General features: G+C 43.9%; 1 protein-coding gene and 5 non-coding genes across 6 annotated transcripts in view; all 6 read right to left on the minus strand.

Moving 5' to 3' along the window:
• The window catches only part of SYTL4 (synaptotagmin like 4), a 169290-nt gene extending 150699 nt beyond the window's left edge, over positions 1 to 18591 (minus strand). Inside the window, exon 1 of the mRNA XM_073598150.1 lies at positions 18473 to 18591. The gene's annotated coding sequence lies outside the window, so the exon portion shown is untranslated. The remainder of the gene's footprint in view (positions 1 to 18472) is intronic.
• A 12854-nt stretch (positions 18592 to 31445) lies between these two features.
• Positions 31446 to 31518, minus strand: TRNAR-ACG (transfer RNA arginine (anticodon ACG)). Its single transcript has one exon. It is a non-coding gene; the product is annotated as a tRNA-Arg (tRNA).
• An 8570-nt stretch (positions 31519 to 40088) lies between these two features.
• On the minus strand, positions 40089 to 40161 carry TRNAR-ACG (transfer RNA arginine (anticodon ACG)). Its single transcript has one exon. It is a non-coding gene; the product is annotated as a tRNA-Arg (tRNA).
• A 1416-nt stretch (positions 40162 to 41577) lies between these two features.
• On the minus strand, positions 41578 to 41650 carry TRNAR-ACG (transfer RNA arginine (anticodon ACG)). The gene has a single exon. It is a non-coding gene; the product is annotated as a tRNA-Arg (tRNA).
• A 6913-nt stretch (positions 41651 to 48563) lies between these two features.
• On the minus strand, positions 48564 to 48636 carry TRNAR-ACG (transfer RNA arginine (anticodon ACG)). Its single transcript has one exon. It is a non-coding gene; the product is annotated as a tRNA-Arg (tRNA).
• A 9763-nt stretch (positions 48637 to 58399) lies between these two features.
• Positions 58400 to 58472, minus strand: TRNAR-ACG (transfer RNA arginine (anticodon ACG)). Its single transcript has one exon. It is a non-coding gene; the product is annotated as a tRNA-Arg (tRNA).
• Positions 58473 to 72089: the final 13617 nt, after the last annotated feature.

Here is a 72089-nt window from a genome sequence, read left to right on the forward strand (position 1 = left end):
ATTTTTGTTTTTTGATATCACAGATCCCACCACACTATCACAGTCCACCTCTCTTTCCTATCTATCTTTTTCATCTTGTCACTTGCTAGTATCCCTCTGCTATCCTATGTTTTCCACCATCTCCATGTCCCCACCATCCTTGGCCCAGGCCTTTTACTTATATATACATATCTGTATGCCAATACTCATTGATTTTACTTTACTACTTTAGATGCCTGACAAACATACTCATGTTTATAGCCTATACTCTTTATGCACTAACGAGGTTTCTGGGGATACATCACTACCCTACTATTATACAATCACAGTCCACCTCTCTCTCCTCTATTTTCTTTTCTATCTTTTCACCTGTTAGTATCCCTCTATTATCCTATGTTTCTAACCATCTCCATGTCCCTACCATCTTTGGGCCCAGGCCTTTCATTCATGCATACATATCTTTATGCTAATACTTTTTGATTCTACTTTACTGCTTTAGATGCCTGACAAACATACTTATGTTCACAGCCTATACTCTTTATGGACTAACGAGGTCTGTAGGGTCACATCACTACACCCATGCCATGCCTGCTCTCTGTTTGGCCCCTGGTGGGGTCCCATCTGACTCCACCCCTCAGCTCCCCGGTGAGGCACTTGCTGCCGCTGTCCTGGAGCCGCACACCTGTAGCCATGGTCAAGCTCAGTGGTGAGTATGGGGACCCATAACTCCTCCTACCCTGTGCCTTTATAACTAATACTGTGCCATTTTGCCCAATATATACCTTTTCATCCTAGGTACATTGTTACACACATGCACCCCTGAAGAACGAGCTGGATCTCGCGCAAATAGTCGGGTAGTATGATGCCCATGTACTACGACTGCTATTACATCCATGTACCAATATTTCTTGTTAATTTAATCTTTTTTTGATTGGCAACTGTTGGTGTTATCTATGCATGTAAACAATTTTACTTGTATACTGTATTTACTACTGTTATGTTTACTGGTGGAAACGGTACCCACTTCATTCAAAGTCCCAGGGCGAATCCTTCGTTTTATGACTGCATCTCTGGAGCTCAGCCACAGTGATCTTTGGGTTCTTCTTTACCTCTCTCACTGAGGCTCTTCTCCCCCGATAGCTCAGTTTGGCCAGACGGCCAGCTCTAGGAAGGGTTCTGGTGGTCCCAAACGTCTTCCATTTAAGGATTATGGAGGCCACTGTGCTCTTAGGAACCTTAAGTGCAGCAGAATTTTTTTTGTAACCTTGGCCAGATCTGTGCCTTGCCACAATTCTGTCTCTGAGCTCTTCAGGCAGTTCCTTGGACCTCATGATTCTCATTTGTTCTGACATGCACTGTGAGCTGTAAGGTCTTATATAGACAGGTGTGAGGCTTTCCTAATCAAGTCCAATCACACAGCTGGACTCAAATGAAGGTGTAGAACCATCTCAAGGATGATCAGAAGAAATGGACAGCAACCGAGTTAAATATATGAGTGTCACAGCAAAGGGTCTGAATACTTAGGACCATGTGATATTTCAGTTTTTCTTTTTTAATAAATCTGCAAAAATGTCAACAATTCTGTGTTTTTCTGTCAATATGGGGTGCTGTGTGTACAATATGGGGTGCTGTGTGTACATTAATGAGGAAAAAAATGAACTTAAATGATTTTAGCAAATGGCTGCAATATAACAAAGAATGAAAAATTTAAGGGGGTCTGAATACTTTCCGTCCCAACTGTACATGTAGTGACAATGTAATGTAGGATCCAAGTATTAATAAAATTGTTGCAGGAGAAGTCACGAGACTGTGACGTAACGCGTAGGACGCAAGCAAGCAACTGGAAGTTGGTATTGCGTACCGGAAGTTGTTACCGCGGACCGGAAGTGACGTATGAGGTGGCGTAGAACGCTGTTTTTTGGTCTATGGTTGGCATGCTTTCTGCTGCTTTGATGTAAGCAGTTTTTTTATCCAATAAACTTGGCTTATCTTTTGGTAATGCACTATTGCAGGCTTACTTATTTTTACATGTGGATCTGGACATCGTGTTGGAGGTGATATTAGTTTACCATATCGAGCATCCATCTCCTATCTTGAATCCCGGAATCGAGGCTAGTATCCAATAGGTGGGTTAAGGCATTTACTTATGTCATTAAGGTAATGCCGCGTACACACGACCGGACTTTCCGGCAGACTAGGTCCGACGGGATTAGTCCGTCGGACAATCCGATCGTGTGTGGGCTAGTCTGATCGTTTTTTGGGTAAAAAATCCGACTGACCTAGAAATAGAACATGTTTCAAATCTGTCCGACGGACTAAAAATCGGGAAAACCGTTCATCTGTGTGCTGGTCCGACGGACCAAATACGACGCAAGGGAAGATATTGGTTACTGGCTATTGAACTTCTTTTTTTGTCCCATTTACGTCATCACGTACAAAACCAACTGACTTTCGATCGGACTTAGTCCGACTCGTGTGTGGCCAAGTCCGTTCGTTTTGAAAGTCCGTCGGACCTCTGCCGAAAGACCGTTGGACCTAGTTTGCCAGAAAGTCCGGTCGTGTGTACGCGGCCTAATGCCCTGTACACACGGTCGGACATTGATCGGACATTCCGACAACAAAATCCTAGGATTTTTTTCCAACGGATGTTGGCTCAAACTTGTCTTGCATACACACGGTCACACAAAGTTGTCGGAAAATCCGATCGTTCTGAACGCGGTGACGTAAAACACGTACGTCGGGACTATAAACGGGGCAGTAGCCAATAGCTTTCATCTCTTTATTTATTCTGAGCATGCGTGGCACTTTGTCCGTCGGATTTGTGTACACACGATCGGAATTTCCGACAACGGATTTTGTTGTCAGAAAATTTTATCTCCTGCTCTCCAACTTTATGTGTCGGAAAATCCGATGGAAAATGTCCGATGGAGCCCACACACGGTCGGAATTTCCGACAACACGCTCCGATCGGACATTTCCCATCGGAAAATCCGACCGCGTGTACGGGGCATAAGAGTTCTGAGAGCACATTGTGTCGGTGTTTATATATCACTGGAACTACAGTCAACATTGTGTGTGTTTTTAACTTCGTTGTGAAGATATTGGGACTTTTGCACTTTACACATTGGACTTTTATTCTAATTTTTATTCTAATTTTTACACTAAGCTTTTGGAATTTGTATTTAATATTCATAATTTTTTATTAATAATACTTGGATCCTACATTACATTGTCACTACATGTTTATTAGGATGTTCATTATCACAATTAGGATGTTTTGATCACATTGGTCTTGAAAGTTCCCTGACCCAAGTTGCCAGGGATGAGCACAGTCCAGGCTGCCATGCATCAAAAAAAGTGGGGGAGAAGGGAAGGGGGTGGGGGGGGGGATAAGGGGATGAGGAATGGGAGGGAAAGAGGGAAAGCGTGAGTACACCTATATTGGATCGTAGGTAATTGTTGGTTGTTTGACCCGTTGGGGTATTGTTGCTGTAACCGTAACTATACTGTATCACACAATGGGTAAGGGAAAGAGGGGAAAAGAACCCGATAGGGTGGGTTCAAAAAGGGGTTACTTCGTGCAACAATAGATTATAGAGTGGATATAGTGATAAAAACAATTTTATTGAACTTATGCATAAAAACAAACACAATAAATTTACTATTACTAGAAATGTGTAGTATATTAGGCCTAGAATATACCAGACAAGGACAGACTTGACAAACAATACATCTAATAAACGTATAGTGCTACCCGGTCAGGGCATATTGCAGTTTGCCACATTGGCCTATTTATTGGGGTCAATCAGTCAAATTGTATTGGATTACTTTCACCCAAATGGGGATTCCAATTGGTGTTTAAACTATAATATGGGCCCCTGTGGCATGAAGCAATGGGAGAGTGTTGGACACAGTGGAAGAAAAGGATACCAGTGGTGTATGGGGCAGAATGGAATTCCGTTGTTATTAAAGTATTAGGGGTAAACTGTCCCTCTGATTTGGATATGGGGCAGTATATGCTGTTGGTCTTATATCCTTATTTTCCCTATATATTATCTCGGAAGTCCTTAATAATCTGTAGAGATGTTGGGGATGCAAATTCAAGCTGATGCCAGGTGTGCTGTGGTACCATAAACAGACAATGATCAGTCTTAATTAGTAATAGAGCGGCAGTGCTGTCACTCAAATCAAGATCTAGTTGTATATTTGGCATACAGTTATGCCGCGTACACACGAGCGGACTTTACGGCGGACTTTGCCCGGCGGACTGGATTTCGTCGGACAATTCGATGTGTGTGGGCTCCAGCGGACTTTGTTTTCTCAAAAGTTGGACGGACTTAGATTTTAAACTTGTTTAAAATTTATCCGTTGAAATCGAGTCCGGTCGAAAAGTCCGCTCGTCTGTATGCTAGTTCGACGGACAAAAAGGCACGCTAGGGCAGCTATTGGCTACTGGCTATGAACTTCCTTGTTTTAGTCCGGTCGTACGTCATCACGTACGAATTCGACGGACTTTGGTGGATTGTGTGTAGGCAAGTCCGTTCATTCACAAAGTCCGTCGGAAAGTACGTCGAAAAATCCGCCGGGCAAAGTCCGCCGTAAAGTCCGACCGTGTGTACGCGGCATTACTGTTGGTATTGAATAATGTTGTTGTTAGCTGTACATTACCACTGTCTTCCACGCCGCTCTTACTCAGGGGTACTACAAGCCGTTAGTCCTGATAGCCATGGCTGCCGTTGCGTTCCTGTTTCAGGCACGGGATACCCACAAAATGCTCCTGTACGTTGCGGTATTCCGCTTGTCAGTGTAGGTAAGGGTTCCCGTCTCTCGGAGGCGTTTGGCGGGCCTTTGATTTCACCTTTCAGGGCTGCGGTTGTGTCCTCCTCGGATCAGCTCCTTCGCTGAATGTCTCCCTCACTGCCCTGAGCGCACGGACCGGGTTGCGCTGTGACGTCAACGCGTTTCGCCGTGACTCAAATGACGTAGCTTCATCTTTGGACGTTCATTGGTCGGTTACCTCACACCCTTCTTATAGTATCTTTCGCCATGCAGCCAATCATGATCAAAAAAGCCCTCTTTACTCTTTCCTCCTCTCTCTCCCCGCACTCTGTTTGTGGCAATGAGGAAGAAACAGTCAGGGAGGCTGGGTGCTTATGCTCTGCCGGGCTGTTCTTCCACCCCAAACTCGCTCATCCATGTCTTTATGGACCTTGCTTTGTGCACTGGTCCAAATCATTTAGTGGAGGGGGAATTATGGTGTGGGGTGGTTTTTCAGGGATTGGGCTTGACCCCTTAGTGCCAGTAAAGGGAACTCTTAAGGCGTCAGCATACCAAGACATTTTGAAGAATTTCATGCTCCCAACATTGTGGGAACAGTTTGGGGATGGCCCCTTCCTATTCCAGCATGACTGCGCACCAGTGCACAAAGTAAGGTTTATAAACACATGGATGAGCGAGTTTGGGGTGGAGGAACTTGACTGGACTGCACAGAGTCCTGACCTCAACCCGATAGAACACCTTTGGGATGAATTAGAGCAGACACTGCGAGCCAGGCCTTCTCGTCACCAACACCAGTGCCTGACCTCACAAATGCTCTTCTGGAAGAATGGTCAAACATTCCCATAGACACACTCCTAAACCTTGTGGACAGCCTTGCCAGAAGAGTTGAAGCTGTTATAGCTGCAAAAGGTGGGCCAACTCAATATTGAACCCTACAGACTAAAACTGGGATACCATTAAAGTTCATGTAAAGGTAGGTGTCCCAATATTTTTGGTAATATAGTGTATAGCAAAACACATAAGAGTATCCTTACTGATTGTATGAATAGTCATGTTGCAGTACCAATTTGCACCAGAAGGGGGTAAAAGCAGGAAAAGTTTTATACAGGGCAGCTCAAGGAGGGAAACGCTCTTTAGTCTTACTTGAAATCTCTGTTCACACTTGAATGATGCTACTGCATTGTGTTTTTTGCGCATTTTTAGCCCGTTTTTGGAGCAGCACAATTAGTGGGCCTCCCTCCACTCCAAAAATGTGCTAAAGAAGCTCATATACCAAATTTTGGACATGAGCCAAGTGCATTTTGCGTCACGTGTTTATGCGCATTTCATTGCACGGAAAATGTGCGGCAAAAAGCATTACTGCTATCAGAGGCGAACTGATAACTCATGGGGCCCCCGGGCAATAGGAGATTATGGGGCCCCCAGGCAATCAGAGATTATGGGGCCACACAGTATACACACACACAGTATACAATCACACAGTATACACATACATGTACACACATTATACACAGACAGATGTAAAAAAAACACAGATTTATACATACTGTCCCTGGTTTTACTGAGGCTGGCAACCCTTACGGGGCCCCCTAGTGGCCCAGGGCCCTCGGGCAGTGCCCGAGTGGCTCAATGGTCAGTCCGCCCCTGACTGCTATCACGTTTGGGGTGCCATTAAGAAACAATGGCACTGCAAGTGTGTTGCACAAAGTATTGTGTTTTTCGTGCACTTGCAGGAACATGGACAGAAAAGACCCCTTTCTCCCTGGGGCGATTTTCAGGTGCTTTAGCGCTAGAAATAGCCTCTGCAAAGCGCCTGAAAACCGCCTCCCATTCATTCCAGTCTGTCTTTTCACACTGGGGGGGCGGTGCGCTTACGGGACCTTCCGAAAAGTCCTGCAAGCAGCATCTTTGGGGCGAGTTGGGAGCGCTGTATTTAGCGCCCCCAAAACGCCCTGCCCATTGGAATGAATGGGCAGAGTTGTGACTTATAAGCGATTTGAAAGCGCCGCAAAACTGGAGTTTTTAATCCTTTTTTTGGGGTTAAAAGCTCCCCGATAGCAGCCGAAAAGCGACGCAAAAGCGCTAAAACAAGCGGGGCTTTGGTGCTAATGGCCGGCGCTTTCAGTGTGAATGGAGCCTAAAATGTAGTACAAAATGAAATGCTGTCAGCAGCCTCCCACTGGGAAAGTTCACACAATGATGCACTTGGATTTGCTAATTTATTTGCTTAGCTGAGATCTTTCAGGCTCTGCATGACAGCCAGAGGGTCACACCCACCCTACTGCGTCAGGCGTCTGTTTGTGTAACTTGGGACTAATTATATTTGCCTGGTGTCTCTGACTTCATATATACACATATCGTATGTATCCAAATACTGTACACAAATAACAATATCATTTTATCTTAAATCCCAGTTACAGTCTCACGCCTTTTTTCTTTTTATAGTCCTCTACTTCTGTATATCATGATTTTAGCACTTGGAAATGACTTTAAATACTTGCACCTCTTAAAGCGGTAATAAGCGGTGGTGCGTTTTTTTTTTTTTTTTTTGGAACCTGCAAGGTAAAGCTATAATGTGCTAGTATGCATCGCATACTAGCACATTATGTGAAACTTACCTTAGAACGAAGCCCTTCCAGCGGCGAGCTGTCATCACTGACAAGGCTTCCTTCACACGTCTTCCTTCCAGGTTCGCGGACTCCGGCTGTGTGAATGGCTGGAGTTGCGATGACATCACTCCCGAGCATGCGCTGCCATTTACGGCACAGGAACGTTCCTTCAGAGCGCATGCACCGGGGACGTAGCTGGCAGCATATACAGTAAATATCTCCTAAACGGTGCAGGTTTAACCACTTGCTACCCAGGCCAGTTCTGACATTTCTCTCCTACATGTAAAAATCATTATTTTTTTGCTAGAAAATTACTCAGAACCCCCCAAACAATATTTTTATATATTTTTTTAGTAGAGACCCTAGAGAATAAAATGGCAGTCGTTGCAACTTTTTATCTCGCACGGTATTTACGCAGCAAATTTTCAAACGCTTTTTTTTTTTTTTGGGAAAATAAAAACAGTTTTATGCATTAAAAAAAAAACAAAAACTGTAAAGTTAGCCCAATTTTTTTGTATAATGTGAAAGATGATGTTACGTGTCAAGTAAATTGATACCTAACATGTCACACTTCAAAGTTGCACACGCTCGTGGAATGGCGCCAAACTTCGGTATGTGAAAATCCCCATAGGCGGCGCTTTAACAATTTTTACAGGTTGCATGTTTTGAGTTACGGACGAGGTCTAGTGCTAGAATTGGTGCCCTCGCTCTAACGTTCGTGGCGAACCACATGTGTGGTTTGAACACCGTTTTCATATGCGGGCGTGAATTACGTATGTGTTTGCTTCTGCGAGCGAGCTCACGGGGACAGGGGCACTTTATTTATTTTTTTGTTAATTTTACTTTAATTTTTCTTGTTTGATGCTGTCTTTTTACATTTTATTTTTGATCACTTTTATTCATATTACAAGAAATGTAAACATCCCTTGTAATAGGAATAGTGCTTGACAGGTCCTCTTTACAGTGAGATATGGGGTCAATAAGTCCCCAGATCTCACCTCTAGGCTGGGATGCCTGAATTAAAAAAAATAATTACAGATTTTTTACTTTTTTTTATTGGATGTGTTTTATAGCAGAAAAAAAAATATTGTTTTTTTTCCAAAATCGTCGCTTTTTTTTGTTTATAGTGCAAAAAATAAAAACCGCAGAGGTGATCAAATAACAATTTGTAAAATATTATATATTAAAATAATGTAAACATCACTTGTAATAGGAATAGTGCTTGACAGGTCCTCTTTACAGTGAGATATGGGGGTCAATAAGTCCCCAGATCTCACCTCTAGGCTGGCAAGCCTGAATTAAAAAAATAAAAAACATCTCAGCTTCCCAGCCGAGGCCGTATAATTTTTTCAAATGCAGAGGCCGGGCGTGATGTCATAACATCGCGCCCAGCCTCTGAACGACCATAGAGACTCCAGAGACCATCTGCCCCACCGGACATCTCTATCGTCTGTCGCATCAGGCGCCAGCGGATCCCTTCTCTGGCTCACCGATCGCACGGGTGAGTCGGAAGAAGCCGCCTGTAAGAACGATATAGCGGCTGAATAGCCACTATGATCATTCTTATGGTGTAGGGAATCGCCGGCTGTAAAAGAAGATATCTGAATGATGCCTGTAGCTGCACCCATCATTCAGATATCACTGCTCAAACCTGACAACATCATACGTAGTTGGGGGAGCGGCAAGCGGTTAAATAGGGTTGCCACCTCTCTGGGATTCACCCTGACAGTTCGGGTTTGGAATCATGCGTCCGGGTTTCAGACTGCCTGAAACCCGGACACATTATTCAGACCAGACTATGGCTTCCAGATACAACTGGGTTAGAGGTGCTGACTACCAAGGGGTGAGTGAGCTCACCATCCATCCTTGTCTGTGACAGAAGTCTCCCTCCTTCTCGCTCCTGCCTCTGAGTGAGTACACTCAGTGTTTGTATCATAGGCGTGAGCACAGGGTGTGCTGGATGTACCTGGGCACACCCTAATAACCCCGTGTGATGAGCATTCCCCCTGTTTTGACCCCTGATATTTCACCAAAGCCCCCTAACGGGGCCCCTAAAAAAATTGTACAAAAAAAAAAAAAAGTGATAAAAAATAAAATAATAGAAGTAAAAACTCTTTACACCATCAGTGTATATATATACACACACATTGACAGGCCATTCAAAATTAATAGGCTGCTATAATGCAATGCGCTTTAATATGTGTGTCATAATGCATACCTCCCAACTTTTTGAGATGGGAATGAGGGACACCTATCAGCAAAAGTATGCAGGCACAGGACACACCCCTTGCCGCGCCCCCTTAAAGGAGAATTGTACAAAAAAACAAGATTGGTTAACCCCACAAGTGCTTTTTTTACCACTACTATTCCTTTATATTGGCTTTTGGAATTTACAAATGCAGCAATTTAGAAATCAGATGAAAGGTTTAGCGCTGGAAAACACTTTTTGATAGATAAAAAGTGCATTTTATATACATCTATATAGATCAGACCAAAATGAGGGACAAATGAGGAGGAATTTGAGAATTAGGAGAGTTTAATAAGACTCGTGGCCACTCATTACAATTAGAAGAAAAGAGGTTTAACCTTAAACTACGTAGAGGGTTCTTTACTGTAAGAGCGGCAAGGATGTGGAATTCCCTTCCACAGGTGGTGGTCTCAGCGGGGAGCATTGATAGCTTCAAGAAACTATTAGATAATCACCTGAATGACCACAACATACAGGCATATACAATGTAATACTGACATATAATCACACACAGAGGTTGGACTTGATGGACTTGTGTCTTTTTTCAACCTCACCTACTATGAATGAGGGACAGAGGGACATTGCTCCAAATCAGGGACAGTTGGGAGCTACGCATAATGCACTGCAACAAACAATGCGAATGCAGCCCTAATATAAATGCACTTCCTACCCTCCCACTTCAGTGCCCTGTGTTGGTAGAGCTGAGTAATGGCTCCACCCCTTATGCAGACTTGTAGTGCTGGGTAAGGAAGGGGGCGTGTCTGACCAAGTCTTTTAGATTACTGAGTACATCATTCAATATGATCAGCCTCTGGTGTTTGTTGGACACAGCAACATGGAAATATCTGTTTCTATGCTTTAGATCGGGATTTAATTATTGACAAATCTTAATTCTAATTCATTACACAGATGAATATTAGGCCTAAGAATCAAGCAATTTCTTGACCTGCAGTACAAAGTATGAAATAACTTTTAGGTAGAAATCACATCCTCATAGCATAGTTCACACCTGTGTGCTGCAGCTTAGTCCACTGATATGAATAGCAAATGTACAAAAATGCATGTACATTGTATCAAGATTATTATTTATTTATTTTTTTAGGGGAAACTTTGTCATGCATCTGCAGACTAAAATAAAAAATCATGTTTTGTATACCAGCATAAGCAAAGCAAATGCATAAAAATTATATTAACATGCATCAAAATGTCCAGTTTGGCTAACTGAGTAGCGTAGGGGAAATTTGCTAAAAAAAATAAATAAAAAATCTGCCCTTTTTTCCAAATTTCAAGGCGTTTTTTAGATGTAGTTAGAATATATATATATATTTTGTCATGTCATTTGCATTTGTGTATTTCCCTTTTTATGGAGTATTTTTTTATTTTGCTTTTGTCTTTTTTTTTTCCTTTTGGCTCCATGCACACTGGAGCTCATAAACGGCCGTTTTTTGGAGTTTGGCTGTTTTCTTTTTCTTTAACTGCCCATGAACTCCACTCTATGTTATCCTATGTGTCCATGTAAACATGGACGTTTTTGAACTTTTATCAGCAGTGGAGTTTATGGGCTGTTTTCTGAAAGCCATAAAATCGCGCTCAGGAGTCGTTTTTCTGACCACAAAAACTGACAAACGCTCATAAACGCTGATGAACGTCGATAAACGCTCAAAAACGTGGCTCACCAGCGTTTTTAAACGTTTTTGATACATTGAAAAAAAAAAAAAAAAAAAACGCAAAAAAAAAAACACTAACTTGGAAAAACGCTAAAAAATGCTAAAAAATGTTATTGCAAAAACATTAAAAAGTGTTGAAAGACTCACTGCAAAGCTACTGCCATTTTTATAATGTTAGGCTACTTTCACACTGAGGCGTGCAGGCACTGGCGGTACAGCGGCGCTTTACCGTCGTTTTAGCGGCGCTAGCGGGGCAGTTTTAACCCCCCGCTAGCGGCCGAAAAAGGCTTAAGATCGCCCGCAAAACGCCGGCTGCAGCAGCGCTTTGCGGGCAGGTTTGCTGTGCTGCCCCATTGTTTTCAATGGGAAGGGGCGCTTTAGGAGCAGTAAATACACCGCTCCTACAGCGCTCCAAAGATGCGGCTTGCAGGACACATTGGAGTGCATTGAGCAGCTCTTTCGGGGCGCTTTGCAGGTGCAAAGCGCCTCAGGGTGAAAGGAGCCTTATTTTACCGTCCAGTGTGCATGGAGCCTTTTTGTGAAAAAAAAAACATTAAATAATGAGGTTAATGATGGGTCATTTATAATAAGACTGGGACTAATGAGTGTCCATTTATAATAACCGTAATGAGGGACCATTTACAGTCAGGTCCATAAATATTGTGACACAATTCTAATCTTTTTGGCTCTATACACCACCACAATTGATTTGAAATGAAACAATCAAGTTGTGCTTTAACTGCAGACTTTCAGCTTTAATTTGACGGTATTTACATCCAAATCAGGTGAACGGTGTAGGAATTACAACCGTTTGTATATGTGCCTCCTACTTTTTAAGGGACCAAAAGTAATGGGACAGATTAACAATCATCCATCAAACTTTCATTTTTTAATACTTGGTTGCAGATCCTTTGCAGTCAATTACAGCCTGATGTCTGGAACGCATAGACATCACCAGACGCTGGGTTTCATCCCAGGTGATGCTCTGCCAGGCCTCTACTGCAACTGTCTTCAGTTCCTGCTTGTTCTTGGGGCATTTTCCCTTCAGTTTTATCTTCAGCAAGTGAAATGCATGCTCAATCGGATTCAGGTCAGGTGATTGACTTGGCCATTGCACAATATTCCACTTCTTTCCCTTAAAAAACTCTTTGGTTGCTTTCCCAGTATGCTTCAGGTCATTGTCCATGTGCACTGTGAAGTGCCGTCCAATAAGTTCTGAAGCATTTTGCTGAATATGAGCATATAATATTGCCCGAAACACTTCAGAATTCATCCTGCTGCTTTTGTCAGCAGTCACATCATCAATAAATACAAGAGAACCAGTTCCATTGGCAGCCATACATGCCCACGCCAAGACACTACCACCACCATGCTTCACTGATGAGGTGGTATGCTTTGGATCATGAGCAGTTCCTTTCCTTCTCCATACTCTTCTCTTCCCATCACTCTGGTACAAGTTGATCTTGGTCTCATCTGTCCATAGGATGTTGTTCCAGAACTGTGAAGACTTTTTTAGATGTTGTTTGGCAAACTCTAATCTGGCCTTCCTGTTTTTGAGGCTCACCAATGGTTTACATCTTGTGGTGAACCCTCTGTATTCACTCTGGTGAAGTCTTCTCTTGATTGTTGACTTTGACACACATACACCGACCTCCTGGAGAGTGTTCTTGATCTGGCCAACTGTTGTGACGGGTGTTTTCTTCACCAGGGAAAGAATTCTTCGGTCATCCACCACAGTTGTTTTCCGTGGTCTTCCGGGTGTTTTGGTGTTGCTGAGCTCACCGGAGCGTTTCTTTTTAAGGATGTTCCAAACTGTTGATTTGGCCAAACCTAATGTTTCTATCTCTCTGATGGGTTAGTTTTGTTTTTTCAGCCTAATGATGGCTTGCTTCACTGATAGTGACAGCTCTTTGGATCTCATATTGAGAGTTGACAGCAACAGATTCCAAATGCAAATAGCACACTTGAAATGAACTCTGGACCTTTTATCTGCTCCTTGTAAATGGGATAATGAGGGAATAACACACACGTGGCCATGGAACAGCTGAGCAGCCAATTGTCCCATTACTTTTGGTCCCTTAAAAAAGTGTAAGGCACATATACAAACTGTTGTAATTCCTACACCGTTCACCTGACTTGGATGTAAATAGCTTCAAATTAAAGCTGAAAGTCTGCAGTTAAAGCACACCTTGTTTGTTTCATTTCAAATCCATTGTGGTGGTGTATAGAGCCAAAAAGATTAGAGTTGTGTCCATGTCCCAATATTTATGGACCTGACTGTAACTTTCAACCAGTAATTTCACAATAAATAGATAAATAATAAATTATGTTATAACATACAGCATAATGTTATTGATTAAAAAAGTACCTTTCAGCAGCAGCAGATTCTCCCTCTTAACTGTGTAAATCTTATACCCAATAACATATGTTTTTTTCTTGTAGATAAGAGGGCTGGGCTGGAAGGGAGACACATGCCCCCTTCTATGACATTGCAGTGAGAGGAGAGCCTCCACTGCAGCATTTTTATTGGACAGCTTGGACCAATGGTGCTTTACCATTGGTCCAATACTCCAAGCTGTCCATTGACCTCAGTGCCTCTAACAAGAAGTGAGGAGAGGTACTGTGAGCTCAACCTCTCAGTCTGCTGCAAACAGAGTGTGCCAGCTTGTATTTAAACTGACCGCTCTGTATGTAGCTTCTAACAGGCTGCGCAAGGAGCCCTGTATCTCCGGAACCATAGGTCAGAGGAGCCCTAAATTTTGACAAGTGGTGGGGTAGGACTTCTGTGACCTCAAGTCGCCGAGCTACGACTCTCAAAGCTCAATCGTTTTTTTTTTTTTATATGTTCATGGCTCTGCCTCACCTGCCTCCCCTGAGTGCGCGTCCCTGCTCTACACCTTTTGTTAGGACGCACAGTGTTCAAATATAGTTAGAATTGATAATGAAGATCAGTCTGCGCATTACAGACAGGGTTAATTATGGCAAACACAACTGTCCAGCCTCCTCACAAACAAAGAAATGTAGCTAGGATTTTTCCTTGCTGGAGAATACAGAATAGAGCTTTTGCAAAAGTAAACTGCAATTTTTTTTTACATAGTTATGTAGCCAGGTCCTAGGGCTCCAGAGGCCTAATGGTGACCTCAAGGGTTAGGGAGAACTGACATCCTTCCTTGTAGAGTGGGTTACCAGGTATGGTGGGTGTGATGCAAGATGAAATGATGGGCGCCAGTCACTTTTTGAATGCAAACAAGAGATTTGTTGTCTCTTAACAGAACTGTGGGAGAGAGGGTTAGGGCCAGGACACCCTTGAGTAGATGCAATGGTAATTGGCTGACTCCGAGACTTCTATAGGTAGACAGCTATACAGTGGAAGGCCTCCAGCCGGATGACACTTCTGTATAGGTAGGACCGCAGTCTCCTATGGCAACTAATCTTGTAACAGTCACTAACAGTAGTTGTACATAACTCTTGATAACACGGAACAGTCCTTTTACATATCTCACAGTATCCCACTGTAGAACTTCACTCACTGAGCTCCCAGTCTCTCACTAGGCTTCCTGATCCCAGTTGTCACTGGATCCCCTGAGGTCTTCCACAGCTATATCATTGTATACTCCTCAAGTGTCACCCCTGCTATCCTGCTGGGTCCCTGGCTTGGCACTTGCTGATGCATTTCCACTTCTTCACCGTCCCCGGCTGGTCAGAAGACTGCTCAGCTACTTGCTTCAGCTTACTCACAGTAGTCTCTGGTAACAAGGTGGATGGTCCTTTAGTGGTGACAGCTTCCCCTCTACCTCCGACCACAACTGGTTCCCTGTCCGGCTGAACCTTCACAACTCGGTTGGACTCCAAACCTGCAGTCCCAACCCTACGCTGCTTTTCCTGCTCCTGGATAGGCCTCAGGCAGCCTAGCAGCCAGGTGTCCCCGGGATAGGCCTCAGGCTTCTAGCCTAGCAACCTGGGGAGACATAACACAAGTCCACCCAGACAGCTGTCCAGGTGGCACAGAACACAGATCACCTGACTCCACCCAAATAAATAGGCTCTCCCAGCAGGCCAAGGGACTTAAAGAAACCCTTGCCTATTGGCTGAGACACCCCATCCATTCATGATCTGTCCTTGCTATGCCCTTGTCTATCTATGGTCACCAGCTTCAATGCCACCTAGTGATAGAAGAGAGAAGAGCAGCAATTCCAGAATTAGGATGAAATCAGTGGATCTCCTAACAATTAGCCAGGACAATTACTACCTGGCAAACTAAATTTGTTAGCAACCCTGCCTAAACACCAGGGTGCTACACATAGTTACATAGATAGTCAGGTTGAAAAAAGACACAAGTCCATCTAGTTCAACCAAAGAAAAAAAATACAATCCCATACACACAATCCTTCACCCATAGTTGATCCAGAGGAAGGCGAAAAACCCCAGCAAAGCATGATCCAATTTCCTACAGCAGGGGAAAAAAATCCTTCCTGATCCCCCGAGAGGAAATCGGATATTCCCTAGATGAATTTTACCTATAAATGTCAGTACCTAGTTATATTATGTACATTTAGGAAAGAATCCAGGCCTTTCATAAGGCCTGGCAATACGCTTTATTCCCTTTACGCCCTCGCTATAGCCAAAAGATGGCTACAGCAAGGGCTTCCAGTGCCGGGAGGGCATCAATAGAAGTCCTCCCGTGATTGCACTGCTCGAGCGTCGAGGACACACTCTGTGATCGTCGAGTCCTTGTAACAAGGCTGATCCCAGAACAGGATAAAGGGCCAATCACAGTGGCCCTTTACCATGTGATCAGCTGTCAACCAATGACAGCTGATCACGGAAGTGAACAGAAGCCAGGTATTGGCTTTTTTTCTCCTCACGATCAGCATGAGGAGAATAGAAGAAAGCCGGTAACCGGCTTCTGTTACAGGGACATTGGTCCCAATCTGTGCCCGCCAATGCTGCTAATCAGCGCAAACTAGTGCCATCTATCAATGACCACCAGTGCTGCCAATCAGTGCCTCATCATCAGTGCCGCCTATCAGTGCTGCCTACCAGTGCCCATCAGTGCCCATCAGTGCCACCTATCAGTGCCCATCAGTGCCACCTATCAGTGCCATTTATCAGTGTCCATTAGTGCCACCTATCAGTGCAGCATCATCAGTGCCTCATCAGTGCCGCATCATCAGTGAACATCAGTGCAGCTTCATAAGTGCCACCTATCAGTGCTCATCAGCGTCGCCTCATCAGTGCCTATCAGTGCCCATCAGTGCAGCCTCATCAGCACACATCAGTGAGGGAGAAAATGACCTGTTTGCTAAAATGACCCTTTTTTGTTTCTTTAACCAAAAATAGAAAACGCGGAGATAATTAAATACCACCAAAAGAAAGCTCTATTTGTGTAGGAAAAATAATACAAATTTGGTTTGAGTACAGTGTTGCATGACCGCGCAATTGTCATTCAAAGTGTGACAGCGCTGAAAGTTGAAAATTGGCCTGGGCAGAAAGAGGGTAAAAGTACCCAGTAAACAAGTGGTTAAAGCTGGATTCCAGGAATTCAGCCACTTTGTAAAAAACAAAGGCACACTATGAGTTAAGTACAAGGGGCTTCTAGACATCTAGGCTTATATCTATTATTTGACAGGTTTATTGCTGTGCCAAGAGGCACTCTGAGATCTGAAAGGAGAGAAACACATAGAGCAGCTATGCCCACCCCTCCCCTCCGCTGCCCATTCACTGAAGCCTTTGTATTTTTGCAAGAGGAGGGGAGGGGGCGGGTATAGTAGCTGCAGCGACTCTCCTATTTGGGATACATAGCTCAGAAGGATCAGAATTGGGATCCCAGAACTAAAGTGATAGCTGTCTTCCACGAGTACTATAAAGCTCTCAGATATACCGTATTTATCGGCGTATAACACGCACATTCATTTTAAGAGGGAAGTTTCAGGAAAAAAAATTAAATTAAATTAAATAAGGAACTTTGAAGCAAAATAAGGGTCAGTGCCCATCTGCAGCCTCATCATTGCCATCAGTGCAGACTGATCAATGCCCATCTGCAGCCTCACAAGTGCCATCAATGCAGCCTCATCAGTCCACATCAATGCAGCCTCACAAGTGCCATCAATGCAGCAGTCTCACCATTGCCATCAATGCAGCAGCCTCACCATTGCCATCAATGCAGCAGCCTCACCATGGCCATCAATGCAGCAGCCTCACCATTGCCATCAATGCAGCAGCCTCACCATTGCCTTCAATGCAGCAGCCTCACCATTGCCTTCAATACAGCAGCTTCACCATTGCCTTCAATGCAGCAGCCTCACCATTGCCTTCAATGCAGCAGCTTCACCATTGCCTTCAATGCAGCAGCCTCACCATTGCCTTCAATGCAGCAGCCTCACCATTGCCTTCAATGCAGCAGCCTCACCATTGCCTTCAATGCAGCAGCCTCACCATTGTTTTCAATGCAGCAGCCTCACCATTGCCTTCAATGCAGCTGCCTCACCATTGCCTTCAGTGCAGCAGCCTCACCATTGCCTTCAATGCAGCCTGATCGATGTCCATCTGCAGCCTAGGGGGGACAGGGAGGGGGGCGGGACGAGCGCCGACAGATTACATACAGTGAGAGTCTCTTATGACTGATAGAACAGTGGTCCAATGGTGGCCCAGGAGACAAGACTTCCTATTACAGAGGCCCCCAAGTAAACAGGAGATTCTCACTGTATGTAATCTGACGGCGCTCGTCCCGCCCCCCTCCCTGTCCCCTCCGAGGCAGCTAAAATTGAAGTATTGGCGTATAACACGCACGTGCTATTTGCACCCGATTTTCAGGGTGAAAAGTGCGTGTTATACGCCAATAAATACAGTAAATAATAGAGCTAAGCCCAGGAGGTGTCATGCACCTCACTGGACTTAACTCATAATGTGCCTTCATTCATTACCAGGGAGCTGAATTCATGGAATTCAGCATTAAGCCCAATTGCACCCTTAAAAAAAAAAACTCAATTTCTCCTTTTCTGCTTGCCTTTATTGGCAACATTTTGCAGAATTCCCTAGATTTTCAAAAGAATAAAAATAAGAACTTTCAGTTTTGCTTATCCCTAAGTATAAAATGTTGTAGTCTCAATGACACCTTCAGTATAAATACACTATTCTGCTTACCAGTATAACTATTCGATCACTATTCAATCACTATGTACTGTATGTACCTCAGCCTTGGATCATTCCTTCAAACGTCTTCTTTGATTGTAGATACGACCCATCGAAGGGGTCTAGAAATCCAGAGATTGGTATAAAGCAGTGTAAACCACACAGCTGCTGTTGCTGCCGACTCAGTGAATGGAAAAACAAACAGAATCATGAACAAGCACAGGATATAAAGTGTGTTACTAGTTTATCTGAAAGTGCTAAAAACAGACCAAGAGATTATCTCTTCTCCTTGATCGGGTTGTGGGTATGTACAACAGTTACTGTAACTGGGAGCAGATGTATACGGCATTTTGAGTTCAGATGGAAATCCTTTATCTGGTTGGGTAACATTGGGGGCTTCCCACCTCCAATCACTGTCACCTTGAATTGATAGTGACCCTGTACTCCACAGTGCTTTTGGCTCCGGTCACACTTGTGCGACTTGTCAAGTCGCAGCCCATTGATTTCAATGGAACCCGTTCAAATCTATGTGACTTAACTACTTCCGGACCGCCCGCCGTCATTTTATGTCACTATTTTGACGTAGAATCAACGCTGTATCCTGGCCTAGGCCAACAAGGCCCAGGCCTAGGGCAGCACTTTGCAGGGGGGGGCAGCACGGAAAGAGTCCCCGCCGGTTTGCGCTACACTGTTGGTGTAGCACCAGTCTTATGGGGCGGACTGGGCTGAGAGGCAAATTAGTCTAGCGCCCCCCATAAAGCGGCCGCACTTCTTCCGGTATGCGGGCGGCCGGCATTCTGCAACCGTGTGGGGGCCGGGGGGGGGGCTCTGTGCACCGCTTCTAATTTTGATTGTCCTCTCATCCTGGACCACAAACCTTCCTCACTGTGCTCTATGTTTTCTGCTGCACCATTGGCCTGGTTATATCTTCTTAGGCCTCTCCATAAAATTATCAGATATTTGTGCTTAACCACTTCAATACCGAGCACTTAGACACCTTCCCGCCCAGGCCAATTTTCAGCTTTCAGCGCTGTCACAATTTGAATGACATTTGCGCGGTCGTGCTACAGTGTACTCAAACAATTTTTTTATCATTTTGTTCCTACGAATAGAGCTTTCTTTTGGTGGTATTTGATCACCTGTGCGGTTTTTATTTTTTGCGCAGCAAATAAAAAAAGACTGAAAATTTTTTAAAAAAACACGTTTTTCTTTGTTTTTATTAAAATTTTTTGTAAATAACTAAGTTTTCTTCTTCAATGACGGGCACTGATATGGCTGCACTGACGGGCACTGATACGGCGGCACTGATGGGCACCGATGAGGTGGCACCAATGAGGTGGCACTGATGAGGTGGCACTGACGAGCACTGATGATGGGCACTGATAGGCGGCACTGATGGGCACTGATAGTTGGCACTGATAGGTGGCACTGGTATGCGGCACTGATGGGCACTCATAAGTGGCACCAATAGGCGCTCATAGACGGCACTGATGGGCACTCGTAGGTGGCATTGATGGGTACTTATGGGTGGCACTGATGGGTACTTATGGGTGGCACTGATAGGTGGCACGGATGGGCACTGATAGGTAGGCACTGATGGGCACAGATGGGCACTGACAGGTGGCACCGATGGACACTGATGGGTGGCACTGATGACACTGATTGGTGGCACTGATGCCCCTAAGGGTGGCATTGCTGGGCATCACTGCAATATAATGGTGACAATCAGTGCCCATTTGTGGGCACTGATTGGCACAGATTGGGCACTGACTGGGCACATTGGACACATGTGGATGGCTATGGGGTACATACCTGGCCATCCACATGTTTCCCCCTTCCCTGGTGGTCCTAGTGGCGATTCCTGGTGGTCCAGTGTGGTCACCTGAGGGGGGGTCTGCGCTGATAAACAATCAGCGCAGACCCCCCGTCAGGAGAGGCGCCGATCGGCTCTCCTCTACTTGCGTCTATCAGACGTGAGTGAGGAACAGCCGATCAACGGCTCTTCCTATTGACATTGTGATCAGCCATGATTGGACACGGCTGATCACGTTGTAAAGAGCCTCCGCCGGAGGCTCTTTACCAAGACCGGTGGAGCGGTGTGTCAGACTGACACACCGCTCCACCGATCGCCGCGATGCGCACCCCCACGGGCGTGCGGCGGCTGTTATCCTGCTGGATGTCATATGACTCCCAGTCAGGATAACTGAACCACCGCCCGGCCGTCATCTGCTATGGGCCGGGCGGGAAGTGGTTAAAGTAGAATTATAGGCAACACTTTTTTTTTTTCATTTTAGAAAGAAAGAGGGAAGGTTATAGCCCCTCTCAGTTTATTTTTTCCCATCCCTGTCCCATTGCAGAGATTTCCCTTCACTTCCTGCCCCATAGCCAAACAGGAAGTGAGAGGAAATCTATGCAAATTAAGGGGATCCATTGCCCCCCCTCCAGGCCCTCGGAACTAGTGTCCCCACTTAAAAATTTCAGGGCGGGTCTTAAACAGCAAGTGGTGTGGCCTTGACAGGAAGGGGTAGGTCATATTTAAATTAGGGGGTACACGAGTTTAGTCAGGCCTAGGGAAACACAAAACCTAAATACACTACTGCGTAGAATACCGGGGTTATGGCAGCAGATAGCTGGCATAACCCCGGTATATTCTTAACCGGCGGACGGTCCTCTTTCTGATAACAGTGGTCTCTGGGGCGGATTCACCGCAAGATCACTTTTATCAGAGCGAGAGGGCCCCCACCTCTCCCGCCGCGCTTCGGTCGTCTCCACTGCTTACAAGAGCAGTCGGTATCGGCGGAGCCGATCGGGTCTTCTCCCCTCTGAGACATGGAGCTGAGTGAGGAAAAGATGGCCCCCGCTCGGCTGCATAACATTGGATGATGGAAGTGACGTCAAATGGTCTTTAAGGGGAATTTTTTTATTTAAAAAAAAAAAAAAAAAGACAATTATTTATTTATTGCATTTTAGTGTAAATATGAGATTTGAAGTCTTTTTGACCCCACTTCTCATATTTAAAGTGGGGTTCCACCCAAAAAAACAAAACTAACTAAAAAATTGTAAAAAAAAAAAAAAAAAACATTTGAATGCGCAGTGGGTGCCAGGCTGTGAAGCCACAGCTCGGCGCCCACAGTTGAAATGCCGGCGCCGACGAGCGGAGGTGGGGGGGACGAGCGGGGCTTCGATCCCCCCGCATCGCTGGACCCAGGGACAGGTAAGTGTCCAATTAAAAGTCAGCAGCTGCAGTATTTGTAGCTGCTGACTTTTATTTTTTATTTTTTTTATGGAGCCCCTGGGTGGAACTCCTCTTTAACAGATCCTGTCATGCTTTTTTTTTCTATTACAAGGGATGTTTACATTCCTTGTAATAGGAATAAAAGTGACCCAAAAATGTTTTTGTTAAAAAGGACAGTGTAAAAAAAAAAAAATAAAACGTAAAATAAATAGAAAAAAAAAAAAAAAAAAAGGAAAGCACCCCGTACCACCAAGCTCGTGCACAGAAGCGAACGCATACTTAAGTTGCGCCTGCATATGAAAACATGTGAGGTATAGCCGCGATCGTTGGAGTGAGAGCAATAATTTATACCTCCTCTGTAACTCTAAACTGGTAACCTGTAGACATTTTTAAATGTCGCCTATGGAGGTTTTTAAGGGTCAAAGTTTGTCGCCATTCCACAAGCGGGCGCAATTTTGAAGCGTGTTGGGTATCCATTTACTTGGCATAACATTATCTTTCACGATATATAAAAAAAAAATTACGCTAACTTTACTTTTAATTCAAAAAAGTGTATTTTTTCCAAAAAAATTGCGCTTGTACGACCGCTGTGCAAATACAAGCGTCATTGATTGAATTGAATGGCAAGCATCATTGATTGACAGCAGCAGAAGCCAATGGCTCCTGCTGCTGTCTCAGCCAATGAGGAGGGAGAGTCCCCGGAGAGCTGAGGCTCTCGTGCACATCGCTGGATCGAGATGGGGATCAGGTAAGTATTAGGTGGGGCTGGGATGGCTGCTACACACAGAAGGTTTTTTACCTTCATGCATAAAATGCATGAAGGTAAAACAATCTTCAGCCTTTAGAAACACTTTAAAGAAAAGGCCCCATCAACATAAAATAAAAATCAAGAAACCCCCAAATAAGTGAAAGCTGCGTTCAAAACGAAAATCCAAGTTTTAAAGCTGAAGTTTGACCAAAATGATTTTTCACCATTTGCACAATAATATTAATGATGTGTGCTGACTGCTGCGGTGTTTACATCATATCTCAACCTTCTTCTCGGGTCCCCCGCCAGCGCTCCTGGCTCCTTCCCCTTGACCAGTGCCCCAAATAGCAAGCCGCTTGCTATGGGGGCACTGGTTCATGCCCCCTCCTGAGCTCTGCTCTATGCATCCATAAGACACATAAAGCCGTGGCTCATAACCCAGCCCCCCACCCCCCACCCCCCGGCTTTCTCCTCATTAGCTCACTGGCTGTGATTGCCGTGTCTCAGCCAATGAGGAGAGGGAGAGAGCCAGGACAGCTGAGGCTCCCGTGCACATTGCTGGATCGAGAGGGGGCTCAGGTGAGTATTAGGGGGGCTGTGCGGGGAGCCACACACAGAAGGTTTTTTTTACCTTCATGCATAGAAACATAAAGGTAATAAACCTTCAGCCTTTATAACCACTTTAAGATAAGCTTTGCAGTTTAACATAAAATAAAGGCCCTATCACTGTACAATAACAAAAAACAATATATCTCCAAACTAAATGAAAACCCCAGAATTCTGCCCCCCCGAAGCAAAAGCCTTTTTTTTTAAAGGGAAGCCATTCATTGTAAATGACAACCAAATCCACCTTCAAAACGCCTGCGTACACATAGTGTTTTGTGCATTGAGCTGCTCTGTAAAAGAAATGCAGCCTGCACTCTATTTTTGTGCACTGAGGTGCATTTCTGTCCATTAATTCTGAATGGCTTGTTTAATGCAGTGTGATACAATGCACATCAATACATGCATTGCAGTGAACTGTATTCTGGTGTGCATGGGCCATAAATATGAGTTTTAGGATACTTTGCTGCAATGCATAGGTCCGAATGAAGCCATTGGTGCGCAAGTCTGTGTGATATGAGCTTCAAATTTCTGTAGAGGTAAAAACTGGCTTAAGCTCCATACACACTATCAGATTTTCTGCAGGTTTTTGTCTTCAGATTTACCAAAGACAGTAAAGCACCAAAATAAATGGTGCTTTACTGTCGACTAATTCGGCGTACACACGAGTGGACTTTACGGCAGACTTTGCCCGGCGGACTGGATGTCGTCGGACAATTCGATCGTGTGTGGGCTCCAGCGGACTTTGTTTTCTCAAAAGTTGGACGGACTTAGATTTGAAACATGTTTTAAATCAATCCGTCGAAATCGAGTCCGGTCAAAAAGTCCGCTTGTCTGTATGCTAGTACGACGGACAAAAAGCCACGCTAGGGCAGCTATTGGCTACTGGCTATGAACTTCCTTATTTTAGTCCGGTCGTACGTCATCACCTACGAATTTGACGGACTTTGGTTGATTATGTGTAGGCAAGTCCGTTCATTCAGAAAGTCCGCCGTAAAGTCTGTCAAAGTCCACCGAGCAAAGTCTGCCGTAAAGTCCGCTCGTGTGTACGCGGCATTAGGCTGGATTCACACCTATGCAGTTTTAGTGCTTTTTGCATTTTGCAGATTTGCACTACAGTCCATTTAACATGGTTTCCTATGGAACACATTCTGTGGGGCAAATCTGCAAAATGCAAAAAAGCACTAAAAATGCCATAGGTGTGAATCCAGCCTGCGTTTCTGCAGTGCTTTTTGCGTTGCTTGCCGCGTTTTTGAACATGCGTTTTTGCGGTGTTTTTTTGTTTTTTTACAGTTTTTTTATACTGTATACAGTGTTAAAAAAAATGAAAGGGAAAAAAAACGCTAAACACGGCAAAAACGCAGTAAAAACACGGTACTTGCGTTTTTGGATGCGGGTCCATTGAATTCTATTACGTGCAAAACGCTGCATTTTGCATGAAAAAAAGTCCCTGACCCTTTCCAAAAACACAGAGGCACCAAAATGCATTGATGTGAACATGTTCCATAGGAACCCATGTTAAAAAATTCCCATGCATTCCTGCAAAATGCATCAAAAAAATGCATTAATGTGAATAGAGCCTAAGTAGCTGGCCTTTGGAGACAATGATAGGGGGTATCCGGACCACTAATGACTCATCTGTTCTTTTTTTTTCTGAAAAAAAAAAATGATTAAACCACTTACTGTCTGTAGACCTTAGAGAAAAGGATTGTATGGAGGCACAGATCTGGGGAGGGGTACAGAAAAATGTCTGCAGCATTGAAGGTCCCAATGAGCACAGTGGCCTCCATCATCTGTAAATGGAACCACCAGGACTCCTCCTAGAGCGGGCCGCCCGGCCAAACTGAATGATCGGGGGAGAAGGGCCTTAGTCAGGGAGGTGACCAAGAACCAGATGGCCACTCTAACAGAGCTCCAGCCTTTCCCTGTGGAGAGAGGAGAACCTTCCAGAAGAACAACCATCTCTGCAGCACTCCACCAATCAGGCCTGTATGGTAGAATGGCCACACGGAAGACACTCTTCAGTAAAAGGCACATGACAGCCTGTCTGGAATTTACCAAAAGGCACCTGAAGGACTCACAGACCATGAGAAACAAAATTCTCTGGTCTGACGAAACAAAGATTGAACTCTTTGACCTGAATGACAAGCGTCATGTCTGGAGGAAACGAGGCGCCGCACATCACCTGGCCAATACCATCTATACAGTGAAGCATGGTGGTGGCAGTATCATGCTGTGGGAATGTTTTTCAGAGGCAGGAACTGGGAGACTAGTCAGGATCAAGGGAAAGATTAATTAAGCAATGTACAGAGACATCCTTGATGAAAACCTGCTCCAGAGCGCTCTTGGACCTCAGGCTGGGGTGAAGGTTCATCTTCCAACAGGACAACGACCCTAAGCACACAGCCAAGATAACAAAGGCCTGGCTATATTACAACTCTGTGAATGTCCTTGAGTGTCCCAGCCAGAGCCCAGACTCGAACCTGATTGAACATCTCTGGAGAGATCTGAAAATGGCTGTACACCGACGCTCCCCATCCAGCCTGATGGAGCTTGAGAGGTCCTGCAAAGAAGAATGGGAGAAACTGCCAAAAAATAGGTGTGCCAAGCTTGTAGCATCATACTCAAAAATACTTGAGGCTGTAATTGGTGTCAAAGGTGATTCAATAAAGTATTGAGCAAAGGCTGTGAATACCTATGTACATGTGATTTGTTTCTTTTTTTTTAATAAGTTTGCGAAGATTTCAGACAAACTTCTTTCACATTGTCATTATGGGGTAATGTTTGTAGAATTTTAAGGAAAAGAATACATTTAATCCATTTTGGAATAAGGCTGTAACATAACAAAATGTGGAAAAAGAGAAGCGCTGCGAATACATTCCGGATGCACTGTACGTTGTGGTTTCCAAGTGTTTTACCATGACTATGGTTGAAGATATGGGGGGGGGAAATGTTCCTTACATTGGTGGTCAGTGGTTAGAATGCTCTTTACATTGGTGATCAGTGAGAAAAATGATCCTTACATTGGCTGTCAGTAGGAAGAATGTCTCTTACATTGGTGGTCAGTGGAAAGAATGGTCCTTATATTGGTGGTCAATGGGAAAAACGGTCCTTACATTGGTGGTCAATAGGAAAAATGCTCCGTACATTGGTGATCAATGGGAAGAATGATCCTTAAATTGGCGGTCATTGGGTAGAATGCTCTTTACATTGGTGGTCAGTGAGAAGAATTCCCCTTACATTGGTGACCAGTGAGAAGAACGATCCTTACATTGGCTGTCAATAGGAAGAATGCTCTTTACATTGGGGGTCAAAGGAAAAATGTCTCTTACATTGGTGGTCAGTGGGAAGAATGTTCCTCACATTGGTGGTCAGTGGAAAGAATGCTCCTTACATTGATAATCAGTGAGAAGAATGATCCTTTCATTGGTGGTCAGTGGGAAGCATGCCCCTTACATTGGTGGTCATCGAGAAGATTGCTCCTTACATTGGAGATCAGTGGGAAGAGTGTTCCTTACATTGGTGATCAGTGAGAAGAATGCTCCTTACATTGGTGATCAGTGGGAAGAATGTTCCTTACATTGGTGGTCATCGAGAAGATTGCTCCTTACATTGGAGATCAGTGGGAAGAGTGTTCCTTACATTGGTGATCAGTGGGAAGAATGCTCCTTACATTGGTGATCAGTGGGAAGAATGTTCCTTACATTGGTAATCAGTGGGAAGAATGTTCCTTACATTGGTGATCAGTGGGAAGAATGTTCCTTACATTGGTAATCAGTGGGAAGAATGTTCCTTACATTGGTGATCAGTGAGAAGAATGTTCCTTACATTGGTGATCAGTGGGAAGAATGTTCCTTACATTGGTGATCAGTGGGAAGAATGTTCCTTACATTGGTGATCAGTGGGAAGAATGTTCCTTACATTGGTGATCAGTGGGAAGAATGCTCGTTAAATTGATAATCATTAAAAAGAATGCTCCTTACATTGGTGATCAGTGAGAAGAATGTTCCTTACATTGGTGATCAGTGAGAAGAATGTTCCTTACATTGGTGGTCAGTGGGAAGAATGTTCCTTACATTGGTGATCAGTGAGAAGAATGTTCCTTACATTGGTGATCAGTGGGAAGAATGCTCGTTAAATTGATAATCATTAAAAAGAATGCTCCTTACATTGGTGGTCAGTGGAAAGAATGCTCTTTACATTGATGATCAGTGGGAAGAATGCTCCTTACATTGGTGATCAGTGGGAAGAATGTTCCTTACATTGGTAATCAGTGGGAAGAATGTTCCTTACATTGGTGATCAGTGGGAAGAATGTTCCTTACATTGGTGATCAGTGGGAAGAATGTTCCTTACATTGGTGATCAGTGGGAAGAATGTTCCTTACATTGGTGATCAGTGGGAAGAATGTTCCTTACATTGGTGATCAGTGGGAAGAATGTTCCTTACATTGGTGATCAGTGGGAAGAATGCTCGTTAAATTGATAATCATTAAAAAGAATGCTCCTTACATTGGTGATCAGTGAGAAGAATGCTCCTTACATTGGTGATCAGTGAGAAGAATGTCCCTTACATTGGTGGTCAGTGGGAAGAATGTTCCTTACATTGGTGATCAGTGAGAAGAATGTCCCTTACATTGGTGGTCAGTGGGAAGAATGTCCCTTACATTGGTGATCAGTGAGAAGAATGTTCCTTACATTGGAGGTCAGTGAGAAGAATATTCCTTACATTGGTGATCAGTGAGAAGAATGTTCCTTACATTGGTGATCAGTGGGAAGAATGCTCGTTAAATTGATAATCATTAAAAAGAATGCTCCTTACATTGGTGGTCAGTGGAAAGAATGCTCTTTACATTGATAATCAGTGAGAAGAATGCTCCTTACATTGGTGGTCAGTGGGAAGAATGCTCCTTACATTGGTGATCAGTGAGAAGAATGTCCCTTACATTGGTGATCAGTGGGAAGAATGTCCCTTACATTGGTGATCAGTGAGAAGAATGTTCCTTACATTGGTGATCAGTGAGAAGAATGTTCCTTACATTGGTGATCAGTGAGAAGAATGCTCGTTAAATTGATAATCATTAAAAAGAATGCTCCTTACATTGGTGGTCAGTGGAAAGAATGATCCTTACATTGTTGTTCATTGGGAAGAATGCTTCTTCCATTGGTGTCTGTAATTACTTACCTGAGAATCAGAGACTGTTCATTGCTCAAGGAACCCCCAGCAACGTATGGAGGAACCCTAGTGTCCCACAGATCCCAGTTGAGAAAGGCTGCTTTAGATAAACATATTTCATTCTTGGTCATCCATTCTTACCTCCTCTAGTAACTGCATTTTCTTTTCCTATTATCATTTGAATCTGGTATTTTTACATTTACTAGTACTTGCTCAATACAGTTAACCTTTTCTACTAAATAACTTGGCTAACGATGAAATATATTATATGCACATTATCCTATTTTGAACATCTTAGTTCAACGTCATTTTAACCATTTGCAGACCACCCCACGTACATGTACTGCGGGGCTGCACCTCCTCTGGGCAGAAACCCAATGTCTGCCGGGACCCGCCGATCATTCCCGACAGAGGCAGAACTGCGAACTATATATGTAAACAGGGCAGATCGCTGTTCTGTGATAAGGGAAGGCTGTGATCCGGTGTTTCTGCTAAGCAGGAACAGGGATTTCTGTCTTCCCACAGTCAAAGCACCTCCCCCACACAGTTAGCAAGCACTCCCTAGGCACACATTTAACCTTTTGATCCCTCCGATGTTAACCCCTTCCCTGCCATTGTCATTAGTACAGTGACAGTGCATATTATTTAGCACTGATCACTGTATTGGTGTCACTGGTCCCCAAAAAAGTATGAAAAGTGTCACTTAGTGTCTGATGTGTCCGCCGCAATGTCGGAGTCCCACTATAATTAGCTGATCGCCTCCATTGCTAGTAACAAAAATAATAAATAAAAACTCCATAAGTCTATCCCATAGTTTGTAGACACTATAACTTTTGCGCAAACCAATCACTATACGCTTATTGGGATTTTTTTTTACCAAAAAACATGTAGCATAATACATTTTGGCCTGTTGAAGAAATTAGATTTTTTTGATTTTTTTTTTAATTGGATATGTTTTATAGCAGAAAGTAAAAAAAATTTTTTTTTTCCCAAAATTGTCGCTCTTTTTTTTTGTTTATAGCGCAAAAAAATAAAAACCGCAGAGATGATCAAATACCACCAAAAGAAAGCTCTATGTATTTGGGTACAGCGTCGCATGACCATGGAATCGTCAGTTAAAGTAACGCAGTGCTGTACCAAAAAAAATGCCCTGGTCATGAAGGGGGGTAAACATTCAGTAGGTCAAGTGGTTAATATATATTGTTTTAAACAATATCATATTTTATGTTCATATTCACGTAATTACAGATCTGATCTAAAGAGAATTTTTAATACCAATATACTAAACAGGGAATGAGAAACAAAATCACCCACTTTTTTTCTTGGTTTACTACAGACCCTATAATATATACAGTGCCTTGAAAAAGTATTCATACCCCTTGACATTTTCCACATTTTGTCATGTTACAACCAAAAAACATAAATGTATTTTATTGGGATTTTATGTGATAGACCAACACAAAGTGGCACATAATTGTGAAGTGGAAGGAAAATGATAAATGGTTTTCAAAAGTTTTTACTAATAAATATGTGAAAAGTGGGGGGCGTACATTTGTATGGCTCCCCCCTGAGTCAATACTTTGTAGAACCTCCTTTCACTGCAATTACAGCTGCAAGTATTTTTTGGGGATGTCTCTACCAGCTTTGCACATCTAGAGAGGGACATTTTTTGCCAATTCTTCTTTGCAAAATATCTCAAGCTCTGTCAGATTGGATGGAGAGCGTCTGTGAACAGCAATTTTCATGTCTTGCCACAGATTCTCAATTGGATTCAGGTCTGGACTGTGACTGGGCCATTCTAACACATGAATATGCTTTGATCTAAATCATTCCATTGTAGCTCTGGCTGTATGTTTAGGGTCGTTGTCCTGCTGGAAGGTGAATCTCCACCCCAGTCTCAAGTCTTTTGCAGACTCTAAAGTCTCGTACACACAATTGTTGGTCAACAAAGCGTCAGTCTTTTGTCCAAAGGGCGTGTGCCGGGAACTTGTCTTGCATACAAACGTTACACAATTGTCGGCCAACAAACACGAACGTAGTGACGTACTACGAGGAATTTCAGCTCTTGAGCACCACCCTTTGTTCACCTTCTGCTAATGTCGTGTTTGGTGAGCATTGATTCTGAGCATGCGTGTTTGTACTTTCAACTTTTGTGTGACTGACTTGTGTGCAGACGATAGGAAAATCTGACAACAGACCATTGTTCGCCGAAAATGTACTAGCCTGCCATCCAACATTTGTTGGCGAAAGGTTGGACAATTGTCTGATGGAGCGTACTAACGATCGGATTTTAGTCTGTCCTCACACAATTCCCTGCCGAAAAATCTGATCGTGTGTACGGGGCTTAACAGGTTTTCTTCTAAGTTTGCTCTGTATTTGGCTCCATCCATCTTCCCATCAACTCTGACCAGCTTCCCTGCTTTAAACTTCTCCACAACGTTATCCCTGACCTGTCTGGTGTGTTCCTTGGCCTTCATGATGCTGTTTGTTCACTAAGGTTCTCTAATAAACCTCTGAGGGCTTCACAGAACAGTTGTATTTATACTGAGATTAAATTACACACAGGTGGACTCTATTTACTAATTAGGTGACTTCTGAAGGCAATAGGTTTAGATTAGATTTTAATTAGGGGTATCAAAGTAAAGAGGGCTGAATACAAATGTACCCTCCACACTTTTAACATATTTGTAAAAAAAAAATTTAAAACCATTTATCATTTTCTTTCCACTTCACAATTATGTGCCACTTTGTGTTGGTCCATCACATAAAATCCCAATAAAATACATTTAGGTTTTTAGTTGTAACATGACAAAATGTGGAAAATGTCAAGGGGTATGAATACTTCTTCAAGGAACTGTATATGTCGGAGTGGGGGGGGGGGGGGGGAGTCATTTAGGACCCTGGAAACTCCTCTGCCCTGTACATTCAACTATTAGCTTTCATCTGGATGGTTCACGCTTTGTGTGAAAACCCCTCACTGATGGGGGATGGGTTGAACTGCTTTATAACTTCAAAGTATATATATTTTTGTCTTTGCTTGAATTCCAAAAGTATACGTGTATACGTTGCTACATGTGGCATAAAGCACCAAGTCATCTGGATTGCAATAAAATAATTCAGTAATTTATTAAAAACATTTGTTATTTTAACAAGATCTGTTTTTTAAAGTGTGTTTTTGAATAGTACGTTTTCAATTGATTGCTATAATTATGAAATCTATTTTTATTATTTAACAAAAAAGAAGTTGGACCTTAAAAGAAAAATGAAAAAGTCGAGCCAGGTAGGAGTCGAACCTACAATCTTCTGATCCGTAGTCAGACGCGTTATCCATTGCGCCACTGGCCCTTTAAATTTTAGGTTCCCCCCAAAAGTATTTTGTAGAGTGAAGTCTTTCAAACTTTTTTGTTGTGTTATTTCCCTATAAGTAGTAGGGTGCCCACATGTCCTGGATTGCCCGGGATTGTTCCTTAATTCATATTTTTGTCTTGTGTCCCAGGCACCTTCATTCCAGGACAATACAGTGTCCCGGAATGAAAAAAAAAAAACACACCGCCAGTGGCCAGTCCGCCACCCTGTCCTGACAAACATTTGCCGATTCGCCGAACTGGTTCCTAGGGCCGCCCCGCCTCGCGTCTAGCAACCAGTGACGTCAGCTGACACGTGGGCACCCTGTGGCTGCCCTGCGCTGAGCAGCGCGCCTCCGAGTCCACCCACCGGCACCTCTTCTCCTTCGCTTCTCAGCCTCCAGCCGCAGCAGCAGAGAGAGAGCATAGCCACTGTCACCAGAGCGTCTTCATTCTGTATCTCCTCCTCCTGAGTCTCTTGACTGGTAGTGGCACTGCTAGTAAGCCAGGATCCAGACCTGTGCCCAGTGCCAGTCCCGGGGCCGACTACTCCCTCAGCCGCTGCGGGCTGAGGGAGTAGTCGGCCCCGGGACTGGCACTGGGCACATGCACATTGCCAGCAGCCCGACTTCTCCAGTTCTCCTCCTGAGCCTCCTCCCGCCCACGAGGGCCAAGACCCCACTCCGAGCCGCCAGCCAAACTTCCAGGTTAGTGTACTCACTATTTTATGAGAACATGCATTCTTGCAATCATGTATTGCTTTTACAATGTTCCTTCTAGATACTGTACTGTATGCTGTATGTTCGTAACAATAAAATTTAATTGTCGTTGTGTTGTGTGTGTATATATAAAGAGCCTTTTCACACTGGGGCGGTGTGGGCGCGGGCGGTAAAACGGCGCTATTTTTATCGCCGCTTTACCATCGTTTTAGCGGCGCTATTTGGCCGCTAGTGGGTTGGTTTTAACCCCCGCTAGCGGCAGAAAAAGGGTTAAAATGACCCGCAAAGCACCACAAAGCACCGCTGCAGCTGGTGACCATTCAGATCAATAGGCAGGAGCGGTGTGTATACACCGCTCCTTCACTGCTCCAAAGACGCAGCTTGCAGGAGTTTTTTTTAACGTCCTGCAAGCGTACCGCCTTTCCCACTGGAGAGACAGGAACGGCTCTTTACAGGCGCTATGCAGGCACTATTTTACATGTCAGGTTGTACCCAAATAAAATTTAAGTCCTTTTTTTCCCCATGAATAGAGCTTTCTTTTGGTGGTATTTGATCGCCTCTGCGTTTTTTATTTTTTGCGCTATAAACAAAAAAAGAGTGACAATTTTGAAAAAAAAGCATTATTTTGTACTTTTTGCAAAAAAATTGCCAAAAAAAGTATCAAAAACCATCTTTTTTTGGGCGGGTGCGGGGGGGGGGGGTGTGTGTGTCCCTGAATGGCAGTTTGGAAATGTGGTCACTCTAATATGCAGTTGTATCATGAATAGTGTTGCCAACATCAGTATTTTTACTGGCAGCCAGTAAAAAAACGGGCACTTTTCTCCTGCCAGTAAATGCCAGTAAGTGGAAAAGGTTGCCAGTAAAAAAAAAATGGCCATGGTGCTTGGTTCTGAACTGAGCATGCCAGCTCCGGTCTGGAGCCGGCCGAGACCATCCAAGTGCCTGCTACAGTGTGTTTGGGTGGTACTGGCGGGGGTGGGGGGCGCCTCTGGTGGAGGCAGCGTGTCGTGTGATGTCATGATGCAAGGTAGCAGAGCAGCCAGAGCCTCGTTTGCAGGTCTGCGGGACGGGAGCAAGGCAGAGTGATGAAATATCTAGATATTTATTTGAAACCATTGGTCACACAAGGAAAATCATATCTTAAGGATAGCAGAGAACTTATTAACATGTTACAAAAAGTGGAAGTTAGCCCTAACACTATATTGGTTACAGTTGATATAGAATCTCTGTATACCAACATTAACCAACATGATGGTTTGACAGCGGTCAAATTGACCTTGAAACATCAATCCTCACTTAAGAAGGCGCAAATCCATTTTTTGATTGAGGGACTAGAAAAAGCGATGGGCAATAAATATTTTTTGTTTTCAAAACCAGTTTTACAAACAGATAAAAGGAGTAGCCATGGGGGCACATTATGCCCCGAGTGTGGCCAACCTGGTGCTTAATAAATGTGAAGAAGAAAACATATACGCTAATAAATGGGAGGAGCTCTTATTTTATAAGAGATACATCGATGATATTGTGTTATTGTGGTAAGGTTCTAAAGATAGTTTAGATTAATTTATAGGAATGCTAAATACCAATGTATATGGTTTGAAATTCAAGGCAGAATTCCACATAGAGAGACAATTACCTGGATTTGGTACTTACAAAGAAACATAACAAAATGTTCTTTTAAAGAAACAGATAGAAACGGGTACGTACCCATCCAGAGTTGCCATCACCCACAATGGCTTAGGGGGATACCCAAAAGCCAGTTTATGCGAGTGATGAGGAGGAATTGTGATTTGGGGGATTTTAATATCCAATCAGACATTCTCCCAACCAGGTTTAGGAGAAAGGGATATAACCCCAAGGAATTAGAATGTTGTAAAAACAAAGTTTCTGCCATGGATAAAGACTCACTTCTAACCCAAGATCTTGGGCCCGTCCTCCCAAGAAAACCAAAATTCATATAAAGGAGGGCTCCTGGCCTGAGAAATAAGATAATAGATTAATGGGGTCAATGTTTGTCCCCAAACGCAGTGTCGAGAAAATTTGAAGGGACATTTTCCTCGATTGAGACAATTTCTACCATTTCAAACAAGATTTTGAAGTAACTTCAAATGGCATTCATCAAGTCATCGAATGGACATAAAAATGTTTGTTCAGTAATCTACTAGTGTATGGCCAGCTTTATTTTGCCCATAATTCCACTTAAAATATTGAAGTGCTATAATGTTTATTTTCTACATAAATAAACTAAAAGCCAAGCCAGGTAGGAGTTAAACCTACAATCGTGTGGTAGTCAGACGTGTCATCCATTGCACCACTGGCCTCTTTGTTGTCTTATGCCCACCACAGTGTTATCCTTTTTGTACGTATCAGGTGGCATAAAGTTTATATAGTTAAAAATGTATCTTAACTGCCCTGTTTTGGTCCATTAAATATACAGTTTAAAGCGTTATCTGTTTATAAAGTGCAAAAAAAAAAAATCTTTTGATCCTTCTCGTAAGTCCAGAAGTGCTGCCCTGTGTCTTGTGCACTTCCCCAGGTTGCAGCCCGGGGCAAAAGAGAGCTCACTTTGTCCCCCAAATATTTATTCTCCCCCCAAGCATGCATCAATGACAATAAATCTCCTACTGGTTGGCTAGTGGAAATATATATAGTCATAACTCACGGTGGCATCTCATACTATTGCCAGAGGTACCAGTGACACCTACTGGCAGCAGAGAGAAACCACAGCTCCACAGAGTTTAGGGGAAACCCATGTGAACAACTGAACTATAAATTCAGCTGGTTTATTACCACCCAGCAAGGCTAAATTTAAAGCTTTGAATGACAGTACAGGACCACAACACACATAGGAAGAGCCCTCCTCCCTCCCACATCTGTAACAAAGAGGGGAAATCTGTGGGCAATGTTTGTGAAGCTACCAGCCCAATTCTACCATTTCTTACATACATGTTAAAATCTGCATTTTTTTACTTGAAAATTTATTTCGAACCTCCAAACATTTATATATTTTCTGAAAACAAAGGCTCTGGAGAATAAAACGGTGCCTGTTGCATTTTTTTTTAATGTCACACGATATATGCACAGCAAATTATCAAACACAAATTTTCAGGATAAAATGTGCTTGAACTAAATTTAGTGCAACACAAACACAATATAATACACAATTTTTTTGGTAACACATAAAAAAAATGATGTTAGGCCAAGTAAATAGATACCCAACATTTCACATTTTAAAATTTAATGGAATGGTGATAAACTACGGTACAATAAATTATCCATAGGTGACGCTTTAAAGCCTTTGCAGGTTACTAGTATAAAGTTAAACACGAGGTCTGGTGCTAGGACTACTACTCTCACGCTGACGTATGCAATACCTCACATGTGTGTTGCGACCAATGTGTACTGTACATATGCATGTAGAACCTACATGCGCGTTCGCATTTATGAAGTGTGATAACTTCACCTTAATTTTTCTGGATTCTGCTAACCTTTTAGATCATATAGCACATTATTATTTTTGCACACTGCAAAATGTTAAAATAGAGCTTCTTCATTCAAACAAAGAAGTGGAGAATGCGGGCATCGGTCCCGCTACCTCTCACATGCTAAGCGAGCGCTCTACCATTTGAGCTAATTCCCCTGTGTGTGCTACTTTCAGGGGGCAGATAATTGATGCCAAATAAATACGTTTGTTATATGGCAATTTTTTTAGAGTTCTTTAGATAATATTTACAAATTGATTTGACACTTTTTTCACTATTTTGATTTTTTTTTTTTAAATATTTTTTCCAAGCTGAAAGTATTATTCAAATTTTGATCCATGAATGGCTGTTCCCGTTTATCAACTGAATTTTCATGAACCGGCTTGTTGGTAAATTTTTGGTTGATTAGCACATGGAGCCAACAGTGCTGATCAGTGTATCCTGCTGGCGGGAACGTCCTGCAGGGAGAACTGAAACGGTGGCTGTTGCAATTTTTATGTCACACGATATTTGCACAGCAGTTTATCAAACACAAATTTTCAGGACAAAATGCACTTTAACTGAATTTAGTGCACACAAACACAATATAATACCCAATTTTTTGGTAACGCATAAAGATGATGTTAGGCCAAGTAAATAGATACCTAACATTTCACATTTTAAAATTTCATGAAATGATGATAAACTACACTGCTAATGTACACATACATATGTATTGGCAACAATGCATATAGAATATTAGCATAAAATGGAAAATGAAGGCTAGTAGCATATTGATATTATGCACAAACACATAGTTTTTCATTCCAATTCTTATTTATAATTTTTTTGCCTTCTCCCTACATACTTTTTATATATATTTTTTTAAATTGTAATCTCATTCCGGTATTACCCATTATGTCCATTAGGCAGCAGTGCTAGGTGAGCACATAAATAGGCCGCAAACACATTATTTCTCCCTAGCTTGAAAAAGGAGCGCGCCGCAATGCGCATGCTCTGAAACGCGTTGCTTTACAGCAGTACAGCGCCTCCATCGAATCTGCGTTCCAGCCCTCCATTCGACTGCCCGGCGGATTCCCAAGCCTCGTTTTGGACTACTATCGAATCCCGGAAGTCCGTGTCGAATACACCAGCCGGCAGCGGAGAGGAACTTGGCTTCTTTTCATCCAAGAACGCAGACATGGCCTTTACTGGACATACCCACTCCGGACTACACAGTCTTTAAATGTGAGTGTTTCAATGGAATTGTTACATTAAAATTTTACGATCTTACTAAGAGGCGCCTTTGCTGTTTCCTTTTCTTTTACATATTGTGAGTGGCTTCACCTCCCTTGATAAGGCTGCCCTAACTACAGACCGTTCACATCTCACGAAGAGCTTTCAGTGCTCAAAGGACTTTCTTTTAAATGTGCATTGAGGCTTTTTGTTTACATTGTAACCTGCGCTGCTTCTTGTTGTTGTATTTTTTCAATAAATTATCCATAGGTGAAGCTTTAAAAGCCTTTGCAGATTACTAGTTTAAAGTTAAACAGGTCTGGTGCTAGGACTACTACTCTCACTCTGACATAAGCAATACCTCACATGTGTGATGCGATCAATGTTTATATATGCGTGCAGAACCTACATGCATGTTTGCATTTACGTGTGAGAACTCCAGCTTAAAGCGGAGGTTCACACAAAAATGGAACCTCCGCTTTTCGGAACCCTCCCCCCCCTCCGGTGTCACATTTGGCACCTTTCAGGGGGGAGGGGGGTGCAGATACCTGTATAATACAGGTATTTGCACCCACTTCCGGGAATAGACTCCCGCGGGGGTCACGCCCCCTCCCCCCGCTGTCTCCTGGGAAACACACAGGTCCCAGGAGATAGCAGGGACCAGTTAGGATGCGCAGCGTGACTCGCGCATATGCAGTAGGGAACGGGGAAGTGAAGCCGCAAAACGCTTCACTTCCTGATTCCCTCACCGAGGATGGCGGCGGCAGCAGCCGAGAGCCGAGCGATTAATCGGCTTCGGCTGTCGACATCGTGGGCGCCCTGGACAGGTAAGTGTTCATTTATTAAAAGTCAGCAGCTGCAGTATTTGTAGCTGCTGGCTTTTAATATTTTTTTTTTTTTTTTTAGGTGGACCTCCTCTTTAATTTTTATGGATTCTGTTAAGTCATATAGGGGGTTATTTACTAAAGGAAAATCCACTTTGCACTACGAGTGCACTGCAAGTACACTTCAAAATGCACTTGGAAGTTCAGTCACTGTAGATCTGAAATGAGGGGAAGCTCTGCTGATTTTATCATCCAACCATGTGCAAGCTAAAATGCTGTTTTTTATTTTCCTTGCATGTTCCCCTCTGATCTACAGCGACAAATCAACCCCTCAGTATACTGTTAATTTTCCACGCTGCATCATGATAAAATAGAACTGTTCATTGGAAAAAAAAAATCTGGAGAATGCGGGCATCGATCCCGCTACCTCTCACATGCTAAGCGAGCGCTCTACCATTTGAGCTAATTCCCCTCCTTACTTGTGTGCAAGAGGGAGGGGGATAACCTCTAAACTCTGCATCAATTACTACTGACCTCTGCACTCTGTCATTTCTGACCCCTAAACTCTGCATCGCTTACTAGTGACCCCTTAGTTCTGTATTACAATCTAATGACCCCTGAACTACTGACTCCTTCTCTCTCCACCCTATTTGCTTTTTTTCATTTCTACATTTTTCAATGTAACAAACAAGCATGGACTGATTTTCACGTAAAGTTTAGTTATACACTTAGGGGTATATTTATACAAAACTTGTCTATTTGTCCATCAAAACTGCACATAAAATTTTCCATCAAAGCTGCATGTAAATATTCACTGTTCGAATGGGGCACAATCGATCGTTCTCTGGCTATATTATCTGCAATACAAATGTGTGAATGCAGATTTGGCCCACTAAATGGAGTTGAGGAGCATACTTATTTCCTGTGATTGCCAGTGCCATCTAGTGGTCACGCTGAATCATCCTCATTCACACATTCAAATCGAGACTATAGTTTGATGACATTTAATTCATTCAATATCAATGAATAAACAGCTATGCAAGATTTTTAAAATAAAAAATACCCCTTTATTTTAGTTTATGAACATTTGATTTTGTCCCATTCACACAGAATGAATTTACATGCAGTATCGCTGAATAAACATTTATGCAAATTTAAAAAAAATAAAAATACCCCTTTATTTTATCAAATGCAGTATCTTAGAGGTTTTTTTATTTACTTAAAAACACTTGGAAAATGCGGGCCTTTACAGGTTACCAGTTTAAAGTTAAACAGGAGGTCTGGTCTCATTTTAGTAATAAGAACGGTATCATTAGCAATAATCAGCATGGATTCATGAAGAATCGTTCTTGCCAAACCAGTCTATTAACCTTCTATGAGGAGGTGAGTTGCCATCTAGATAAAGGAAGGCCCGTAGACGTGGTGTATCTGGATTTTGCAAAAGCATTTGACACAGTTCCCCATAAACATTTACTGTACAAAATAAGGTCCGTTGGCATGGACCATAGGGTGAGTACATGGATTGAAAACTGGCTACAAGGGCGAGTTCAGAGGGTGTTTACACACAGAGATCCCGGTTCTCGCCGTGTCACGAGCGATCGCGGGAGCCCGGCGGTCATGGAGACCGCCGGGCACTCGCATCGGCTCCGGGGGCGAGCAGCGGGTGCGCCTCTAGTGGCCGCCTAAGGAAGCGATGTAAGATAACGTCGATTCGCCTGCCCGTGCCATTCTGCCGCAGTGAAACTGCGCCAGCTGGTCGGCAAGCGGTTAAAGGGATTGTAAAGGCAGAAGGTTTTTACATCTTAATGCATTCTATGGATTAAGATAAAAAAACCTCCTGTGTGCAGCATATCCCCACAGCCCCCCTAATACTTACCTGGGCCCGTCTTTATCCAGTGATGTTGCAGGAGTGTCTAAGCTGCCCGAGCCTCCCCTTCTCATTGGCTGCTGACTGGCTCCCGCTGCTGTAAATCCAAATCATTCAGCCAATCAGAAAAGAGAGGGGGCGGGGCCGGGGCGCGTGTCTGAATGGACACAGGGAGCTGTTACTCGGCTCAGGTGCCCCCATACCAAGTTGCTTGCTGTGGGGGCATTCAATGGGAGGGAGGGGTCAGGAGCACCGAAGGGGGACCCGAGAAGAGGAGGATACGGGCTGCTCTGTGCAAAACCAACTACATAGAGCAGGTAAGTATGACATGTTTGTTACTTAAAATAATAAAACAAGACTTTACAATCACCATAAACAAGTCCTAATTCCACTTGGCCCATAATTCCACTTAAAATAGGAAAAGTGCTATACTATAATATTTTCTACATAAAAAAAGTAAAAGTCGAGCCAGGTAGGAGTCGAACCTACAATCTTCTGATCCGTAGTCAGACGCGTTATCCATTGCGCCACTGGCCCCTTGGTTGTTTTAAGCCCACCACAGTGTTTCCCTTTTTGTATGTATCAGGTGGCATCATGTTTATATAACTAAAAATTTATCTTAACTGCTCTCTTTTGGCCCATTAAATATACAGTTTAGGAGCGTTATCTGTTTATAAAGTGCAAAAAAAAAATCTGTTGATCCTTCCTGTAAGTCCAGAAGTGCTGCCCTGTGTCTTGTAAACTTCCCCAGGTTGTAGCCCTGGGCAAAAGAGAGCTCACACTGTCCGCCAATTAAGTGCTGACCCGCTCTGTTGCATATACTGACTTTTCCTTCCCTCTCCACCCTATTTGCTTTTTTCATTTCATAAAATTCTCCATCAAAACTGCATGTAGATATTCTTTGTTCGAATGGGGCACAATCGATTGTTCTCTGGTATATTTTCTGCAATACAAATGTGTGAAGGCAGACTATGGCCCACTAGATGGAGTCGAGGAGCATACTTATTTCCTGTGATCACCAGTGCCATCTAGTGGTCAAACTGAATCATCCTCATTTACACATTTAAATCGAGAATATAGTTTGATGACATTTAATTCATTCAGTATCAATGAATAAACAGCTATGCAGGATTTTTAAAATAAAAAATACCCCTTTATTTTACCAAATGCAGTATCTTAAATAGAGGTTTTTTATTTACTTAAAAACACATGGCGAATGCAGGCCATTACAGGTTACCAGTTTAAAGTTAAACAGGAGGTCTGGTGCTAGGGCTACTACTCACTCTGACGTAAGCAATACCTCACGTGTGTGTACTGTACATATGCGTGTAGGACCTATATGTGTGTTCACATTTATTCAGTGTGAACAAAATTTTTCTGGATTCTGCTAACCTTTTAGGTCATATAGCATATTATTATTTTTGCACACTGCAACATGTTAAAATAGAACTTCTTGTTCATTCAAACAAAGAAGTGGAGAATGCGGGCATCGATCCCGCTACCTCTCACATGCTAAGCGAGCGCTCTACCATTTGAGCTAATTCCCCTCATGAAGTGTTTGGAAGGTGGAGGGGGGGTGATCCCTAAACTCAACATCACCTACTACTGGCCCCTGAATTCTGCATCAATTACTACTGACCTCTGCACTCTGCATCACTTCTGACCCCAGAACTCTGCATCACTTATGACAGCTGAACTCTGCAGAACTCCGGGGTCAATGTTTGTTTTCAAACGCAGTGTCGAGAAAATTTGAAGGAGCAGGACGCAACATTTTCCTCAATTGAACAAATTTCTACCAATTCAAACAAGTCATCGAATAGCCTAAGAATGGACATACAAATATTCGTTCAGTTATCTACTAGTGTATGGCCATCTTTATTTGGCCCATAATTCCACTTAAAATAATAAAGTGGTACACTATAATATTTTCTACATAAAAAAAGTTAAAAAAGTCGAGCCAGGTAGGAGTCGAACCTACAATCTTCTGATCCGTAGTCAGACGCGTTATCCATTGCGCCACTGGCCCCTTGGATGAACTAGACTGCCCTGCGACAGAAGTTGAGGAAAAGGAGGGATCCTGATTGGAGAGCTCACACTGAGGCGCATGGCTAGAGGAAACCAGGGTCTCTTCAGCCAATACAGAAGTACTGCCACCACCTGAACTGACTCTGAGGAGCCTCAGGAGGAACTTGAAATTAATGGTCGGGGAGGAAACGCCGTGGTGAACCTCCAGGGGCATGACAGGGCATCCACTGTCTCAGCTTGTGCATGTGGCAGGCAAGAGAAGAATCTGGCCAGTTTTGCATTCTCCAGAGTGACAAACAGGTCTACCTGAGGGGGATCCCACAGGCTGGCGATCTGATGGAAGACATGGGGATGAAGGGCCCACTCATTGTCCAGGAAGTTCCTTGACAGCGTGTCTGCTTCCGTGTTCAACTTGCCTGGAAGATACATCGCTCTGAGTTCCAGGAGGTTCTTCTCTGCCCAGAGCATAATCGGCTCTACCTCTCTGAGGAGCGATCTGCTGCGAGTGCCTCCCTGCTTCTGCAGATATGCGGCAGCTGCCCTGTTGTCCAGGCGTAGGAGTATTCCCTGGCCTCTGATTTGAGATGCCAATGAAGTCAGCGCCAAGAATGCTGCCCTCATCTCCAAGATGTTGGATACCACTCCCTGGGTGGAACAGGACCATCTTTCCTGTATCCTGGTTTCCCCGCAATGGGCTCCCCAGTCTTGACCGCTTGCGTTGGACATAATTGTGATCCAGGAGAGGGAGCCCAGGTGATGAGGCTTGGAGAAGTTCTCTGGAACTGTCCACCAATAAAGACTCCTGCACATTACTCCCATCAGCAGGATCGTCTGAGAGAGTCGTTGTTTCCTCCATTGACCGAAAGGCAGGGCTTGGAACTGTAGGTGAGTCTGTCCCACTGCGAATCTTATAGTAAAAAATAAAAACAACACCTTGTAATCAATATAGTAAAAAATAAAAACATCCTTATCTTTATTTTTATCTATATACGGTTCAAATATTTTCTTCAACACTGACACCTGTAAAGTCCCAAGGCTTCATGCCTAAAGCCCTTTCTTCCTTCCCACTGTGAATCTTAGCTACTTTTGAAATGCAGATAGAATTGGAACGTGTAGGTATGCATCCTGCAGATCAACTGAGATCATCCAATCTGTTGGCTGGACTGCCTGAATAATCGTTTGCAGGGATTCCATTTTGAAGTTTTCGGGGCGGATGTACCAGTTGAGCCTCTTTAGATCTATCACAGGCCTCCACCCACCTGTCCTCTTTGGCACCAGAAATAGGGTGGAGTAGAAGCCTGCAAACCGCTTTGCCAAGGGAACCGATACAGCTGCCCTCTGAAGCTGGAGTGATGTTATGAAATGTTTTAGAGCTTGAGCCTTCAGTGGAGAGGATGGATCTCTGTTCTTTTGAAAGATGTCTGAGGTGGAGGATGAAAAAAATTCCAAAAGTGCCCCCACTGGATTGTTGACAGAACCCAGGGGTCCTGGCAACAGGCAGCCCAGCCTGGAACAAAGAACCTTCGCCTGGCTCCTACCAGGAGTGCCTGGGCTAATCTGGCGTCAAAAGGACTGCTTCTGCTCCTGTGGAGCCGTAAGGGCCTTATTCTTCCTGTTCAAAAAGGATGCCTGAGTGCCCTTCCAAGGCCTTCTGTTGCCCCTGAACTGCCCTGACTGTCTGAAATCCCTTGGGTTCGACTGGCAGAACCTAGAACTGACTCTGGGTCTTCGCATCCTTCTGTCTTGGGGAAGCATGCTGGATTTCCCTCCTGTCACCCTGGATATAGCTTTATCCAACTTATCTCCGAATAAATGCTTTTCCATCGAATGGTATATTGCACCAGTTCTGTTTGGAAGCTAGATCAGCCGACCAGGGTTTCAGCCACAAGGCCCTCTTTGCCATTACTCAGTTCTGCATGGATCTTGCTGAGCACCTAATCGTGTCAATGGCCGCTTCCCCGACAAAGTCTGCCGATAATCTAAGCTCTTTCAAGGCCTTAATTATATCCTCTTTGGGGACATCCTGGTGTAAAGCCGTCTCAATATTTTCTGTTCAGGCCCTGATGGCATTTGACACAGAGGTGAGGGCGATAGCTGGCTTACAAGCTGCTCCCGCGGCTAAGTAGCTCCTATTAAGGTCCAGGTCGATCTGCCTGTCTAGAGGGTCCTTGAAGGAAGCGGTGTCCCCCATTGAAAGAGTTATATTTTTCACAAGGCGCACAACCACCGCATCTACCACTGGCATGGAGTTTAGCGACTGCGTTTCAGATTCCGGTAAGGGGTATAGTTTATTGAACCGGCCCAATGAGTTTTTTTATCAGTCTTTGACCACTCAGTCTGAATGACTTGACTAATCTCGCCCAGCAGAGCGAAGAAAATCTGCTTTCTCTTGAGGAATAGGAAGTAATTCTTATGCCCCGTACACACGAGCGGAATTTATGTCGGAAAAAACTTGGATGGTTTTTCCGACGGAATTCCGCTCAAGCTTGCCTTGCATACACACAGTCACACAAAAGTTCACTGAACTTTCGACCATCAAAAACGCGGTGACGTACAACACTACGACGAGCCTAGAAAATGAAGTTCAATGCTTCCAAGCATGTGTCGAATTGTTTCCGAGCATGCGTCGTTTTTTGTGCGTCGGAATTGCATACAGACGATCACATTTTCGGATAGGAACTTTTTCCGACCGAAAAATAGAGAACCTGCTCTCAATCTTTTGCTGGTTGGAATTCAGCCAGCAAAAGTCAGATGGAGCATACATACGGTCGCATTTTCCGACCAAAAGCTTTCATCGGTCTTTTGCTGGCCGAATTTCCGATCGTGTGTACGGGGCATTAGACTTTTGAGGAGGTTCTTCTGCAACTTCCCATGCGATTGCAGACTTAACTGCTTGGATGAACGGCTGCACCAAGGAATAACTGAACCCAGAAGGTTCTGACTCCTCTGAAGGGTCTCCCGAGGGGTCTTCAAGTGGTGAATCTCTTGCTGGTCGGCATGACGGGGGGAGAGGGGTACTGACTGCTGAGGAGCCGGGAACATTGGGTTCCGTATCCTGAACTTGGGACGTCTGTGGGACTGACTGAGCAGGAGCTAAGGCCGCTAGCTCCGAGAAGGAGTCTTTCATTGTCCGCTCAAGCAAATCCACAACCTGCTGACTCTCCAGCTCACGGTTGGCTGCATAGTCCACAAAACAGTCCTTAGACCAGTTTGTCCGGTTGCGGTGTAGCCCCACATGTCCAGCATTTCTTCCTTGCATAAGTTCTAGGAGAGGGGGGCTGATCTCGTCTTCTGGATCTTGACCTTTCTGACCTATGGCGTGAAGAACGGGACCCATGGCGTGAAGAATGAGACCTGTGGCCTGGGCTGTCATCATCATGGTGTCTTGAGGATTTTCTGGACCTCTTGGAGTGGGCAGGGCTACGATGTAGGGAATCCACGTTAGATTAGTAAGCACACTTTTTTTTTATACTCATGTATAGTTGGTCACATACCTTATAGAAGTGAGTTGAGCAGAAATTGACAGCCATGACCCTTACAAGCTGACCCTTATTTGCAAAAAAGGTGGGTGGGCTAATCCCAAAGTCCACCTCTGTCATCAACACTGAGGGAAAGGGCAAAAACTGGAACCTTTTCCTGTAACAAAGATGGCCTCCGGCCGGTCAGGCAACGGCGATTGATTGGCGTTGAGGGTTCCACACAGATCCCTTCCCAGCTAGCAATCGTGTACCCTGCCCCGGACCACGCATGCGTCAATATGGCGGTGAGGATGCTGACCCACAGTGCCACCTGCAGTATGACGGCTAGAAAGATTAGGGGAGCGCGGCCGCGGCCCCCTGCTGTAAATAGAAGCTGTGAGCGTATGCAGAGGGTGAACACGCCAGCCCACCAACAACTGACATCGGCAATGCAGTAGTTCTACCTGATTTTTAAAGGTACAGGCATCAATAAAAGAACAACAAATGTCAGGGGAAGGGAGAGAGAAAAAAAAGAGAGAAATGAAAACCACCAGCCTGGGAAACATGAGCTGATCCTTCTGCGACTCCGCTGCATTCATCATGACATGTGATCGCAGACTGCGTTCCTGTGAGGAAACTCTGCAAGAAGACCCCAACAGATCCACAGAGGGGTTCCCAGTCTTATTAGCGCTGTGAGCGGCCCAAGAAAAGTGACTGCGCATGGGAAAGGCTAAACCCGGCGGATGCTGCCAAAGGCAGAGGTATGGACATACTGCCACTCTTCACAAGCACAAGAGGTATGAGGAAAAAAGGAGAATGTTAGGGGAGGGACTATGCCTTTAATTTATGCTATTCACTAGTCCTGAGGGAGGAGTCGAGGGGGAGCTCTATCACCAGTATGCTGCCATAGAGGTACCAGGAAAAGCCTTTGCAGGTAACTAGTTTAAAGTTAAACACAAGATCTTGTGCTAGGACTACTACTCTCACTTATGCAGCAATACTTCACATGTGTGTTGCGATCAAATGTTTACATATGTTTGTAGGACCTACATGTGTGATCGCATTTACGTGTGAGAACTCCACCTTAATTTTTCTGGATTCTGCTAACCTTTTAAGTCATATAGTATATTGTTAAATTTGCACACTGAAACATGATAAAATAGACTGAAAATTTTGAAAAAAAAAAAGTTTTAGTTTCTGTCAGTAAAATTTGTAACCAAGTAACTTTTCTCCTTCACTAATGGGCATTGATGAGGTGGCACTTATGGGCACTGATTATTTGACACTGATGAGGAGGCACTAATATTCTGAACTTATGGGCACTGATAGGTGGCACTGAAATGTGGCACTGATGGGTGGCACTGACAGGCACTGATAGGCGGCACTAATAGGCACTGATAGACATTAATGGGTGGCACTGATGGGCTTTACCGATGGGCATTTATGGGCTTTACTGATGGGCATTGATGGGCAGCACTGATGGGTGGCACTGGTGGGCACTGATAGGCGGCACTAATAGGCACTGATGGATTTACTGATGGTTGGCACTGATGGGCTTTACCGATGGGCATTTATGGGCTTTACTGATAGGCACTGACTGGCATCACTAATGGGCACCGATTGCTGACTCTGGTGGGCACAGATCGTTGGTACTGGTGGGCAATGATAGCTGGCACTGATGGGCACTGATTGCTGGCACTGGTGGCGCTCTAATGTAATCAGTGCCCTGATTACATCTCTCACTGCGAGGAGATGCCACTGATCGGCTCTCCTTGCCACACACTCTTTCACTGTGAGGTGAGGAGCGCCGATTACCGGCACTTCCTTGCAAGTGGTTAAAGGGATTGTAAAGGCAGAAAACCTGTGTGCAGCAGCCCCCCTCAGCCCCCCTAATACTTACCAGAGCCCGCATTTATCCAGTGATGTTGCAGGAGTGTCTAAGCTGCCCGGGACTCCCCTCCTCATTGGCTGTCGAATTGGCTCCCGCTGCTGTCAATCAAAATCATTTAGCCAATCAGGAGAGGGAGGGGGCGAGACTGGGTCACGTGTCTGAATGGACACAGGAAGCTGTGCCCCCATAACAAGACACTTGCTGTGAGGGCACTTTAACAGGCGGGAGGGGCCAGGAGCGCCAAAGAGGGACCCAAGAAGAGGAGGATCTGGGCTGCTCTGTGCAAAACCAACTACACAGAGGAGGTAAGTATGACATGTTTGTTATTTGTTATTAAAAAAAAACAAAAAACAAAAAAAAACAAGACTTTACAATCACTTTAATATCACAATAAACAAGAATAAAGTAAAAATACTCCCGCGCTATCACTGAAGATAGAAAAAATGTAAAGTGCATGTGAATGGTGCTGCGCTGTTGCAAAACGAATGTGACACAAATATAGATAAAAAGTGATACTGAAACTACACAAGGTGGCAGATGTTAGAGCTATACTGCCACCTTGTGTATAGTTTCTGGAGGGCAAGTGGTTAAACACTTCAAATAATGTGGTTATGTTAAAAAATATTTTTGAATGCAGTGTAAGTACCTGAATTTGGTTTAGTATTAGCCACTGCAACGTGTTAAAAATAGAACTGAAAGTTTACAAAAACACTTGGAGAATGCGGGCATCGATCCCGCTACCTCTCACATGCTAAGCGAGCGCTCTACCATTTGAGCTAATTCCCCTCATGAAAAGATTGGAAGGTGGAGGGGGGGTGACCCCTAAACTCGGCATCACCTACTACTGGCCCCTGAATTCTGCATCAGTTACTACTGTACTCTGCATCACTTCTGACCCCGAAAAAAAACAAAAACAGACTTTACAAGCACGTTAATATCACCATAAACAAGAATAAAGTAAGAAGACTCCCGCGCTATCACTGAAGATAGAAATCAAAATGTACAACTGCTGCAAACACCGATAGGTGAACCCGTGACCAAAATGTAAAGTGTATGTGAATGGTGCTGCGTTGTTTCAAGATGAATGTGACACAAATATTAGAACCCTTTCACACTGGGGCGCTTTGCAGGCGCTACAGCGCTAAAAATAGCGCCTGCAAAACGCCCTGAAAGAGCCGCTCCTCACACTCCAGTGTGAAAGCCCGAGGACTTTCACACTGGAGCGGTGCGCTGGCAGGACACTAAAAAAGTCCTGCTAGCAGGTTCTTTGGAGCGGTGAAGGAGCGGTGTGTGTACCGCTCCTGCCCATTGAAATGAAAGGGGCAGCGCGGCTATTTGATGAGCAGGAAGGAACATTTTCCTCAATTGAGCAAATTTCGACCATTTCAAACAAGATTTTGAAGCAACTTAAAAATTGCATTCATCGAGTCATCGAATGGCCTAAGAATGGAATACAAATATTCGCTCAGTTGCCTACTAGTGTATGGCCAGCTTTATTTTACAAAGTTCCACCTAATATTTTGAAGTGCTATAATGTTTATTTTCTGCATAAAAAAAGTAAAAACCGAGCCAGGTAGGAGTCGAACCTACAATCTTCTGATCCGTAGTCAGACGCGTTATCCATTGCGCCACTGGCCCCTTGGTTGATTTTTAACCACCACAGTGAGTGCTCTACCATTTGAGCTAATCCCTCTCTATAGGATACTTGGAGGGCAAAGGGCTCTTCCTGATGGTGTGTGAACCCCCTTCCTGGAAATGCAGAATCACGTATATATATACACACACAAACACGTGATTCCGTGCAGAGATTTTTTTTTTTTTTAGATGGCATATGTTTTATAGAAGTATAAATAAATATATATATATATATATATAATTTCCTTTTATATTATAAAAAAAGATATACATTTCATTTAGGTACAGCATTGCATGACCATGCGAAATGACATGGTCATGAAGGGGGTAAATCTTCTGGAGGGCAAGTGGTTAAACACTTCAAAAAATGTGGTTGAGTTAAAAAATATTTTTAAATGCAGTTAAGGTGAGAATTTGATTTACAACTAACCACTGCAGCATGTTAAAATAGAACTGAAAGTTTTCAAAAACATTTGGAGAATGCGGGCATCAATCCCGCTACCTCTCAAATGCTAAGCAAATGCCATTACCACTTGAGCCAATTCCCCTGTGCATGCTGACCTTTAGGGGCAGATAATTGATGCCAAATCAGTGCCACCCATCAGTGCGAATAAGTGCGGCAAATTAATGTCTCCTCATCAGTGCCACCTATCAGTCCCCATAAGTGTGACATATTAATGCCTCCTCATCAACGCACATCAGTGAAGGAGAAAAATTACTTATTAACAAAATTTACTGATAGAAAGTAAGAAAAACTATTTTTTTTTTCAAAATTTTCGGTAATTTTTATTTTTTCTTGTAAAAAATAAAAAACCCAGCAGTAATACAATACCACCAAAAGAAAGTTCTATTTGTGTCAAGAAAATGATAAAAACTTCACATGGTTACAGTGTAGCATGACCGCGCAATTGTCATTTAAAGTGTGACCGCGCTGAAAGATGAAAATTGACCTGGGTAGGAAGGAGGTGAAAGTGCCCAGTAGGCAAGAGGTTAATTGCTCTCTTTTGCCCCGTTAAATATACAGTTTAAAGTGTTATCTGTTTATAAAGTGCAAAAAGAAAAAAAAAATGATGATGTTAGGCCAAGTAAATAGATATCTAACATTTCACATTTTAAAATTTCATGGAATGGTGATGAACTATGGTAAAATAAATTATCCATAGGTGACGCTTTAAAAGCCTTTTCAGGCTTCCAGTTTAAAGTTAAACAGGAGGTCTGGTGCTAGGACTACTACTCTCACTCTGACTTATGCAGCAATAACTCACATGTGTGTTGCGATCAATGTTTACATATGCGTGCAGAACCTACATGAGTGATCGCATTTACATGTGAGAACTCCAGCCTATTTTTTCTGGATTCTGCTAACATTTCACGTCATATAGTATATTGTTAATTTTGCAGACTGCAACATGATAAAATAGAACTGCTTGTTGATTGAAACAAAGAAGTGGAGAATGCAGGCATCGATCCCGCTACCTCTCACATGCTAAGCGAGCGCTCTACCATTTGAGCTAATTCCCCTCATGAAAGTTTGGAAGGTGGAGGAGGGTGACCACTAAACTCTGCATCACCTACTACTGGCCCCTAAATTCTGCATCAGTCATCTCTGGCCCCTGAATTCTGCATCAGTCACCTCTGACCCCTGAATTCTTCATCAGTCACCTCTGACCCCTGAATTCTGCATCAGTCACCTCTGACCCCTGAACTCTGCATCACTCTACTGCCCAGGACTCCCCTCCTCATTGGCTGTCGAGATGGCTCCCACTGCTGTCAATCAAAATCATTCAGCCAATCAGGAGAGGGAGGGGGCGGGACTGGGTCACGTGCCTGAATGGATACAGGAAGCTGTGCCCCCATAACAAGCTGCTTGCTGTGGGGGCACTCAACAGGTGGGACTCGGGAGGGGCCAGGAGTGCCGAAGAGGGACCCGAGAAGAGGAGGATCCGGGCTGCTCTGTGCAAAACCAACTGCGCAGTGGAGGTAAGTATAACATATTTGTTATTTAAAAAAAAAAAAAAACAAGACTTTACAATCACTTTAATATCACCATAAACAAGAATAAAGTAAGAATACTCCCGCGCTATCACTGAAGATAGGAATCAAAATGTACAACTGCTGCACACACCGATAGGTGAATCCGTGACCAAAATGTAAAGTGTATGTGAATGGTGCTGCGCTGTTGCAAAACAAATATTATAGATAAAAAGTGATACTGAAACTATACACAAGATGTTAGAGCTATACTGCCACCTTGTGTATAGTTTCAGTATCACATTTTATCTATAATATTCGTGTCACATTCGTTTGGCAACAGCACAGCACCATTCACATACACAAATCACCATAAACAAGTTCTAATGGCAGGATCAACAGGTAATTAAACTACATTACATGGGGGAGTCAGAAAAGCAACCACTGCTGTGCTAATTCTAGTGACAGATTGCATCATGGATGTCATTTTAAAGCTGGCCGCACAGTAATAGAATTTCATTCAAAAATTTTAAGAGCTGAGCCAGGTAGGAGTTGGACCTACAATCTTCTGATCCGTGGTCAGACACGTTATCCATTGTGCCACTAACCCCGTAGCAGGCATGCGCTCACCACAGTATTTTTCTTTTTGTACGTAATATCAGGTGGCATAACGTTTATATAACTAAAAACTTATCTTAACTAATCTCTTTTGGTCCATTAAATATACAATGTAAAGCATTATCTGTTTATATATTGCAAAAAAATAAATAAATCTGTTGATCCTTCCTGTAAGTCCAGAAGTGCTGCCCTGTGTCTTGTGCACTTCCCCAGGTTGCAGCCCGGGGCAAAAAAAAGCTCACATTGTCCCCCAAATATTTATGCTCCCCCCCCCAGCATGCACCAGTGACAATAAACCTCCTACTGGTTGGCTGGTGGAAATATATATAGTAATAACTCACTGTGGCATCTCATACTATTGCCAGAGGTACCAGTGACACCTACTGGTAACAGAGAGAAACTAATAAACAGATACCCAACATTTCACATTTTAAAATCTCATGGAATGATGACAAACTATAGTACGTTAAATTATCCATAGGTGAAGCTTTAAAAGCCTTCGCAGGTTACTAGTTTAAAGCTAAACAGGAGGCCTGGTGCTAGGACTACTACTCTCACTCTGACGTAAGCAATACCTCACATGTGTGATGTGATCAATGTTTACATATGTGTGCAGAACCTACATGCATGTTCGAATTTAAGTGTGAGAAATTCAAATTGTGATTATTTCTTTCTTTTATATTATAGGTGCATAAAGGGTGTAGCGCTACTTATAATGGAAATATATACAGTTGTTATGTTACATACAACATAAACATTAAAACCAGATAAATGCATATGTCACACACTTCGTACAACACCAAGTGTGAAATACCCTGGCAGATATCTGTCAGATGTGAATCAGGGTGTAAAGAAAAAGATTATATAGTCCCATACTGTGGATACAATAATTCCGTTCACCACGTGAGTAGCTGGTAAGACAACAAACAAATATGGTGGATCCCCCACATGGAAGCAGTGCAGGCTTACCAGATAGGTTGGACTCATACAAACATATGTTTAATGAGTCGATAAGGCTTGTATTACCAACCGGCAATAGAGTGGAGTAGTTCAGCCAGACAATGATGTGGTCCAGATTGCATCAAGGACTTTACTAGGGACTCTCCAACATATAGCTTGGTCTCAATGAAGATAGCCCAAAAAGAAAGAAAGGGGGCCGTATAGTGTAATAACGTTTGGTATAACCAATTTATTAAAAGGTAAAACACTTACATTTTCCAAGATAAAAAAGCGCTTGTAATAAAATTGTGGCAGGCAGTGGAGTCCCCCGATGCGTTTCGTCTAATCAGACTTCATCTGGGGTACCCTACCACTACTGCCATACTCCTATATAAAGGTACTGTGACCCCCCATAATGAGAATCCAGCTCGTGTCCATTAATTGAGTGCACTTCCGAGTATCGCCAAAATGGCGGGCCCGCGTGCCTTTCAAGCCTCTTTCTGAGTGTGTAGTGTGCGTTCCAGCACTCCTTTCCTAATACTGAGTAGTATTATGTATGTCATTTTCCCACATGAATAACATTTTAGAAGACTCCTTATATTTAGAGAAGAGAAGATACATATAAAGTGTCATAAATAAAGCAGAAGGGGCATTATATAACTCCATCTACGAAGATCCGTTCCGGATCATATGCAGGAAGTAGGTGGATCTGGGCGGTCCGTTCCAGATGACGTAAAGAACGTCACGCTCCGCCGCGTCTTCCGCCTGCATTGAAGGCAAGGGAAGCCGCCGTCAGTCACGTGTATACCACGCCCCCTTACCAAGGGAGACGTGGCGCGATGTCATCACAAGCGCGATGTGATCACGTGCGCTCAGCTTGACAGAGCGTCCCTGGAAACGGAGTGTCATATTGTGACATCCACATAACACTGTATGCAAGGGATGAACACAGACTGGCCCCACAAGAAAAGGCAGTTTTATGTGTGTGATATGATCCTTTAGTGTTGCCTAAATGTTGAAACACCGTGACAGAACAACTTAGGTGGCAAATTGTGATAAAATTAACAAAGAAAGGGATTCTCATTGGGTGATCCAGACCCATAGTAATATATGTACAACATACCATATGGTAAAACTGAATAAAAAAATGCATAAAAAATTACATATAAGAACTACTGAAGAAATATATGTAATTTTTTATGCATTTTTTTATTCAGTTTTACCATATGGTATGTTGTACATATATTACTATGGGTCTGGATCACCCAATGAGAATCCCTCTCGGATCTTTATATATACAATTTTTTCTATTTAAATTCTCATAACTATCACTAATTTTCACTTTAATGTCCCTTTTATATATGGGCATTTGGGTCAAACTAATCATTTGACTGGTCACCATTTTGTAATGTTTGTGGTTACACTTATTATAATGCAGACTTTATTTCACATTTATTAGCACAGGTACAATATACTTTATAGTTTCACATTTATAGAAATCTTATATATGTATATGTAATACACTTTATAAACAAACACATACACACATTATTCGTTTGTTTTTTTACATCTCTGTAGGTCTTTAAATTTAAGACTTTCTTTGTTAATTTTATCACAATTTGCCACCTAAGTTGTTCTGTCACGGTGTTTCAACATTTAGGCAACACTAAAGGATCATATCACACACATAAAACTGCCTTTTCTTGTGGGGCCAGTCTGTGTTCATCCCTTGCATACAGTGTTATGTGGATATCACAATATGACACTCCGTTTCCAGGGACGCGCTGTCAAGCTGAGCGCACGTAATCACATCGCGCTTGTGACGACATCGCGCCACGTCTCCCTTGGTAAGGGGGCGTGGTATACACGTGACTGACGGCGGCTTCCCATACGTTCCATGCAGGCGGAAGACGCAGCAGAGCGTGACGTTCTTTACGTCATCTGGAACGGACCGCCCAGATCCACCTACTTCCTGCGTATGATCCGGAACGGATCTTCGTAGATGGAGTTATATAATGCCCCTTCTGCTTTATTTATGACACTTTATATGTATCTTCTCTTCTCTAAATAAAAGGAGTCTTCTAAAATATTATTCATGTGGGAAAATGACATACATAATACTACTCAGTATTAGGATAGGAGTGCTGGAACGCACACTACACACTCAGAAAGAGGCTTAAAACGCACGCAGGTCCGCCATTTTGGCGATACCCAGAACTGCACTCAATTAATGGACACGAGCTGGATTCTCATTATGGGGGGTCACAGTACCTTTATATAGCAGTATGGCAGCAGTGGAAGGGTACCCCAGATGAAGTCTGATTAGACGAAACGCGTCGGGGGACTCCACTGCCTGCCACAATTTTATTACAAGCACTTTTTTATCTTGGAAAATGTAAGTCTTTTACCTTTTAATAAATTGGTTATACCAAACGTTATTACACTATACGGCCCCCTTTCTTTCTTTTTGGGCTATCTTCATTGAGACCAAGCTATATGTTGGAGAGTCCCTAGTAAAGTCCTTGATGCAATCTGGACCACATCATTGTCTGGCTGAACTACTCCACTCTATTGCCGGTTGGTAATACAAGCCTTATCGACTCATTAAACATATGTTTGTATGAGTTCAACCTATCTGGTAAGCCTGCACTGCTTCCATGTGGGGGATCCACCATATTTGTTTGTTGTCTTACCAGCTACTCACGTGGTGAACGGAATTATTGTATCCACAGTATAGGACTATATAATCTTTTTCTTTACACCCTGATTCACATCTGACAGATATCTGCCAGGGTATTTCACACTTGGTGTTGTACGAAGTGTGTGACATATGCATTTATCTGGTTTTAATGTTTATGTTGTATGTAACATAACAACTGTATATATTTCCATTATAAGTAGCGCTACACCCTTTATGCACCTGTTTCCTTTACAAATGTCCTGTTTTGTTGTGTGAGCTGCTATCTTAACTGAGTAAGCGCAGAGTTTTTGTTTTTCTATTTACTGCTGTTTATATTATAAAAAATAGATATACATTTCATTTAGGTACAGCGTTGCATGACCACGCAAAATGACCTGGTCATGAAGGGGGGGGTAAATCTTCTGGAAGGCAAGTGGTTAAACACTTCAAATAATGTGGTTGTGTTAAAAAATATTTTTAAGTGCAGTTAATGTAAGTACCTGAATTTGATTTAGTATTAGCCACTGCAACATGTTAAAATAGAACTGAAAGTTTTCAAAAACACTTGGAGAATGCGGGCATCGATCCCGCTACCTCTCACATGCTAAGCGAGCGCTCTACCATTTGAGCTAATTCCCCTCGTGAAATGTTTAGAAAGTGGGAGGGAGGTGACCCCTAAACTCAACATCACCTACTACTGGCCCCTGAATTCTGCATCAATTACTATTGACCTCTGCACTCTCACTACTGATCCCCGAACTCTGGAGGGAGAGGAGTTGAGCGCTGGGGGGGGGGACCAGAGCAGCATTGGGGGAGGAGCATATGGGGGACCAGAGCAGCATGGGGGGGAGATGAGCATATGCAGGACTAGAGCAGCATGGGGGGGTAGGAAAGAGGAGCATATGGGGGACCAGAGCAGCATGAGGGGGGGAGGGAGATGAGCATATGGGGACTAGAGCAGCATGAGGGGGAAGAGGAGCATGCGGGGGACCAGAGCAGCATGGGAGGGGGGGAACAAAGCAGCATGGGGGGGAGAAACAGAGCAGCATGGGGGGGATGAGGAGAAACAGAGCAGCATGGGGGGGAGGAAACAGAGCAGCATGAGGGGGGGAAACAGAGCAGCGGGGGGGGCAAACAGAGCACCACGGGGGGGGGGAGAAACAGAGCAGCACGGGGGGGGAGAAACAGAGCAGCACGGGGGGGGGAGAAACAGAGCAGCACAGGGGGGGACAGAGCAGCACGGGGGGGGGACAGAGCAGCACGGGGGGAAACAGAGCAGCACGGGGGGGGGAAGAAACAGAGCAGCACGGGGGGGGACAGAGCAGCACGGGGGGGGAAACAGAGCAGCACGGGGGGGGGGAGAAACAGAGCAGCATGGGGGGAAACAGAGCAGCATGGGGGGGACAGAGCAGCATGGGGGGGAACAGAGCAGAATGGGGGGGGGAACAGAGCAGCATATGGGGGGGAAACAGAGCAGCATGGGGGTGGAGGGGAACAGAGCACATGGGGGACCAGAGCAGCATGGGGGGGGAATAGAGGAGCAGCATGGGAGGACCAGGAGAAGGGGGGACCAGAAGGAGCATGGGGGAGGGGACAGACAGCTGACTTAACAGCTATGGCCTGGGAGTTTCTCACCTTCCTGTCTAATCTTGTCCCATTAGGGGGCGCCAAACTATTCTTTGCCCCGGGTGAAATAATGTCTAGCTTCCCTACTGGTACTGCCTATAATAGAAATAATGTAGAGCGGCTAATGGCTAGTGAGGGGAGACTTGGGTGGCAGGCCGGGTTTGTCCGGCCAGCATGGGAGAGACCTGTCAAAGTGGGCCAGTCTGGATGAAGTCCAGGGCCAAATTTTTGTCCCAGTCCAGCCCTGCTGATGGGCATTGATGGGCAGCACTGATAGGCGGCACTGATGGGCACTGATTGCGCTCTAATGTAATCAGTGCCCTGATTACATCTCTCACTGTCCCCTGCAAGGAGATGCCGCTGATCAGCTCTCCTCGCCACACTCTTTCACTGTGAGGCGAGGAGCGCCGATTACCGGCACTTCCTTGCAAGTGGTTAAAGGGTTTGTAAAGGCAGAAAACAAAACCTGTGTGCAGCAGCCCCCCCCCTAATACTTACCTTAGCCCGTCTTTATCCAGTGATGTTGCAGGAGTGTCTAAGCTGCCTGGGACTCCCCTCCTCATTGGCTGTCGAATTGGCTGGCTCCCGCTGCTGTCAATCAAAACCATTTAGCCAATCAGGCCAAATTTTTGTCCCAGTCCAGCCCTGCTGATGGGCAGCACTGATGGGCACTGACTGGCATCACTAATGGGCACTGATTGCTGGCACTGGTTGCGCTCTAATGTAATCAGTGCCCTGATTACATCTGACTGTCCCCTGCGAGGAGATGCCGCTGATCGGCTCTCCTCGCCACACACTCTTTCACTGTAGTCAAGGAGCAGCGATTACTAGCACTTCCTTGCAAGTGGTTAGAGGGATTGTAAAGGCAGAAAACCTGTGTGCAGGAGCCCCCCTAATACTTTCCTGAGCCCGTCTTTATACAGTGATGTTGCAGGAGTGTCTAAGCTGCCCGGGACTCCCCTCCTCATTGGCTGTCGAATTGGCTGGCTCCCGCTGCTTTCAATCAAAACCATTTAGCCAATCAGGAGAGGGGGGGTGGGACTGGGTCGCGTGTCTGAATGGACACAGGAAGCTGTGCCCCCATAACATGCTGCTCGCTGTGGGGGTACTCAACAGGAGTGCCGAAGAGGGCCCCGAGAAGAGACTTTACAATCATGTTAATATCATCATAAACAAGAATAAAGTAAGAATACTCCCACGCTATCACTGAACATAGAAATCAAAATGTACAACTGCTGCACACACCGATAGGTGAATCCGTGAGCAAAATGTTAAGTGTATGTGAATGGTGCTGCGCTGTTGCAAAACAAATGTGACACAAATATAGATAAAAAGTGATACTGAAACTATACACAAGGTGGCGGATGTTAGAGCTATACTGACACCTTGTGTATAATTTCAGTATCACTTTTTATCTATAATATTTGTGTCACATTTGTTTTGCAACATCGCAGCACCATTCACATACACAAATCACCATAAACAAGTTCTAATGGCAGGATCAACAGGTAATTAAACTACATTACATGGGGGAATCAGAAAATCAAACACTGCTGTGCTAATTCTAGTGACAGATTGCATCGTGGATGTCATTTTAAAGCTGGCCGCACACATTTCATGCAGAAATTTCAATAAAATGTTTTCGTTTTTCTAATGGTTAATGGGGTCAATGTTTGTTTTCAAACGCAGTGTTGAGAAAATTTGAAGGAGCCGGACAGAACGTTTTCCTCAATTGAGCGAATTTCGACCATTTCACACAAGATTTTGAAGTAACTTGAAATGGCATTCATCAAGTCATCGAATGGCCTAAGAATGGACATACAAATATTCGCTCAGTTATCTACTAGTGTATGGCCTGCTTTATTTTGCATAAATTCACTTAAAATTTTGAAGTGCTATAATGTTTATTTTCTACATAAATAAAGTAAAAGCCGAGCCAGGTAGGAGTCGAACCTACAATCTTCTGATCCGTAGTCAGACGCGTTATCCATTGCGCCACTGGCCCCTATGGTGCCATGTGCCCACCACGGTGTTTTCCTTTTTGTACGTAGTATCACGTGGCCTAAAGTTTATATAACTAAAAACTTATCTTGACTGCTATCTTTTGATCCATAAAATACACAATGTAAAGCATTGTCTGTTTATAAATCGCAAAAAAATAAATAAATCTGTTGATCCTTTCTGCCAGTCCAGAAGTGCTGCCCTGTGTCTTGTGCACTTCCCCAGGTTGCAACCTGGGACAAAAAAGAGCTCACATTGTCCCCCAAATATTTATGCTCCTCCCCGGCATGCACCGGTGACAATAAACCTCCTACTGGTTGGCTAGTGGAAATACATATAGTAATAACTCACTGTGGCATCTCATACTATTGCCAGAGGTACCAGTGACACCTACAGGTAACAGAGAAACTAGTAAACCGATACCCAACATTTCACATTTTTAAATTTCATGGAATGATGATAAACTACGGTACGTTAAATTTTCCTGGATTCTGCTAACCTAAAGTCATATAGCATATTGTCAATTTTGCAAAATGATAAAATAGAACTACTTGTTGATTGAAACAAAGAGGTGGAGAATGTGGGCTTTGATTCCGCTACCTCCCATCTCACATGCTAAGCAAGCACTCTACCATTTGAGCTAATTATTCTCACAAAAGCTACTGCAGGTGGAGGGAAATGATCCCTCAACTCTACATCAATTACGATTAATCTCTGCACTCTGTCACTACTGACTAGTGGCTGCATTTGATGTTTTTTTTTTCAGTATTTGAGAATTTTTTAGTTTGCGCCCCCAAAAAATTTTGAGCACCAGTCGCCACTGGTTTAGTGTCATTTTTAAAAAAACTTGGAGAATCATGCCCACTACCTCTCACATACTAAGCAAGCGCTCTACCATTTGAGCTAACCCCCCTCTATAGGATACTTAGAGGGCAAAGGGCTCTTCCTGATGGCATGTGCACCCCCTTCCTGGAAATGCAGAATCACGTATGTATACGTGTTTCTGTGCAGAGATATATTTTTTCATATGGCATATCTTATATGGAAGAAAGTATAAAATATATTTTTTTTCTAAATTGTGATTATTGCTCTTTTATATTATTAAAAAAATATATATATACATGTCATTTAGGTACGGCGTTGCATGACCACACAAAATGACTTGGTCATGAAGGGGGGTAAATCTTCTGGACGGCAAATGGTTAAACACTTCAAATAATGTGCTTGTGTAAAAAAAAATATTTTTAAGTGCAGTTAATTTAAGTACTTGAGTTTGATTTAGTATTAGCCACTGCAACATGTTAAAATAGAACTGAAAGTTTTCAAAAACACTTGGAGAATGCGGGCATCGATCCCGCTACCTCTCACATGCTAAGCGAGCGCTCTACCATTTGAGCTAATTCCCCTGATGAAAAGTTTAAAGGTGGAGGGGGGGTGACCCCTAAACTCAATATCACCTACTTCTGACCCCTGAACTCTAAACCATTTCTGACCCCTGAACTCTAAACCATTTCTGACCCCTGAACTCTAAACCATTTCTGACCCCCGAAACTCTAAACCATTTCTGACCCCTGAACTCTAAACCATTTCTGACCCCTGAACTCTAAACCACTGTTGCTGTTTGCAAGGTTGGCGGCAGTTGTGTTATTTTTGGCACAATCTTTTATTTGCAGGCTAACACAGAACCGGAAGGCACACAGCAATATTGTCCAATTGATTTTTTTTTCAGTTTGCTTGCGCCCCCCCAAAAATTTTGAGCACCAGCCGCCACTGACTGTGGGTGCAGCGCAGTGATTCTGTGACTTTGCTGGTTTAGCTGTGTTTTGCCATAGACTTCTATTATATCCTGCAGGTGTGGTGCACTTTCTGAAACTCCTGCATTGAGAAGAAGTCTATAGCCAAGCTCAGCTAACTTCCAGGTACACTGCAATCGCTGTGTGGGTAAACCATAGTGCATCAGTGTGAAAGCAGCCTAGGGTACTATTATGCCCGGTGAACTGCTTCAAACTGACCTGGAGACCTCTGATTTCCTGCTGTTGGCACAACTCTGGAGACCTCTAGCTGGGATAAGAGGGGAAGTGCAGTTGGTATCACTCAGCATTGGACAGGAGCCAGGACTACAAAGGAGACATTGGCTTATGCAGTTCTTGCTCCCTACTACAGCTCCAAGTTTACTAGTAGTCCTTCTGCATCTCTCTCTGTTTTATGTTCTGGGATGGGGGGGGTCAGCAAGCCCAGACTGATCTACCAGTCACCTGCCCGCAAACTACAGGTTGCTGACCCCCGTGATAGTTGATCTTTAGGTGTACTCTTATGGGGCATCTGATGTATGAGAATATTCTGAATGGGTCAGTTGATCTAGAGGGGGGGTAAAAGATCTATATGTGTAATCTAATGGGGAAACTGATGTGTAGGTGTACTCGTATGGGGGCAGGTGATGTGTAGGTGTACTCTTCAATCGATCGCTATAAATATGAAATCTATTTTATTATTTAACAAAAAAGTTAAAGAGGGGGCGGGTTGACTAAGGCTACTCCATTGTTGCCCAGTAACACCAATATTGTAAATGGACTATCTCGGTACCCAGTAAGTAGACATAAAGATATGTTTAAAATTTTTACATTTATTAAGAATATTTGTTAAAAGTAGACAGTATAAAGTAAATAACAAAGTTGTGAGCAATAACGCATTAACAATTGTTTTTTCTAAAACCCATCAAGTTGGTGGGAGCAGGATGATGCAGGTAAAGGCAGATCCTCGACTAGTTTCACGACGATTGTCGCTTCTTCAGGAGGTATTACCAAAAGCATCTAAAATAAATAGATATAATCTCATAGTTACATAGAAAAGTGAAGAGATTGTTATTACATCACTTAATAAGAACTGTCAAGTAGAATTGGGTTAATGGAGTGTGGTAAACAGTATTATAACTCACCAATGAATGCCCTGTAAGGGCGCAAGAAACGGCTATTGAGACACCACAGGCAGATGTCCCAAACCGGGCGGACACGGGAGGCACAAGGCGTGGTAATAGAATATAATAGGAAATAGGAAATAGGATATAAAATGGTCTAAATAGAAATGATAAAAGTGAGGTGGGGGCCACACTTGTGCACAAACATCAGAATAGGAACCAGGATAGGAAGGGGGGGGGTGGAAAGGAAGAGGGGCAGAAATGGGAAGGAGGGGGAGGGGTAAGGGGGGAGAGGGAGGAAGGGGACAGGGAGGGAAGAAGGGGGGAGATAGAAAGGGGGAAGAAGGGAAGGGAAAAGAGGGAGGGGAAAGGAAGGTTGCGCGCACGTCAATCGAGAGGTGCGCGCGCACTGACCCTTGTCATGGGGATCTCAAAAACAAGAGAAGCAGGGACGAGATGTACTCCATATAGGAGATTCCGCCCTGCTAGAGAGACGCATGTCCGCCACTGGGGGGGAAGAGAATAAACTCCCCCAGCCATCAGCAGCCCCTCTGGTGGACAGAGGGGAGATTGCACTAGTGTTATTTAATGTTTTAACAGGGAATTGATTAAAAAAAGTTGAAACTGGATCACTGTTTCCAGAGGTGGCAAGAAAGTAATGCCACAACATGTAAAGGAAGACAGGATTCAGTTAAATAGTGTTCAAGGGGGTGAGAAAAAAGGTATATGAGAAATGATTAGTAGAGTGAATTATCTCATCAAAGTTAATCAAGTGATAATAAAGTCTGCAAAGTAATATAAACAGTGATTTAAATCAGGTATGACACTGTACACAATCAAAAACCAGTAGTACATGTTGGGCATGGGGCTCAGCAGGGGAATATATGAATATTTATAACTGGATTTTCAGTGTAAGTAAAGGTAGGCATGCCTTGACCATATGGAAAAAGAGGAGGGAGAAGAAAGAAGGAAGGGGGGGAAGGGAGGATGGTGGGGAAATTTAAATATTATGGAATGATGGTATTCCCTACAAAAGACCTCATTTAAGGAAATATTTGTATGAATGTGCTTCATTAAGTCCTGGAGGGGTGAGGGCATCCAGTCACTCGATCCAGAGAGTCGTGTCTCAGGATCTCACGGTCCCAATCACCACCTTATGGGTCCTCAGGAATGACCTCTAACAAGGAATTTTACAGATTCTGGTTGGTAACGGTGGTGGATGCCAATCGTGGTCAATTTGCCGTTGGATAATTAATATAGATGGTCCCCATCCTTTGGCGTAGATCCCTGACGGTCTTGCCTACATAAAAAGCCTTGCAAGCACAGACCAACAGGTAGACCACGCCCCTGGTACCGCAATTAGCGTGTCGAGGGGGAAAAAAGATTTCTCGATTAGGGAGGGTGAAACTGGATCCCTCTAAAATCCAAGGGCATTTGGGGCAAGTCCTGCATCTGAAAGTGCCACGAGGGCCCTCAGGGCGGTGAAGATTGGCCCTATAATGGCTGCTAGTTAGTCTGTCAGAGTAGTAGCCCTTTTGATGACTAGTTCAGGTGTCAAACTCACATAATTGCCCAGGATATTATGGCCCCTTAGAAGATGCCAATGGTTGGAGAGTATTGTGAGAAGTGTATTATGATGGGTGTAAAATTTGGTGACAATCTTTACCGTGGGGGGTTGATCAGGTCGGGGAGGACCGTAGAGTAGAGATTGTCGTGTCCGGGCATAGGCCTTGTTGAAGGCTTTTCTTAGATTGGTGTGGGTAAAACCTCGAATCAGGAGGCGCTCACCTAGATGAGGAAATCTCTGTCTTCTGAGCAGTTGCGCATGAGTCTGAGGTATTGGGCGTAGGGTATGCTCCGAACCAAGGGGCGGGAATGGGCACTTGAGGCATGTAACAAAGCGTTGCCTGCAGTCGGCTTCTGGAAAAGATCTGTCATCAACCCACCTGTATTGTTTTTAATGCTATTTAGATCTAAGAAAGGGATACAATGGCAATCAAAGGAGAACATGAATCGCAAATTGAATTGATTGATATTGAGAAGTCTGATGAATTCGATAAGTGATTGTTCAGTACCAGTCCATATGATGAACAGGTCATCTATAAATCTATGCCAGCTCAATACATGGTTTAAAAATGGTTGGAGCATTTCATCACCGAATATTGATTGCTCCCATCCCCCTAAAAATAGGTTTGCGTAAGAGGGTGCACAGGCAGTACCCATTGCTACTCCCTGGGTTTGCAAATAGGTTTGGTCCATGAACATGAAGTAGATCCTAGTAAGGATAAATTTCAGTAATTATATGAATATGAACCTGAATGTGAACATGAATATTTAATATGAACCTGTTAAGGGGCCCAAGTATGGTGGTCCTGCTCCATGAGGAAGGTTCCAGCCATCCGGACGCCCTGCTCATGGGGGATGCTCGAGAAAAGTGCCTCGACATCAACAGCCACGAGAAGGGCGTCCGGAAGGATCTGGACTCCCTCAATATGATGGAGCATGTCCGTGGTATCTCTGATATAGGAGGGCAGACTAAGGACATGGGGCATTAAGAATGTGTCCACAAATTTACTGGCATTTTCGGTCAGTGACCCTATGCCTGAAACAATTGGGCGTCCAGCAGGGGTCCTGAGGCTTTTTATGAGTCTTAGGTAGGGTGTAAAATGTTGGAGTCTGAGGTTTAAGGTATTAATAAATTTAAAGGTGTCTTCATTAATAAGGCCCTCCCAAAAAGCTCCAGCAATCAGACCACGATACTCTGCAGTAAAGTTTTGTATCGAGGCGTGGTTGATGGGTGTATACCAGGTGGTAAGTGAAATAATGTGTTGCGCTAATATTAACCTTCCAATCAATATTAAATCCAGTGCAAAAATGGTGAATAAATCAGGTCAGGAAACATATAGCCACTAAATCGTAATCGTATGCTCCACAAATAGATAGATGAATACACCACAGGTTACCACCTTTAAACAATGAATGACTGCTATATATACCGTCCAATATCTAGTCTATTCAAAAAAACTCCTCTAATAATATTATTATAGCTTTGAGCTATATGTTGATAGCAGTTCTTAATTGCAGAAGATTATACGCTGCACTTGTATAAGCTGCTGAACAAGATCCCATATATGCCAAAAATAAAGTCTGTTCACAAAGTTCCCTTATACTGCTGTATAGAGTAAAGGGCGTATAGATGAATGTTCTCAATTATCAAGGATACATGAAATAAAAAAGAAGAGACATCATTGCGCAATGAACAAAGTATGGATTGCTTTAAACTAGAAAGACTTCACTGGATAAACTCACATGAACCTGGATAGTTATAGCCTGGATAGAAACAATCAGCCGCTTGGGGCACAGTGAGTCCTCACACTGCTAGTATCGAGCTGTTGAACAGCCTTGATGCTGTACGACACTGACTCCTCCTATGCATTGCGTCACCTGACACGTGACTTAGTTAGTCTATCCAGGTTATAACTATCAAAAATGGCCCGACCACACCATATTTTATTTTTATATTTTTATTGACACTTAGAGGGATTGATTTATTCACCATTTTTGCACTGGATTTAATATTGATTGGAAGGTTAATATTAGCGCAACACATTATTTCACTTGCTATTCAATATAGGTGTCTGAACACTTTTAAGTTTTGCAGCTTTTATTATTTGGTTTTCTTTCAGTCACAAGTTTTTGGCACTTGAATATTTTCACAGTTTTGTAATTTTCAGCAATGGTTTAGTCTCATTTAAATCCATTTCAGCGCTTTAGTACATTATTGAAAATGTATACCAGGTGGTGTTATGTAGAACCCGTAGACACATAGTTTCGTATTGTTGGTGTGTCATGAGAACCAGATTGCCTCCTTTGTTGGATTCTTTAATAACTAAATCCGAATTTCTTTGTAGTGTTTTGCTTGCCCTCTTTTGTTTGTTTAAATTTGAGGGTAGTGATGGCCATTGTTGCCTTTTAAGGGATTTCATAGATTCATGGAGGAAGGCCCATATTGCAAGGCATGTCATCAAATCAGGAAATGATTGGGATTTAAGTTTGAGTTTGTCAGGCTTGGGATTGACAAGATATGGAGAGTGGAGGTCGTGGTATTCTGGGAAATGAGGGTCGGAGGAGCCGAGCCAACAGTGGAGTCTGATGGCTCCGTTGCTCCTTCCTCATACAATAGCATGAGGTCACGTAGGGCCCTAAATTCATTCATAGTAAAGTGTTTCATTTTTTCGCCAATTCCTTTTCGAAATTAAGGTTTTGCCTATCTTTGTCAAAGATAAAATCTAGATGTGAGATTTCGGGCAAACAAGTAGAGATCCTTGATAGTTTCATAGATGTTAATCGGTTCAGAGGGACAGAAGCCTAAACCTAATTGAAGGACATGTTCCTCCTCAGTAGTAAGGGTGTGGGATGTGAGATTGATAATATTGAGATTTCCTGTTGTAGAAATAGGTACTAAGAGTTTGGATTGTGTGTGGTTTGAGGTGTCGGAGTCTTTAGCACAAAGGCGTCCAGACTTCCCTGTCGGATTGGTTCTGGTGGTGGTTGGGCTAAAAAACCCAGATTATGAAAAAGTGTTTGGGTGTTGGTGTGTAGAACTTTGGGAATAATGTTGTGCAAGGTAGATTGTTGAGTGTTACTACCAGAGACTTGAGTCCCTAGATATGTAGGGTGTGTCGGTTTTTTGGATTTACCGTGCTTTTTGCCTTTTTTCGACTCCTTGGTGGGGTGATCCTCACCAGTCAGTGATCGTTTACGGGAAATACCGGGTGCGCGTGTTTTCGTCGAAGATGGTGCAACCTATGAGGAGAGTGAAGATATAGAAGAATCAGATTCAGTGAGGTCTGTAGCAGACAAGGTCCCCTTAGATACACGTGAACGTGTGTTGAATCTCCTAGGGCATTGTTTACTGCCCCATTTGTAGGTGTAGCCTTCAGAGAAGGCAAGTTTGTCCTGGACGAACTTGCCTTGTTTTTTCACAATAATTTCTTTGTTTAAGGCCTCTAGGCGTTCCTTCACCTCCTTCCATTTCTCAGAAAAGGAAATGGATTTGGAAATTTTGGGAAATTGAGTGTTTAGCCGTTCAATCTCGCCGTCAAGGATGGTCATGTCGGCGTAGTATTGAGTTGTTAATTGGGTCAAAAATTCAAGTCTATAGCTAAGCTCAGCTAACTTCCAGGTACACTGCAATCGCTGTGTGGGTAAACCAGAGTGCATCAGTGTGAAAGCAGCCTAGGGTAATATTATGCCCGGTGAATTGCTTCACACTGACCTGGAGATCTGATTTCCTGCTGTTGGCACAACTCTGGAGACCTCTAGCTGGGATAAGAGGGGAAGTGTGGTTGGTATCACTCAGCATTGGACAGGAGCCAGAACTACAAAGGAGACATTGGCTTATATGTAGCTCTTGCTCCCTGCTACAGCTCCAGGTTTACAAGTAGTCCTTCTGCATCTCCCTCTGTTTTATGTTCTGGGATGAGGGGGGGTCAGCAAGCCCAGACTGTGATCTACCAGTCACCTGCCCGCAATCTACAGGTTGCTGACCCCCGTGGTAGTTGATCTTTAGGTGTACTCTTATGGGGCATCTGATGTATGAGAATATTCTGAATGGATCAGCTGATCTAGAGGGGGGTAAAAGATCTATATGTGTAATCTAATGGGGAAACTGATGTGTAGGTGTACTCCTATGGGGGCAGGTGATGTGTAGGTGTACGCTTCAATTGATTGCTATAATTATGAAATCTATTTTATTATTTAACAAAAAAGAAGTTGGACCGTAAAGGAAAAAAGGAAAAACTTGAGCCAGGTAGGAGTCAAACCTACAATCTTCTGATCCGTACTCAGACACGTTATTCCCCCCCAAGAGTGTTTTGTAGAGTCAATTAGAGCCTGTATCTCGACGGACAACTCAGCCCAAGAAAGGGTGACTGAAACCAGGGGCTTATCCTTTCTTGATAACTAGTTAAGAAACAACGGCACCTAAGGTCTGTCCGTGACAGGACCTCAAGGTTCGGGGGTTCCCTGGATGGGTAGAACTTCAAAAAGTGACCTGCCTGGCCACATAAAGGCACAATCTTTCCCTCCTCCTAAAGGTTCTCTCATCCGCAGAGAGACGTGTGAAACCGAAGTGCATGGGTTCACCTTCACTGACCGACTCGGTACCAGGAGGCATGGGAGGTGAGGGTGGCACGGGTGGGACTGCAAATCTCGGAGACAAACGTACAGAAGGCTTTCGCAAGTGCTCTTAAAAGAGAGTCTTTTTCTGAGTCTGGAGTCAATGAGGATGGCAAACGTGATCAACTTCTCCAGCTCAGTGGGTATATCTCGGGCTGCTATCTCATCCTTGATGATATCTGAGAGACCATGAGAAAAAGCAGCTACGAGGGCCTCGTTGTTCCATGCATACTCTGTTGCCAGAGTACGGAATTCAATGGCATAGTCGGCAACAGTTCTCGTACTCTGTTCGATGGACATGAGGCACTTGGCAGCAGAAGCGGAGTGTTCGGGAATGTCAAATACCATTTTAAACGAAGCCACAAACTCAGGATAGCTCAAGACAACAGGTTTTTGCGTCTCCCATAGAGGGTTTGCCCAGGCCAAGGCTCTCTCAAAAAGCAAAGATATCACAAAACCTACTTTGCTTCTGTCCGTGGGAAACGCCTGGGGCAGCATCTCAAAGTAGATCTCAACCTGGTTGAGAAACCCTCTGCATTGGACTGGATCCTCCCAAATCGCTGGGAAAGCGGAGCGGAACCAGACATACCTCTTATAGAGGTAATACTCGAGGCGGGTGCCTGCACAAAGACTGGAGCAGCAGCAGGGTCGGCCTGCAACATAGGTTGTAGCGGGGTGGCCACAGTGGGAGATTCCAGGTGAGCCATGCGACTCAGGAGCATTTGTAACGCCATGGCAAACTGATCCATGCGGTGATCCAGTTCACCAAACTGGAAAAAATATTACCAACAAGTGGATTGACTGCATCTTCTGAATTCATGGCCTTCGCCTACTGTCAGAAACCATGAAGTACAGTTAAATCACACTTGTTTAATAATAAAATTAAAAAGAACAAACATAGCCAAGGTTCAATGACCGGAATGGATAGTCAGCCAAGCCAGAAGTCAGAGATCAATGTAGTGGAACAGCAAGCAAGATCTGGAGCCAGAAGGGATGTCAGCAAAGCAAGTCTTGAACAGGATCACAGGAGATAGTTTCTGTGATGTTGACCAAGGACTGGACAGCCTAAGTAGGCAGGACTGACAAGCAGGATATCATCAACAGCTGAGTAACTGTGGAGAGATAGAAGCTGGCAATTAGCCAACAGCTGAGCGGCCAGCTCAGAGAAGGAAGGGCTGAGCCCAGCCCTGACATAGATACTATAGTTGAAACTGCAATGGGTCAGCAAAGTGATGTAGGACAATTGTTCGTACTTGCTACTGCAAAGGTACATGTGGATACATAGTAGATATAGCCTGGTCAGTGTGACATGTTTCCTATGGTTGCATCAATGCACCGTGCCTGTAAAGGGTACATTTCCGTTCCCATGCTGAAGTCCGTTAAGGGAAAAGAAGCCATCGGTGATCGATCCGGGCAAATCCAGTTAGGTTGTCTTCCTTATGTACCTCCTTGTATCTGATGGAAGTAGAGCAGAGCTGAGCAGAGCAGAGCAGAGCTGAGCAGAGCAGAGCCGAGCCGCCACTACCGGTATGTGGTGCGGCTATTCCATACGTCTGGTCCACTCCTCCTATCTCCCGGTCTCAACCGGCTATCCCAACAGAAGGGGCTTGCATGAATGGCGTCACTTGCAGTAGCAAGTATGAACAATTGTCCTACATCACTTTGCTGACAATGGCTGACCCATTGTGGTTTCAACTATAGTATCTATTCAGGTGGATTGCCGCCCAGGAGGAACATTATTTGACTGTTTACCAATACAGTCATAGAGTATACCATACTTGAATAACAGGATCTCAATCATTAGAGTGAGCCGTAGATGGAGTCATAGGTGTGCGCAGCCTATTGTATTAGGGTGTGCACCTCAAAGCTCAAACACATATGCATTTGTGACATATTAACCGGCCTCTTCCCCACTCGTCATCCTAAAACAATGGGGGGAAGCAGGTGAGCACACAGGGGGACCTGGGCAGCAGAAAGAAAAGAAACTGGGACAAGAGGGGTGGCATACATTGGTACCAATCCCCTGTATTTTCCTCCCGTGGCAGCTGAATATTGGTGAGAGGAAGGAGGAGAAGCCTACTTTCAGCTGCTGCAGAAGAAATTAGAGATCGGTCCATTAATTTCCACTCCAGCCGCCTATCCTGTCCAGGTTCTGGGGGTCAGCAAGAAAGGATCGCGGCTTACCTGTCACCTGCCCACAATTGATGGGTTGCCAACTCCAGGATTAGGGTGTGCCCAGGCACACCTGGCACACCCCTTGCGCAAACCTATTGGTTGGAGTATAGAGACTTCCTCATGCATCAGTGTCTACAGCATATAGGAATGACTAGTTCACTTGCCAAACTCAGAGCTTGATCATCCTTGCTTTCAATCCATCTAATTTAAGCACACCAGTCACAATGTCTAAGTTCCATCCAGCTGGCTTTCCTCTCCTCTTTCCCTTCTTCCCCCCCCTCCCCTCCCCATTCCTGGGGCCACACACGGAAGGTATGCCCCATTATATATATATCTCTTTATTGAGATTTAATTAATCTATAACGTTAATTACACAGCGTGATTATGCAGGGCTTACCTCCCGTGTGTTGTTACATGGCGTCTGGACGAATCTATATGTTTTATGTTATATGTCATGTTTATGTCTAATGTTATTTGGTAATCAACACGTGTCACCGTACGTTGCAGTGACAGCCTTTGTTTATGTGAAATTGTCATTATTTTTGGCAGATACTCTAATTTTAGCCAATTTTGTTACAAAAAATTAATGTTTTAAGAAATACTCTATTATGATCCATCTGTTACCATAGTACCCATTTCTGGTGTTCTATACCAGGTTTTGCAGTTTTACTAACTAATGGAGCAGGGGGACATTACGGGGTAAACCATAGATTGTTTATTTTCCCCTGGTGGTCATGGATAGATCACTGCATCATCTTCTAGTCTCTAGTGGGAGGCCATCCTTTCCCGACTCTGAAGCTGAGGACCATGGGACAAGTAGTCCCTCAGCTAACACTTACAGTAAAAGGTGACAGCCCAGAGACTACAACTTCCGTCAGAGTCAGAGTAACAGAGGATTCTGGGAAAGATTATAAATGTGACTGTAGTCACACTCTTACCCCAGGGATGCCTGAGAGTTCAGTCAAGCGTGGCTGCTCTGCCAACGATGACGCAGTGATATAGCCTCTCTGCAGCCAGACTGCACTACATGATCAACAGAGGCTCAGTGACACTGCTGGTGTCAGGGCTGGGCTCAGCCCCTCAGACGACGTCTATGAAGATGAAACGCGTCGGGTAGGACCCCACTGTCGCCACTTTTATTACAGCGCTGTTTTTTATGGATCTGCATGTGAGTGTATACCCATTTTAATAAAATTTTCAGTTTTATATGGATTTACACTATTTGGCCCTTCCTTTCTTTTTTCTATTTGTCACTGCCACCATTTGGTTTTCAACACCGCTCTGAGGGACATAACCTACGTGTCGGTTGCTCCATACCCCCTTGTTCTGGCATCGGTTTGAGGGATACAGCAACGTGAGAGTCACCTCACAACATCGCTCCTCCGGGCTGCCTGCAGCCACTCACCACCTAAGCCTATCCGACCCTTCTCGGCGTATGCCCTGTTGAGTCCATCCAATCCGGTAAGCCTCTTCACTTTTGGTGGTGTTTTGCACGTCTCCACTCCAGATGGTTTATGAATTTGAAGTGTCCAGCTCCTGAAGATTTCCATCTCATTCCTCAGGAAGACTCTTCTTTGTTAGCTTTATTTGGAACTGCTAGTTTAATGTCTCTTACATTGGACTTCTTCATACCCTCATAGCGCTACACTTATTTTTGTCTCTTAAGCGTGGCTGCTCTGCCAACGATGACGCAGTGATATAGCCTCTCTGCAGCCAGGGGTTCAGAGACTGCACTACATGATCAACAGAGGCTCAGTGACACTGCTGGTGTCAGGGCTGGGCTCAGCCCTTCCTTCTCTGAGCTGGCCGCTCAGCTGTCGGCTTATTGCCAGCTCCTATCTCTCTACAGTAACTCACCTGTTGATGATATCCTGCTCGTCAGTCCTGCCTATTTAGGCTGTCCAGCCCAGATGATCTCTGCCTTCTCCTGCGTTGCTGTTAATGACTTGCTTGACTGACATTCCTTCTGGCTCCAGATCCGACTTGCTGTTCCACTACGCTGATTCCTGGCTTCCTGACTTTCTGGCTTGTCTGACTATCCGTTCCGGTTACCGAAGTTTGGGTATGTTTTGACTACGTTTGTTCTATTTACTTTTATTATTAAACAAGTGTGACTTAACTGTACTTCTGTCTCGGTCTGATTCATGGTTTCTGACAGCTGGTTCTAGTGCCCTGTATCCAGCACTGTTGTCCCCATCAGAGGCACAGAATGCTACCAGTGGGTTTCCCACTAACTTCCCTGCAGCCCACTGTGCACTTTGCAATGTCCTACTGTCAATTCAGAGTCATCCATTCCTTTTCTTTTACCAGAGCCTTCCATGCAAACAAGATTGGTGGAAGCGCAGACTGCTC

Source organism: Aquarana catesbeiana, linkage group LG09, assembly GCF_042186555.1.
Source record: "Aquarana catesbeiana isolate 2022-GZ linkage group LG09, ASM4218655v1, whole genome shotgun sequence".
Classification (NCBI taxonomy): Eukaryota; Metazoa; Chordata; class Amphibia; order Anura; family Ranidae; genus Aquarana; species Aquarana catesbeiana.